The 71587-nt window shown below is 42.8% G+C and overlaps 1 protein-coding gene and 1 pseudogene across 1 annotated transcript; one reads left to right on the forward strand and one right to left on the reverse strand.

The window, feature by feature from the left end:
- Window positions 1–5014: 5014 nt before the first annotated feature.
- Window positions 5015–38528, forward strand: SYTL4 (synaptotagmin like 4). Its single transcript, XM_068962503.1, has 16 exons — window positions 5015–5124; window positions 5368–5583; window positions 5715–5824; window positions 6068–6170; window positions 15399–15500; window positions 15947–16022; window positions 16688–16778; window positions 16891–16994; window positions 21281–21370; window positions 22990–23168; window positions 23462–23564; window positions 24085–24246; window positions 32900–33008; window positions 34857–34956; window positions 35974–36182; window positions 38380–38528. The coding sequence occupies exons 1-16, from the start codon at window positions 5015–5017 to the stop codon at window positions 38526–38528; spliced, it is 2013 nt and encodes a 670-aa protein (XP_068818604.1).
- A 20298-nt stretch (window positions 38529–58826) lies between these two features.
- Window positions 58827–59353, reverse strand: LOC138071429 (ferritin light chain pseudogene; annotated as a pseudogene).
- Window positions 59354–71587: the final 12234 nt, after the last annotated feature.

A 71587-nucleotide genomic window follows, 5' to 3' on the forward strand; every position in this document is an offset into this window, starting at 1 on the left:
TTTCCATCTTTTTACTTTCAGTCTTTCGTGATCTTTATGTTTTAGATGTGTCCCTTGTGAAATGGCACATACCTGGATTTTTTAATTTTATGTAGTCTGTTGCTGCTGCTGCTAAGCCGCTTCAGTCGTGTCTGACTGTGCGACCGCATAGACGGCAGCCCTCCAGGCTCCCCTGTCCCTGGGATTCTCCAGGCAAGAACACTGGAGTGGGTTGCCATTTCCTTCTCCAATGCATGAAAGTGAAAAGTGAAAGTGAAATCACTCAGTCGTGTCCAACTCTTAGCGACCCCATGGACTGCAGCCCACCAGGCTCCTCCATCCATGGGATTTTCCAGGCAGGAGTACTGGAGTGGGGTGCCATTGCCTTCTCTGATGTAGTCTGTTAACCTCTGTATTTTAAAGTATGAGTTTTACTTATACATTTAAAAATGTTAGTTGACATATTGGAGCTTTTTTTTTAACCATCTTATGTTTTATTTTCTATTTATTTCATTTTTCTATGTTTTTTCTTCCTTGTATTTAACTTTTTTTTCCTTATTCTATTTTCCCATTACTGAATCTACAAGATCACATCTCAAGTGAGCTGGCTAGTAACAGGGTTAACATTGGAAATAGCAACCTATCATCTAAGGTGAGGTTGAGGATGGAATGCAGCTTTACCAAAAGTAGTCAGATTGGCAAGTGATAGGGCAGAGGAGGCAAGAAGCTGATGGAGGTCATGGCTTATATATTCTCCTTGGGGATGAGAATTAAGAGTATTTCCTCAAGACTACCTAAGAAAGGGCCTGTGAAAGAGGCTTGCTAAGTCACTTCAGTCATGTCCAACTCTGTGCAACCCCATAGACGGCAGCCCACCAGGCTCCCTCATCCCTGGAATTCTCCAGGCAGGAACACTGGAGTGGGTTGCCATTTCCTTCTCCAGTGCATGAAAGTGAAAGGTGAAAGTGAAGTTGCTCAATCATGTCCAACTCTTAGCGACCCCATGGGCTGCAGCCTACCAGGCTCCTCTGTCCATAGGATTTCCCAGTCAAGAATACTGGAGTGGGGAGTTTCCTAGGTGGCTCAGTGGTAAAGAACCTACCTGTCAATGCAGGAATACTGGATTGGTTGGGAAGATCAGGGGCTCTTCCTGACCTAGAGATCAAACCTGGGTCTCCTGCATTGCAGACGGATTCTTTACCATCTGAGCCACCAGGGAAGCCACCAATTGAACTAAAGGCAAGTGAAAAGACTTCTAGGTGACAGCGAGGGTACAGCTGAGGTTGTAGACCAGGAATTATTTAGGACCTGGGTATAGGAGCAGACAAGGCAGACTATATAGCCTTGGTACAGGTTTGGGATTTTGATGGACAGTTGTTGCAGTGAGATGAAGGTGCATGGGTATGGAAGATATTGGTGAGAGTGGTTCAAATGTTGCACTGTCGGGAGTCCAGGATGGATAGGGAAGGAAGATAGATCATTCGGAGGCAAGTAGACCAAGAGAAAGTGGAGGGAAGGCTCAAGAGACTGTGGTCTTGGTAAAGTTGTAGATAGGTATAGTGGGAGTGAGCTGTAATTCAAAAATAGGGATTCTTGAATTTAAGATTTCAGAGGGAGGCAGTCCTGGTTGGTCAACTCCATGAGTGAAAATTAAAGGGAAGATGTTCAGTATTAGCAGTTCCATTTTGTTATCGTGCTGTCTTTGATTCCTTAATGACACTCTTACTTCCTTGGCTTTTACTCCTAGCTGGTCTCATTATTGTGCCAGTGTGCTTGTCTCATCACAGAACTCTGCTGCCTCTCCATAAATATCAGTTTTCTAATAAATTTGGCTTTGCTTTCATTTCAGTGTGTCTGTGCCATCCTTAGTCTTTAATTGCCAGTCAGTTGGTGATACCTAGTTTATCCAGGAGCTGCTGATTTTTTTTGGCCAGTTCTTCAACCATAATCACACAATATGGGAATCCATTTCCACAGTGCTTTTGATTGCTGTGTTCAACATTTTATAATTGTTTTGGCCATGGTCCTGCCTGGCTAGAGCCAGTGGAACACTAGCTCTTGAATGCAATTGCCTGGGCTTGAATCCTAGCAACTTCAGTTACTCTGTGTTTATTCTTGGGTGCGTTAACCTAACCTCTCCTGAGTCCTCATCTATAAAATGTGGATAACAATAGTACCTCATTCTTGGGGTTGTTGTGAGCATTAAGTGAATGTATGTCAAGTACTTGTTGCCTGGCATGTAATAAATTCTCAGTGAATGGAATGATTGGGGTTGATGATGACAGTGATGGTGATCAACAGTAGTGGTGGCATATGCAACAACACACTGTGCCAAATACAGTGTTAGGTGCCAGGCCAGATACATAGAATGATACTGAAAAAGTCCTTGTTCTCATGGAGAGTATATATTCTCCTTGAGGGTGAAAAGTAAGAATATTTCCTCAAGACTTCCTAAGAAAGGGCCTATAAAAGAGGCTTAGCATTTTATAGTTCAATAAAGACCAAGAAATAATGAAATCAAGACAGTGCTGGTGTTTCCAGAACCTGTGTAGCTTTGGTATGTTGTTTGTGCTCAGTCGTGTCTGTTTGCGACCCCATGGACTGTAGCCCACCAGGCTCCTCTGTCTGTGGGATTCTCCAGGAAAGAATGCTGGAGTGGGTTGCCATTACTTTGTTTGTACTCTCTATTATTGTCTTGTGGGTAATTAGTTTTTAAAAGGGAAAGCACTTACGTAGTTTCAAGGGAGAACAGAGAAGGTTAGTATGATCCTCACTTTTGACTCTCAATATGACTACAACAAAACTTCTTGCCTTACTTCTATGCCTGTTTCTTCTCTTACAGTCCCTGTCACTGTTACAGCTCTTACTAGCCAGGTGTTTAACTTTGACATGCACACTAGGCATCTTTGCCTTCACACTTCATTCTTTCCATTCAATCAGTCACTCCATTTTGTCATTTCTACTTCTCAAGCCTATTTGTGTTCTCTTGTCTTCCTGTTCTGGTTTAGGTCTGCCCTGAAGCAGATTCAGTGAGTACATGTATTCCAAATGTGTGTTCCAAACACTGATGGGATTTTTTGCACACATTATTCAATTTTCTTGACACCTTTGAGAAGTAGTTCATTTTGTAGTTGAAAAACCAGAGGATGACAGAGATACAGTGACTTTGCCCAGTTGGTTAAAAGCACAGTTAAATAAATTTCAGTTCAGTTCAGTCGCTCAGTCGTGTCAGACTCTGCGACTCCATGAATTGCAGCACGCCAGGCCTCCCTGTCCATCACCAACTCCCGGAGTTCACTCAGATTCACGTCCATCGAGTCACTTAGGTTGTCTTTTTGTCCAGTAATCTGTCTTCTTTGAATGTTTTCTTTCTTGAAATTTAAAAGTAAGACTTATCTGTAAAAAAATCAGAGCTATATAAAATAAAAAGTAAAAGTTGCCCCCCTCAATTCTGCTTCTCAAGAGGAACCAATGATAATGGGTTTTGTTCTAGACTTTTTTTCTTTGCATATACAAATGTGTAGATAGATACTTTAGCAAACAGATCATTCAAGTATAGTCCTAAAATGACTCTTATTTTTCACTCAAGATATATTTTCATTCAGATCTACCACATTTTAAAAATGGATGCATAGTATGCCATCATATGGAAATATTGTTTTGTTTAATGATTTCTCTGTTAAAGAACTTGTTTTTGCTCTTACAAATAATATTGCAATAACTTTCTTGTACATACACCATGCATACACATTTATGTGAATATTTCTATTAGTTAGATTCTTAGATGTGGTATTGCTTGCTTTTGGAGTATGCACATTTTACAATGTGTTATTGAATCTGAAGCTCCAATAATTTGGCCACCTGATGCAAAGAACTGACTCATCATAAAAGACCCTGATGCCAGGCTTCCCTATCCTTCACCAACTTCAGGAGTTTGTTATTGTACTTCAATTTGTCTTTTGAACCAGCCTTTCATACTATAGCTAGAGTGATCTTTGTAAAACAAATTTGAGTATGTGATTTCCCAATATCAAAAACAAAGCAACAGCAAAGGTGTTTGATGGATTTCTATTCTCTGTGTCATCAATTTAAAAATTCTTAATTTTTAAGAATATTTGTGAATTACATAATCAGGTTTCCAGCTATATCTCCTACTATTCTCCCCAACCAACAAACATATACTCTGTTCTATAAGGCAAAATCCACCTGTTCTATAAAACCTTCCGCATGTATATAGTTCTCTCTTTTCCCTCTCTAGGCAAGATAGAACTAATTACTCCCTTCTGTAAGTTCCCACAACAATTTATTATCCCTCTAAGAGTGATTAGTACACTGTACTCTGCGTGTACCTTTCTCCTCTGTGATCTTCAGCACAGGAACTGTGCCTCACTCATCTTTGTATCTGTAGCACTTTGTACAATTCCTGTCAGAGTAGATTCTCAACAAATCTGGGTGAAATAGGTGAAGATATTCTTGAGGTAGTGTTAGCAATAAGAACTTTGGGAGATAGAGTAGGTGATGGCCATTTCGAAGTGTAGCAAAAAGCTGACTGAATCCAGGACTCTGGTCAGGAAAGGTTTGGAAGGAAATAGGCTTCAACTGGCAGAGGTCCCTGTGTGGTTTTCTCCACTACAGAGATCAGCTGTCTGATTATTTGGCTGAATAGATTTGTGACTTGAGAACATTAAAAGTATTGAAAATTAGATAATTGAGGATCCACTTGCTAGAAGGAGAATTTGACTCAGCTGTTGTGTCCTCTTTCCAGACTAAGATGCTTGCGTTGAAAGACCCAACTGTTTGCCAGAGTCATGCATAGATTTTTCCCCTTGCAAACTTCGTCTCTTCCTTTTCAGGAGGAGTCACCTGGAGGTATAGGAATCGCGCATTGGCCACACGGCTCTGTGTGTCTGTTTAGCTGCTCCAGGGGAAGCAGGAAATTCTCTGTGCACAATTAGTTGTTATCTCTTTTTCAGGCAAATCTGGTGACCTGGTATATCTGAAGAAAGAAGAGTGGAAGGAAAAACTAGGACAAGTCATGTCGGAGATACTTGATCTCTCTTTTCTGTCTGAGGTGGAAAGGGATTTGATCCTCAGTGTTCTACAACGAGATGAGGAACTCAGAAAAGCAGATGAGAAAAGGATTAGGTAAGAGTCCCAGAAAAATCATGTTCCCAGGCCCTTAACCAATGATACCCGGACTTTTCCTTATACTTCTCATCTGACTTTCAGAGGAACTTGTGTATGAGTTTTACAATTCCTCACTGGGTCAGGTTGGGCTCTGTTACTTTCATAGAACTAAATAGTCTTACTGTCTCCACCTCTCGACCCATCTCTGTCCAGCCCATGCAGGCTCGAAATCACTTGTGCTTCTCTTTTGGGTATTGGCAGGCGACTGAAGAACGAGTTACTGGAGATAAAAAGGAAAGGGGCCAAAAGGGGCAGCCAGCACTATAGCGATCGGACCTGCGCCCGGTGCCAGGAGAGCCTGGGCCGCTTGACTCCCAAGACCAACACTTGTTGGGGTTGTAATCATCTGGTGTGTCGGGACTGCCGCATTCAGGAAAGCAATGGTACCTGGAGGTGCAAGGTGTGCGCCAAGGAAATGTGAGTGTTACTTAGAGTTGAGAGAAGAAAGGGGGCCCCAGTTGTGGTTTCTCCCTTTGTCCTTTATTAGTTGAATGTCAAGGGCCATTTTCTTAAAAATCCATTTCTCGTTTTCTTTTATTCCTTCCCAGAGAGCTGAAGAAAGCAACTGGAGACTGGTTTTATGACCACAGAGTGAACCGCTTTGCTTACCACACCGGCAGTGAGATAATCAGGATGTCCCTGCGCCGCAAGCCTGCAGGTACCAGACCTGTTGGGATATGGCTCCCTGAGGCACTTGGCCTCAGTCATAGACCCGCTGCTGAGGGATCATAGTGTATTTTTACAGGCGGTGTGTCTTCTTCACTCCATGGGCTCAATCCATTTGTGGGCAACATAAAGACTGTGTTGCCATCCTTTCTGGAAACATACTGTGTTCCCCTTCCCCCACATCCCCCCCCCCCACCATCATCACCCATATGCCATGCTTTTGTTTGTCTTGAAGTGAATAAAAGAGAGACAGTGGAACAGTCTCTCCTTCATCAGTCACAATTGGGTGATATCTGGCCAGGAAGAAAGATCATTCAGGAGCAACAGAAGGAGCCAAGGTAAGAACCAAGCAATCATTTAAAGAAAAGGCTATACACGCCTCCAATTGTTTTAGTTTTTAACTTCTATTTATAAAATAATAGATGTTCATTGTAGGAAAATTTGGAAAGTACAGAAAAGAGTAAACAAGGAAGAAAAAAAATCCTAATCCTGTAACCTACATATAAACATTAACATTTTGGTATATTTACTTTTTTCTTTATAAGAACAATTTGAAGACAAAATACAAATAACACAAACTCATTATTAAACATTTAACCAGTGTAGAAAACAATAAAGAAAACAACAAATCACCCAAAACCTTACTACCCCAGTATTCATATTATATGAAGTTATTTCAGATATGTTTTTTTGTATATGTATAGATAAAGGGATAGGTGGATGGATAGATCAAAAAACTTTTATAATATTAGATCATAATATATTAAAAGCTTTTGTTCATTTTACTTGAATTTAACAGAATAAACACTGAAATAAAATATAGGAATCACTAATCTTCAGATGAGTGTTTCTTTACCGTAAAGGATATTAGTCATGAATATCCCTCTAAACTTAAGAAAAAATATTATGGAAACCACCAAGCAGTTAGTCATTTTTGTGTAGTATCTTTCTGGTAACAGCCTTATCAAGCTATAATTCAGACCATGTAATTCACCCATTACTAGTGTACAATGAAGTAGATTTTACAGAATTGTGCAACCACCACCTTGATTGATTTTAGAACTTTTTATTACCTTAAAAAGAAACCCTTGTATGCTTTAGCTATCACTGCCTGCCCCCACCTCCATATCATTCCCCATCCCTAAATAGTCTCTGATTTACTTTTAATTTCTGTGTTAGACATTTTATTTAAATAGAATCATAAAATATGTGGTCCTTTGTGACTGTTTTGTCTTACTTAACATAATGTTTTCAAGGTTCATCCATGTTGAAGCATGTATCAGTACTTTATTTCTTTTTATTGCCAAATAATATTCCATTATATGTAAATACTCCCATTTGTTTATCCATTCATCTGTTGATAGATGTTTGGGTTCTTTCCACTTTTGCGACCAATGCTATTATGAACATTTGTAATGAGTTTTTATGTGGACATGTTAGTCCTTCAGTCGTGTCTGACTCTCTGACCCAATGGATTATAGCCTGCCAGGCTCCTCTGTCCATAGAATTCTCCAGGCAAGAATACTGGAGCAGGTAGCCATTCCCTTCTCTAGGGGATCTTCCTGACCCAGGGATTGAATCTGGGTCTTCTGCATTGCAGGCAGATTCTTTACTATCTGAGCCACTATACTTTAATTTAAAAATAAATTAAAAATAATGAAACAAAATACTTAGGGGAAAAAGGAATTGCTTTTTATATACTTCTTTTCTATAACCCAAGGGAGGGGTTACAAAGGGATAGAGATGATACCAAGGGAACATTTCATGCAAAGATGGCACAATAAATGACAGAAATGGTATGGACCTAACAGAAGCAGAAGATATTAAGAAGAGGTGGCAAGAATACACAGAAGAATTATATAAAAAAGTTCAACCACAATGGTGTAATCACTCACCTAGAGCCAGACATCCTGGAATGCAAAGTCAAGTGGGCCTTAGGAAGCATCACTATGAACAAAGCTAGTGGAGGTGATGGAATTCCAGTTGAGCTATTTCAAATCCTAAAAGATGATGCCAGCAAATTTGGAAAGCTCAGCAGTGGCCATAGGACTGGAAAAGGTCAGTTTTCATTCCAATCCCAAAGTAAGGCAATGCCAAAGAATGTTCAAACTACTGCACAATTGTACTAGCAAAGTAATGCTCAAAATTCTCCAAGCTAGGCTTCAACAGTACGTGAACCAAGAACTTCCAGATGTTCAAGCTGGATTTAGAAAAGGCAGAGGAACCAGAGATGAAATTGGCAACATCCACTGGATCATGGAAAAAACAAGAGAGTTCCAGAAAATTATCTACTTCTGCTTTATTGGCTACGCCAAAGCCTTTGACTGTGTGGATCACAACGAACTGTGGAAAATTCTTAAAGAAGTGGGAATACCAGAGCACCTTACCTGCCTCCTGACAAATCTGTATTCAGGTCAAGAAGCAAAAGTTAGAATTGGACATGGAGCAACAGACTGGCTCCAAATCAGGAAAGGATTATGTCAAATCTGTATATTGTCACCCTGCTTATTTAACTTATATGCAGAGTGCATCATGTGAAATGCCGGGCTGGATGAAGCACAAGCTGGAATCAAGATTGCCAAGAGAAATATCAATAACCTCAGATATGCAGATGACACCACCCTTATGGCAGAAATAGAAGAACTAAAGAGCCTCTTAATAAAAGTGAAAGAGGTGAATTTAAAAGCTGGGTTACAACTCAACATTCAGAAAACTAAGATCAGGGCATCTGGTCCCATTACTTCATGGCAAGTAGATGGGGAAACAGTGTAAACAGTGAGAGACTATTTTGGGGGGCTCGAAAATCACTGCAGATGGTGACTGTAGCCATGAAATTAAAAGATGCTTGCTCCTTGGAAGAAAAGGTATGACCAAGCTAGACAGCATATTAAAAAGCAGAGAGATAACTTTGCCAACAAAGGTCTGTCTAGTCAAAGCTATGGTTTTTCCAGTAGTCATGTGTGGATGTGAGAGTTGGACTATAAAGAAAGCTGAGCACCAAAGAATTGATGCTTTTGAACTATGGTGTTGGAGAAGAATCTTGAGAGTCTCTTGGACTGCAAGGAGATCCAGCCAGTCCATCCTAAAGGAAATCAGTCCTGAATATTCATTGGGAGGACTGATGCTGAAGCTGAAACTCCAATACTTTGGCCACCTGATGTGAAGAACGGACTCATTTGAAAAGCCCCTGATGCTGGGAAAGATTGAAGGCAGGAGGAGAAGGGGACACCAGAGGATGAGATGGTTGGATGGCATCACTGACTTGATGGACACAAATTTTCGAAAGCTCTAGGAGTTGGTGTTAGACAGGGAGTCCTGGAATGCTGCAATCCATGGGGTCACAAAGAGTTGGACACGACTGAGCAACTGAACTAAACTGAAGGGATGGGCAAAAGATAACTTGGGGATACTGGGTTTCAGTCTCCTGAAATTCTCATAAGTGTCTTCTTGTTTTTCAGTCTCAGTCATGTCCTACTCTTTGCAACCCCATGGACTGCAGCATTCCAGGCTTCCCTGCCTGGCTCACTCAGTCTTAAGTGTCCAGTCTCAGTCTAGCTCTAGATGCATCCTCTAGTTCATACCAGTGCCCTGAGAGATGACGTCCTGCAAAAGGCTTGTCTGCCTTGGTTGGGGTGCCCCCTTGATATCTGGGGTATAAATCTCGAGGATTTTTGTCTTTATCTTACCCCAGGATTGCCTACTCACTCACTTAATCTGTACACATTGGAAGAAGTTTTGCCAAGCTAGATTTTCTTCTGTTTTATTAGCCTTCACTTTTCAAACTTCATGTCTTGAGGCTTTATTCCTTTCCTCATTTGGTTGCTGCTGGCGAAGTTTTGACTTTTTATTTGTGTTTTTTCCCCCCTAACTTTCCTTTATCCAAAGAGAAATGAGATTTTATCATGTTTTATATGACTGATGAAAAGCAATATAGAAATACATCAAATGAGTCCCCCGTAAGTTTACTTCTCCTGCCCCAGACAGTTCTTATTGTCATTAATGATTCTGGTGTATAGACTACCACACTGTCTCAATGTACAAATATGAGTTGGATTCTTAAAATTTTCTTTTTACAAAAGGATCATACTGTATACATTGTTGTTGTTCAGTCGCTAAGTTGTATCTGACTCTTTGTGACCCCATGGACTGCAGCATGCCAGGCTCCTCTGTCCTTCATTATCTCCCGAAGTTTGCTCAAATTCATGTCCATTGAGTTAGTGATACTGTCTAACCATCTCATCCTCTGTCGTCCCTTCCTCTTCCTGCCTTCAATCTTTCCCAGCATTAGGGTCTTTTCCAGTGAGTCAGCTCCTCACATCAGGTGGCCAAAGTGTTGGAACTTCATCATCAGTTCTTCCAATGAATAGTCACGGTTGATTTCCTTTAGGATTGACTGGTTTGATCTCCTTGCTGTCCAAGGGACCCTCAGGAGTCTGCTCTAGCACCACAATTCGAAAGCATCAATTCTTTGATACTCATCTTTCTTAATTCCTTTCTTTGGGCTTCCCTGGTAGGTCAGATGGTAAAGAATCTGCCTGCAGTGCACGAGACCCGGGTTTGATCCCTGGGTCAGGAGGATCCCTTGTAGAAGGGCATGGTAACCCAGTCCAGTATGCTTGTCTGGAGAATTCTATGAACAGAGAAGTCTTGTGGGCTACAGTCCATGGGGTCGCAAAGAGTCGGACACAACTAGGTAACTAACACTATGCTTACTATGCTTTCTTAATTCCTTCAGGATTTTCATTACCCCATTTTTGAACTTGGTGTCTATTAGACTGAAGAGATCTATTTCGTTGTTTGTTCCTGCAGGGGAGTTCTCTTGGTCTTTTAACTGCGAGTGGTTCCTCTGCTTCTTTATTTTGCTCATGTTTCTCTTACTTTGTGAGTTTAGGAGAAACAAATATCTACTTTATTCTAGAAGGGCTGTTCATCTGCAGGAGTTTTCCTGCATAGCGTAGTGTGTTTAATAATTTTTTGGCATGAGGGCTGTTTTTGGTTTGGATGCTTGCCGTCCCTTTCCTCAGTGTGTGTTGGCAATTATCCCCTTGACAGGGAGAGTGCACGTGCGCTCCCAGGAAGGCATGTACAGCAGTTGGCACCCGGTTGTGGGGCCCTCAGTGGTAGCAGCAGACTGTGCCCTCTTCTGGGGTCTGAGATGGCAGTGGTGGCTTGCACCCACCCCTGGAGCTTTTGTAGGCAGTGCCTTGCCAATATGAGAGTACATGGGTGGGGAAAGAAGCTTCTGTGGTGAGCCCACCCCTCTACTGGCTCACCCCCCTCTAATGGCACCTTGCCTCTCTGGCGGGCCCAGGCTTCTTCTTGTACTACCGTTATGTGGCACGCCGCACCCTAGCCCCCTCAGGCTGTTTTCATGCAGGCACTCCCAGCCTTCTCCCCAGCTCTGCCTCTATAACCTGAAACTCAGCACCTAGCCCCCACCCGCCCCAGCAGACCAGTGTCCCAGGCTGGGGAATGCCATGGGCACTGTCTGTGTAGGCCCCTATCTGCTCTGCCCTCTGCAGACCTGTTACTACACTCTGCTCTGAGGCTCTAAAGCTGCGCCTCTGTCCTGGCTGATCTCTCGCCAGTGAAGGAACTTTCCTGTGGGTGGAACCCTTTTCTCTTTCACAGTTCCCTCCCAGATCCCTCCCAGGGGCCCAGGTCCCAGTCCTGATTCCTTTCTCTCTTCTTTTTTCCTTTGTCCTGTCCAGTTATATGGAGATTTTTTTGCCCTTTTGGAAGTCTGAGGTCTTCTTCCAGTAGATATTCAGTGAGGATATTCAGTGAAAATATTCAGTAGATATTCTGTGAGAATTGTTTCACATATATTTTTGATGTATTTGTGGGAGAAGGTGAATTCTACGTCCTGCTCCTCCGCCATCTTGACCCGATCCCCAACCATGCCAATTTTCGATGAGGATGTAGAGCAACTGGCGTTCTCATACAGTGCTGGTAGGAATGTCCAATGGTGAAACCACTTTGAAAAAGAGTTTAGTAGTGTCTTAACCAGTTAAACATGCACCTACATTGTGAATCAGCCTTTAAATTTCTAGATATTTACTCAAGAGAAACACAAGAATATGTCCATACAAAGACTTGTGCATGAATGTTCATAGCGGCTTTGTGATTGCCAAAACCTAGAGATAACCCCAGTGTCTATCAGCAGGTGAAAGGATAAACTTTGCTTTGTTTATACAGTGGAATACTACTCAGCAATGAAAAGGAATGGATTACTGATACATGTAATAACATGGATGAATCTTGAAATAATCATGCTGAGTGAAAGAAGCCAAACAAAAAAAGAGGACCTACTGTATGACTCTGTTTATATAAAATTCTAGAAAAATCAAGCCAAATGTTAATGACAGCAGATCAGCACTTACTTGAAGACAGGTCTGAGGAGGGAGAGATGGACTATGAAGGGGCATGAGGAAACTTTGGGGAGTGATAGACATGTTCAGTAGCTTAATTGTGGTGATGGTTTCACAAATGTATACATATAGCTGATTCATGTCGATGGATGGCAAAAAACACAGTATTGTAAAGTAATTAGCCTCCAATTAAAATAAAAAAAAACTCATCAAATCACGTGCACTTTATTAATGTTAGTTATAGCCCAAGGTGCAAATGGAAAAAAAAAATGACAGAAAAATATCACATTGGCATCTTTTTATGTCAGCACCAGGGGTCTGCCTCATTCTTTTTTGTTCTCATATGGTGTGTCATTGTATGTATGTACTATGATTTTATCCACACAGCCTTGGTTGGGTGACTCATCTCTTTTAGGTGACGAGCCCCTCCCCTTCTTTTGTGGATAAGAAGGGCTTTTATTTCCTGAGCTTGATTGAACACATCTGACATCACTGGTCAGAATGTAATTTCTGAAGCCTACTGCTTCTGGCTGTCTGACTTCTTGTCTCATTGAACCCAGAAGACTTTCATTTATCCTAAACATGAAAACGGATTAAGTGGCCATAAATGATCTTTTTCATAAAATTATGGAGCCTCACAAATAATCTAATTCAACTCCCTTATTTTTGCAGAAAAGAAAGCAGGGTAAGTGATTTACCTCAGATCATACAGATAGTTAGAGCCCAGGACTCCCATCTCTAAGTTTATTTTTCTACTGCACAGATGTCAAATAATTGGTTTTTTGCCCTAGAGTGGTTTGTATCAGCTTTGGATCAGTACATATTAATCTTTAGGAAAAAATACAAGCAGAAAACACTCTCCATGGACCACTATTAAACTCTCTCTCTAGAGGAATGGTTCTGCTTTGGGTTCTTTGTTCTTTAGAGCGAAGAGTGGAAAAGAATGGTTCTAAAGTGAAAATGAAATCAAACTCCCTGCTGTGTTTTTGACTAATATATCTAATATACAAAAGCTAATATATCTCTCAAGAAATGACACTGTTTCACCTCTGGCATGCCCTAGGATTTCAACCCCTGCTGCTTGTTTTCATAGAGCTATCTCAAATATCATGTTATGATAACTTGGAAAGTTTATTCTCTTCTGCCTAAGACGTTATCGATTTTGGCTATTTCATTTTGTGTTCTTTTCTTATTAATTCCTTCACTTGTTTGTCTATGAATGCCTACTATTTTCCAGGCACTGTTTTAGGCAATAGTATATACTGGTGATGACAACAAAGTTCCTTGAGGAGTGTAGATTTGGGAGTGGGGGACACAGACAATAAGTGAATAATCAAGCAAATATATGTCAGATGTTGACAAGTGCTGTGGAGAAAAATGAAGTAGTCTAAAAAGGAGTACCAGGAAAGCGTGTATGTATGCAGGCAAAGGCTTAATAATAATTAATAATTATTATACATAATTAATAATAATAATAATAAGATGACGTTTGAGAAGAGAGAAGCAAAGTTTTAAAGTATACAATTCAGTATCTTTTAGTACTTTCAGGATATTGTGCAGCCATCACCACTGCCTGATTTCAGAACATTTTTATCACTCCAAAAAGAAACCCTGTGCCCATTAAGCAGTCACTCCCCATTTCCGCAGCAACTAATCTGCTTTCTGTTTCTGTGGATTGGCTTATTCTGGACATTTCCTACAAATGGAATCATACAGAATGTGGCCATTTGTGTCTTGCAATTCACTTCAGCATAATATTTTCAAGGTTCATCTATGTTGCAGCATGTGTGACACTTCATTCCTTTTTGTTGTCAATAATATTTCATTATATGGCTGTACTACATTTCCTTTATCTGTTCATCTGTTGATAGACATTTGGACTGTTTCTACCTGTTGGCTATTGTGAATAATGCTGCTGTGAACATTTAGATACAATTTTTTTGTGTGGACACATGCTCCCAGTTCTCTTGGGTAGATACCTATGAGTGGAATTGCTGGGTTGTGTGGTAATTCTGTACTGTGTGTGTGTGTATATATATATAATCTAGTGTGTGTATATATATGTGTGCGTGTGTGTGTATGTGTGTGTGTGTGTGTGTGTGTGTGTGTGTGTGTATTTATTCCACATTGCCAGGCTTGCAGGATCTTAGTTCCACAACCAGGGATTGAACCTGGGCCCCTGGCAGTGGAAGTGTGGAGTCCTAACCACAGGACCACCAGAGAATTCCCTGGGTTTATATTTTTAAAGCTCATTTTAGCTGCTGTGTTGAGGGTAGATTGTATGGGGACAAGGGCAGAAGTAGGGAGTTCATTTAGGAGACTATTACAAGCATTTCTTGAGGTAAGGGGTCCAGGAATTGTGTCCTTCCCTTTAGAGATGAGGACTGTTGTTTTGAATGCCCAGGGTCATCCTTCATTAAAGTGAAAAGAAATTCTGGTCTTCTTAATAATATCTTCAAAGCATACTGCTTATTTATGTACATACTTTAAGGCCCACTGAAGGCATTTAGTCAAGAATTCAGTCAACAAATATGCTGGTTTCTCTGCTAGGCATTGGGAACATAGCAGTGAACAAAATATGTGATCACTGATCTCCTGGAACTTAGTCTAATGGAGGAGAAAGACACTAAAGAAGTCGTTTGTTTATCGAGCAAATTAAATAATTTGTATAAAAGACATAAGAATTATGCATATGATTACTACAAAGACATCAAGTTGCTTTAGGAGCACATAGGAAGGCTACTTGCGGTTGGGGCATGGTCAGAGATGTGAAGGAATTGACATGTAAGGAGAGACTGGAAGGAGGAGTAGATTTAGCCAGGAGTTTCAAGTAAACAAGAAAAATGGCCACTGTGACCATCCCAGGCAGAGAGAAGAGGGAAGAAAAACAGCTTTGTCATATTCAGGGAACCAAGAGAGCTTCATCATTCCATAATGTAAAGTATGAGGAGAGGCAGAGGGTGAAAAATGAGTCTGTAGAGATGAGCAGGGGGTCAGCTCATAAGGATTTTCTTGCCATGCTAAGGAGTTTGAACTCAATCTCAAGGGCAATAGAGAACCTCTGAGCAGTTTTAAAAGTGTACTCAGCTCTTAGAAAGATCACTTAGGCTACCACTGTGAAGGAGTTGGAAGGAAGCCAACACCCAGCAGGAGAGCCCACTTTCTTTATGTGTTGGCTCTTGGTTTTTATTGCAGCATGTCATTTGAAGTGCCCAAGCTGAAAAGTGGAAAGAGTGCACTGGAAGCTGAGAGTGAGAGCCTGGATAGCTATACAGCTGACTTGGATAGCATGTCCAGGTGAGATGTCCCCAGTCCCGGCCGTTCTGCTCAGCCGAGCTCCCGTTTTGTTCTCTAGAGCCAGGGTGTGGGGGTCCCCTGCCTTCAGTGTTCCTGCCTTGTATACTTGGTAAGGTGAATGAAGTATTCTCTCTGTTGCTGTGAGTCCCCCACTAGCACTTCTCTGAGCACAGCCTGCTGCATCTTGGAGAGTGTTCTGGGACCCCTGGACCAGCACCAGTGGATGCTGCTGTCCCTTAGGCATGGGGGTGTGAGTGTTTGTATTTGTACAAAGCTACTTATCTTATTGTCTGCATTCCTTCAAGGTGAATCAGATGTGAAGTTGACCTTCTGCATTTGGTTAAGACCTTAAGCCAGTAGCTTTCCTTCCATAGAGCTTGGGTCCCTAGATAGACGGGGAAGGGAGGAGGAGGAGATTTTATTACAGTTTCTGTATCTGCCCCCAGGAGAGACTCTCTGGATAAATCTGGCCTCTTTCCAGAATGGAAGAAGATGTCTGCCCCCAAACCTCAAGTAGAAAAGGTAAGCTTTAGTTATTGGTTGGTCGATCTCTGTCTTTCTGTCTTTCTCTCTCTCTCTCTCTCTTCTTCCTTTCTCAGGAAGAATTTAAATTAAGAATTGAAGCAAACAAATTTTAGTTCAGATTCCCGTGGTAGCATTTTCTAAGGTTTTGGTTGAAACGTGAGAAAATAGGTTTTAGAAAGACACTTAGAGAATGAACTTACGGTTGCCAGAAGGAAAGATGAGGAGAAGGGATAGTTGGGGAGTTTGGGATGGACATATATACACTGCTGCATTTAAAATGGATAACCAACAAGGGCCTACTGTATAACACATGGAACTCTCCTCAATGTTATGTGGCAGCCTGAATGGGACGGGAATTTGGGGTAAAATGGATACATGTATATGTATGGCCGAGTTCCTTTATTGTTAACCTGAAACTATCACAACATTGTTAATCAGCTATATCCCAATACAAAATAAAAGTTTAAGAAGTTAGTATAAACCACAAACAAAAACAAATAGATTTTGTGCAACTTCCTAGGATTAAGTTAAAGCCCTAAGATTAAATTAATCTTTCTTTTAAGTTTGTCATAATTTAGTGAATATCTGAGTCTCCTTCCCCAATCTACTTTTCCACCTACCCAACTGTCTTTTTCCATTATTTCGCCCTTATCTGTTCCTAGGAAGCTCAGCCTAGGGGTCAAAATGTGGTATCTGTGGACGAGGGTGAAATGATATTCAAGAAGAACACCAGAAAAATCCTCAGGCCTTCAGGTAGCTGATTTCCCTTCATGGCCTTTTGAGATTGATGTTTGAAGTACTTGGTGGGTTGTTGGTATGGAGAAGAGTATGTTTCTTTTGCTTTGGCTTTTGATTTTCCACTCAGAATATACTAAGTCTGTGATCGATCTTCGCCCGGAAGATGTGGGGCATGAAAGTGGCGCCTTGGGAGACAGGAGCAAATCTGTCCCCGGCCTCAGTGTGGATATGGTAAATACCCTTGTATTTCACTTGGTCACCATATGAAAAATTATGTATATAAAGTTGACTTTGGGCTTCCCATGTGGCACTAGTGGTAAAGAACCTGCCTGGTAATGAAGGAGACATAAGAGACATGGGTTCAATCCCTAGGTCGGGAAGATCCCCTGGAGGCGGGCATGGCAACCCACTGCAGTATTCTTGCCTGGAGAATCCCATGGAGGATTCTGGGAGGAGCCTGGTGGGCTACTCCCCATAGGGTTACAAAGAGTCAGATACAACTAAAGCAGCTTAGCATGCATGCAAGTAAAGTTGACTTTACTACCTGGTACTCTCAACTTACCTGTTTAGTTCTTTAGGAAAAGGTAACATGAATTTTCATTTCTCCCTCAACTCTAAAGTAAATCTGGTTGCTAAATTGCTTAAAGAAAGAGATTATATTTCACTATCTCTTTTGTTTTCTAAACATTGCCTGATATATGGTTGGAGGCTCAAGTAAATACTTCAGTCAGTCAGTTCAGTCATTCAGTCATGTACAACTCTTTCCATGCCAGGCTTCCCTGTCCATCACCAACTCCTGGAGCTTGCTCAAACTCATGTCCATCAAGTCAGTTTCTCCTCCTGCCTTCAATCTTTCCCAAGCATCAGGGTCTTCTCAAATGAGTCAGTTCTTTGTATCAGGTGACCAAAGTTTTGGAGTTTCAGCTTCAGCATCAGTCCTTGCAATGAATATTCAGGACTGATTTCCTTTAGGATGGACTGGCTGGATCTCCTTGCAGTCCAAGGGACTCTCAAGAGTCTTCTCCAACACCCCAGTTCAAAAGCATAAATTCTTTGGAGCTCAGCATTCTTTATGGTCCAACAATTCTCACATCCACATATGACTACTGGAAAAATGATAGCTTTGGCTAGATGGACCTTTGTCAGCAAAGTTATGTCTCTGCTTTTTATTATGCTGTCTAGGTTGATCATAGCTTTTCTTCCAAGGAGCAAGCGTCTTTTAATTTCATGGCTGTAGTCACTATCGGCAGTGATTTTGGATCTCAAGAAAATCTGTCACTGTTTCCATTGTTTCCCCATCTATTTGCCATGAAGTGATGGGACCAGTTGCCACAATCTTAGTTTTTTGAATGTTGAATTTTTTAAGCTAGCTGTTTCACTCTATTTAACTTTCATCAAGAGGCTCTTTAGTGCTTCACTTTCTGCCATAAGGGTGGTGTCATCTCCATATCTGAGGTTATTGATAGGAATCTTGATTCCAGCTGGTGCTTCATCCAGCCTGACATTTTGCATGATGTACTCTGTATATAAGTTAAATAAGCAAGGTGACAATATACAGCCTCGATGTACTCCTTTCCCAATTTGGAAACAGTCTGTTGTTCCATGTCTTGTTCTGTTGCTTCTTGACATGCATACAGGTTTCTCAGGAGGCAGGTCAGGTGGTCTGGTATTCCCATCTCTTTCAGAATGTTCCACAGTTTGTTGTGATCCACACAGTCAAAGGCTTTAGCGTAGTAAATGAAGCAGACGTAGATGTTTTTCTGTAATTTCATTACTTTTTAAGTGATCCAGTGGATCTTGGCAATTTGATCTCTGGTTCCTCTGCCTTTTCTAAATCCAGTTTGAACATCTGGAAGTTCTTGGTTCACACACTGTTGAAGCCTGGCTTGGAGAATTTTGAGCATTAATTTGCTAGTGTGTGACATGTGTGCAAGTGTGCAGTAGTTGGAACATTCTTTGGCATTGCCTTTCTTTGGCATTGGAATGAAAACTGACCTTTTCCAGTCCTGTGGCCACTGCTGAGTTTTCCAAGTTTGCTGGCATATTGAGAGCAGCACTTTCACAGCATCATCTTTCAGGATTTGAAATAGCTTAACTGGAATTCCATCACCTCCACTAGCTTTGTTCATAGTGATGCTTCATAAAGGCCACTTAACTTCGCATTTCAGGATGTCTGGCTCTAGGTGGGTGATCACACCATCGTGGTTATGTGGATCATTAGGTCTTTTTTGTATAGTTCCTCTGTGTATTCTTGCCACCTCTTCTTAATATCTTCTTCTATTGCTAGGTCCATACCATTTCTGTCCTTAATTTTGCCCATCTTTGCATGAAATGTTCCCTTGATATCTCTGATTTTCTTGAGATCTCTAGTCTTGCTCATTCTATTGTTTTCCTTTATTTCTTTCCATTGATCATGGAGGAAGACTTTCTTATCTCTCCTTGTAATTCTTTGGAACTCTACATTCAGTTGGGTATCTTTCCTTAACTCTTTTGCCTTTCACTTCTCTTCTTTTCTCAGCTATTTGTAAGACCTCCTGAGACAACCATTTTGCCTTTTTGCGTTTCTTTTTCTTGGGGATGGTTTTGATCACAGTCTCCTTTACAGTGTCACGAACCTCCGTCCATAGTTCTTCAGGCTATGTGTCTATCAGATCTAATTCCTTGAATCTATTTGTCACTTCTACTGTATAATCATAAGGGATTTGTATTAGGTCAAATCTGAATGGGCTAGTGGTTTTCCCTACTTTCTTAAATTTAAGTTTGAATTTTGCAATAAGGTTCATGATCTGAGCCACAGGCAGTCCCCCATCTTGGTTTTGTTGACTCTATAGAGCTTCTCCATCTCTGGCTGCAAAGAATATAATGAATCTGATTTTAGTATTGACCATGCGGTGATGTCCACGTGTGGCGTCATCTCTTGTGTTGTTGGAAGAAGGTGTTGGCTATGACCACTGCATTCTCTTGGAAAAATTCTGTTAGCCTTGCCCTGCTTCATTCTGTACTCCAAGGCCAAAGTTGCCTGTTACTCTAGGTATCTCTTGACTTCCTACTTTTGCATTTCAGTACACTATGAAGAAAAGGACATCTTCTTTTGGTCTTAGTACTAGAAGGTCTTGTAGGTCTTCACAGAACCATTCAACTTCAGCTTATTTGGCATTAGTGGTTGGGGCATAGACTTGGATTACTGTGATATTGAATAGTTTGCCTTTGTAACACAGATCATTTTGTTGTTTTGAGATTGCTCCCAAGTACTGCATTTCGGGCTCTCTTGTTGACTGTGAGGGCTACTCCATTTATTCTAAGGGATCCTTGCCCACAGTAGTAGATATAATGGTCAACTGAATTGAATCCACCCATTCCAGTCCCTTTAGTTCCCTGATTCCTAAAATGTCGATGTTCACTCCCATCTCCTATTAGACTACTTCCAATTTACCTTGATGCATGGATCTAACATTCCAGGTTCCTATGCAATATTGTTCTTTACAACATTGAACTTTACTTCCATCACCAGTCACATCCACAGCTGGGCTTTGTTTTCTCTTTGGCTCAGCCTCTTCATTCTTTCTGGAGCTATTTGTCTACTCTAGTAGCATACTGGGCACCTACCAACCTGGGGAGTTCATCTTTTAGTGTCCTATCATTTTGCCTTTTCATCCTGTTCATGGGGTTCTCAAGGCAAGAATACTGAAGTGGTTTGCCATTCCCTTCTCCAGTGGACCACATTTTGTCAGACCTCTCCACCATGACCCACCCATCTTGGGTGGCCCTACACTGCATGGCTCATAGTTTCATTGAGTTACACAAGGCTGTGATCCATGTGATCAGTTTGGTTAGTTTTCTGTGATTGTGGTTTTCATTCTGTCTGCCCTCTGATGGATAAGGATAAGAGGCTTGTGATAACTTGCTAATTGGAGGGACTAGCTGTGGGGGAATCTGGGTCTTGCTCTGATGGGGGGGCATGCTGAGTAAATCTTTGACCCAGTTTTCTGCTGACGAGTGGGGCTGTATCCCCTCCCTTAGGGGTAATGGCAGTAATGGTGACCTCCTTCAATAGGACTTATGCCAGCATGCTCTGCGGCTCCCAGCCCTGTTGTATTTAGTGCCCCTGACCCCGCAGCAGGCCACTGTTGACCCACACGTCCACCAGAGACTCCTGGACACTCTTTGATATAATTTTTGTCCAGTTTGTCGGTCATCTGCTTGGTAGCTCAGTGGTGGGGCTAATGGTAATCTCCTCCAAGGGATTTATGCCACACTTATTAAAATGTAAAGACATGGCTGGGTTGGGGCAGTCAAATTAGAAAGAGATATTCTTACTATTTTGTGATTTGAGAAAGATGGTTGGGATGTAGTTTGGGAGCCTGAAATAGGGAAACACAAAGATACAGATAAGCATGTATGTGTGCACATGACACCTCAGAGCTTAGCAATAGTTATGGCCCCTACTAAAGGAAAGATATTCGGGTTTGAACTTTTTCTTATTTCTGTTAACTCTGAATGTATATTTATCATTCCAGGAAGAGGAAGAAGAAGAAGACATTGACCACCTGGTGAAGTTGCATCGTCAGAAGCTAGCCAGAAGCAGCATGAGAAGTGGTTCCTCCATGGTAAGTTCTGTTGGTTCTGTGGCTGTGGACATGTTGGGGCACCAGGTAAGATGGAACTACTTCCCTAGAGCAGAGTTAGGATGTGGGGAAGTTCTGGTTATTCTTCCTGGGTAAGCGAGATGCATTTTGTTCCTTTTCTCAAGTTAGGCCATAGTTGCTTAGTGCGCAGTTAGGTGACTTTCTCAGTCTCTGCCCTGGAAATTCTTATTTCAGGTAGTTAGGGCTAGAGATGTTCATCATAGCTTTGTGAACAGTAACCCATAACTTCTACCCTAAAAAGGTACCCAGGCCTCAAACTGAGAAAGATCAGGTGTTCTCATCAGAGCACACCCCAAGTCTCACATTCAAGGGCAGTGAACGCCATGAGAAGGGTCTTGGCAGGGTTACCTAGCATCAGGATATGGTTAAGGGAAAACTATACCAATCAGAATCATAAAGTTAAAGGGACATTTAAGAATCAAGGCCTAGTTCTGCCATTAAGTATGAAGATTGATGTTTAGGGGAAACAGAGTCAGAAAGCAGGGTGAATAGATGATCACACTCATACACAGGAAGAGAACGGTAGGCTTGCAGAGTTGATTATTAGCTGAGAGGAACGTAGCTTTTCACCTCTGGTGGGGTTTTCCCTCCAAATATGACACAGTCACTTTTCTCTATAGGCCTTGAGAGGGATAAGGTGGAGAAAAGAAACCCACAGATAATTAACGCCCCTTGTTTTAATTGGTAACTGATCCCTTCTAACCAACATCGTAACATACATAGTATACACCAAAATCAGACTCAGCTGCCCGCTGCCTCCTTGCCCACCTTCTGGGGCAGTTGAAATTTAACAATAAAAATGTATAAAAAGAGAATAAGAAGAACAGCTCAGAGCCCAGGTGAGCTGATTGATAAACCTGAGCAGTTGTAAGCAGTTGTGAGTGTGCTGTTAGCTGTCTCTTATATTCTGGCTACAAGACCATTGGCAGTACTGGTTAGTTGCAGAGGCTTTTGTTTTGTTTAGTGACTATGACTTTCTCATGAGTGAAAACGTGAGCAATGTAGCAGGGAGAGCGTGCCTTCACCAGATGTTTATGGGTGCTTTATCTTCTTTATTTCTTCCAGTTTTATTGAGATATAACTGACATACAGCACTGTGTAAGGTGTACTGCATAATGATTTGACTTACATACATTTTGAAATGGTTACCACAATAAGTTTGGGAACATCCATCATCTTATATAGATACAAAATTAAAGAAATAGAGTTTTTTTCCTCGTGATGAGAACTCTTAGTATTTGCTCTCTTAACCACTTTAATATATATAACACACAGCAGTGTTAATTATACTGTGTGTGTGTGTATCATGTTGTGTATTATATCCCAAGCACTTATTTATCTTATAACTGGGAGTTTGTACCTTTTGACCACTTTCATATAATTCCCCCTCCCCAGACCCCTTGCCTTTTATAACAACAAATCTGCTATCTTTTTCTATGAGTTTTGTTTGGGTTTGAAGTATAATTGACCTATAACACTATGTTAGTTCCTGTTATACAACATAATGATTTTTGTAAGTTTCCAAATGCTCACCATGATAAGTCTAGTTACCACCTGTTATGTGGGTGCTTTATCTTCAGAGTACGATTGGCAGCATGATGAGCATCTATAGTGAAGCCGGTGATTTCGGGAACATCTTTGTGACCGGAAAGATTGCCTTTTCTCTGAAGTACGAGCAGCAAACACAGGCTCTGGTCATTCACGTGAAGGAGTGCCAACAGTTGGCCTATGCTGAGGAAGCCAAGAAGCGCTCAAATCCGTGAGTGCTTCTGGACCCTGCACAGTGCTCGGAGATGATCAGACCCCAACATCTCTCTGGGTACCTTTGAACCAAAGCTCTCACTTCCTGGGCAGACAGGGAGGTGTGATTGAGAGTGGTTAGGGGAGATGTGGGAAAGGGGCCAGGATTAGGAAAATCCAAGAATGGTGTGTAGAGGAGGGCTTGATGTGATATTTTCATTTCATCATGGCATATGTGTATGGAGGGCAGGGAAGTGAGAAGCAGGTTTCCAAAAAGACAGCCAATGACTCAGTATTCTCCTTGGCTTCTAGATATGTGAAGGCTTATCTTCTGCCAGACAAATCTCGCCAAGGAAAAAGAAAAACCAGCATCAAGCAGGACACTATTAATCCGTTATATGATGAGATCCTCAGAGTAAGTATCTAGAGTCTGAGAGGATAGGAGAACTTGTTCTGTCTTGTGTGCTGAGCTGTAGCAATTCCGCTACTATATGGCTGGTCAACATGGTTTTCAGTGGCCATGTCTCTGTTTGAGGATACACTGTGGGCATCTGTTCACATCCTGACCTCTCAGCAAACAAAGCTGGTTTGATTTTCTTGGATTCTGGTGAAGTTGGAGGGCCACGTGGTCGCAAATCTCATTTTAAGGGGTCATTTGTGATCAGGAGTCTCCCTGGCAGTTCTTTTGCATATTCCAGTGTTCTCTCACTCACTGAAGGAAAAATTCATATCCCAGGTCCTCCCCTGGAGTATGGTAGGTTTTTGTGAAATGGGATAAGTAAAGGCTTTGAGGGATGAAGCTCAAAGTGCTTAGGGACTAAAGTGATTTGATCAGGACTATGGACTTTGTGTATGCTTGCTCAGATTTTGGAGTAATCTTTTTCTGAGGAATTACTGTGAACTAATCATCTTGGGTATCTCCTTTCCTTTCACAGTATGAAATCCCAGAATCTCTGTTGGCCCAGAGGACTTTGCAGTTCTCGGTGTGGCATCACGGTCGTTTTGGCAGAAACACTTTTCTTGGAGAGGCAGAGGTCCAGATGGATTCCTGGAAGCTTGATAAGAAACTGGATCATTGCCTCCCTTTACATGGAAAGGTAGGCTGCTTTAACAACTCCTTACAGAGCTTACATCTGAAGTAGAATCATCTGCAGAGACTTGTGCAGGAACAGTTTTGATTGTAGTTTGTGGAACTCTCGCGCCCCCTGCTGGGGCTTCCTAGTTTAACAGTAATTTCGGATGCTCTTGGACGGCAAGTGTCAGTAATCTCTTCTGTTACAAGCCAGGTGAACGATGAAGCCGTGGTTCCCCTTTGAAGTCTTTCACATATATGTGTGTCAAGCTTTGCTTCCTAATCTTCCAGAGTCTGGGTGTATCCTAACATCCTGACTTGTGCCTTTTCTCCAAGCTAACCTTTTGGATATATCCTAATCTGTGCTGGTTTCCCAAACTACCTTTTTCACTACAGAAATGGGAAGTAAACCAATTCATGGAGCTCCACTTCCCATGCTCGTTGTCATACAAGCCAGGGGAAGTATTACTTTGAGATGGAATCGCAGGGGAGAGTTTAGCAGAGGGTGTAATATTACCTGGGATCTGAGTGTGGACCTGGATTTGAATCCAGACACTGTGATTTGACAGCTAGGTAAATTACCTAACTTAAAAACTAACTTAGGGAAGTCACCTAAATCCTGTGGGCCTTAGTTTCTTCATCTATGAAGTGGAAATGATAATAATATTCTCTTCTGCAGGATCGTAGACAGAGTACCAATCAGTGCCTGGCACATAGAAGATGTTCAGTATGTTATTGTCATTCTGGTTAAGATGAAATTGCTAAAACAGAGTTAGGACTTGATTATCAGAACTTTTCAGTAGCAAGATTCTTCTGTAAAACTTTTTAAAATTAGCATTTTCAATGCTAAAAATAGTTCATGGTAGATAGAATAATTTGGAAAGATAGACATAGAAGTAGTAGTAGTGACTGCTTCTAAAATAAGAAACTGAGGTGGGAGGGTGATTTAGTTTTCTCTATATGCCTTTTTATAACATTTGAAATTTTTACCATGTCTACATATATTGCTTATCAAGAACATTAATAATAAAAGGATTTATGTGTACATGGTTCAAAATTAAAACAATATCCATTCCGTTCAGTCACTCAGTCGTGTCCAACTCTTTGCAACCCAGGCCTCACAGCATGCCAGGCCTCCCTGTCCATCACCAGCTTCTGGAGTAAACCCAAATCCATGTCCATCGAGTCGGTGATGCCATCCAACCATCTCATCCTCTGTCGTCCCCTTCTCCTCCTGCCCTCAATCCCTCCGAGCATCAGGGTCTTTTCCAATGAGTCAGCTCTTTGCATCAGGTGGCCAAAGTATTGGAGTTTCAGCTTCAACATCAGTCCGTTCAGTGAACACCCAGGACTGATCTCCTTTACGATGGACTGATTGGATATCCTTGCAGTCCAAGGGACTCTCAAGAGTCTACCCAACACCACAGTTCAAAAGCATCAATTCTTCGGCCCTCAGCTTTCTTTATAGTCCAACTCTCACATTCATACATGACCACTGGAAAAACCATAGCCTTGACTAGACGGACCTTTATTGGGAAAGTAATGTCTCTGCTTTTCAATATTCTGTCTAGGTTGGTCATAACTTTCCTTCCAAGGAGTAAGCGTCTTTTAATTTCATGGCTGCAATCACCATCTGCAGTGATTTTGGAGCCTCCCAAAATAAAGAAAGCCACTGTTTCCACTGTTTCCCCATCTATTTCCCATGAAGTGATGGGACTGGATGCCATGATCTTCGTTTTCTGAATGTTGAACTTTAAGCCAACTTTTTTCACTCTCCTCTTTCACTTTCATCAAGAGGCTCTTTAGTTCTTCTTCACTTTCTGCCATAAGGTGGTGTCATCTGCATATCTGAGGTTATTGATATTTCTCCTGGCTATCTTGATTCCAGCTTGTGCTTCCTCCAGCCCAGCATTTCTCGTGATGTTCTCTGCATATAAGTTAAATAAGTAGGGCGACAATATGCAGCCTTGATGTACTCCTTTGCCTATTTGGAACCAGTCTGTTCCATGTCCAGTTCTAACTGTTGCTTCCTGACCTGCATACAGGTTTCTCACGAGGCAGGCCAGATGGTCTGGTATTCCCATCTCTTTCAGAATTTTCCACAGGTTATTGTGATCCACACAGTCAAAGGCTTTGGCATAGTCAATAAAGCAGAAATAGATGTTTTTCTGGAACTCTCTTGCTTTTTCCATGATCCAGCAGATGTTGACAATTTGATCTCTGGTTCCTCTGCCTTTTCTAAAACCAGCTTGAACATCTAGAAGTTCACAGTTCACGTATTGCTGAAGCCTGGCTTGGAGAATTTAAAGCATCACTTTACTAGTGTGTGAGATGAGTGCAATTGTGTGGTAGTGTGAGCATTCTTTGGCATTGTCTTTCTTTGAGATTGGAATGAAAACTGACCTTTTCTAGTCCTGTGGCCACTGCTGAGTTTTCCCAATTTGCTGGCATATTGAGTGCAGCACTTTCACAGCATCATCTTTCAGGATTTGAAATAGCTCAACTGGAATGCCACCACCTCCACTAGCTTTGTTCGTAGTGATCCTTTCTAAGGCCCACTGGACTTCACATTCGAGGATGTCTGGCTCTAGGTGAGTGACCACACCATCGTGATTATCTGGGTCATGAAGATCTTTTTTGTATAGTTCTTCTGTGTATTCTTGCCACCTCTTCTTAATATCTTCTGCTTCTGTTAGGTCCATACCATTTCTGTCCTTTATTGAGCCCATCTTTGCATGAAATGTTCCCTTTGTATCTCTAATTTCCTTGAAGAGATCTCTAGTCTTTCCCATTCTGTTGTTTTCCTCTATTTCTTTGCATTGATCGCTGATTTCTTATCTCTCCTTGCTATTCTTTGGAACTCTGCATTCAAATGGGTATATCTTTCCTTTTCTCCTTTGCTTTTGTTTTTTTTTTAAACTGATTTTATTTTTTTTTAATTTTTATTTTTACATTATTTTGCTTTACAATACTGTATTGGTTTTGCCATACATTGACATGAATCAGCCATGGGTGTACATGAGTTCCCAATCCTGAACCCCCCTCCCACCTCCCACCTAATATCATCTCTCTGGATCATCCCCGTGCGCCAACCCCAAGCATCCTGTATCCTGTATCGAACATAGACTGGCGATTTGTTTCTTATCTGATACTATACATGTTTCAATGCCACACTCCCAAATCATGCCACCCTCTCCTTCAGAATCCAAAAGACTGTTCTATACATCTGTGTCTCTTTTGCTGTCTTGCATAGAGGGTTATCATTACCGTCTTTCTAAATTCCATATATATTGTTAGTATACTGTATTGGTGTTTTTCTTTCTGGCTTACTTCACTCTGTATAATAGGCTCCAGTTTCATTCACCTCATTAGAACTGATTCAAATGTTTTCTTTTTAATGGCTGAGTAATATTCCATTGTGTATATGTACCACAGCTTTCTTATCCATTCACCTGCTGATGGACATCTAGGTTGTTTCCATGTCCTGGCTATTATAAACAGTGCTGTCCAGAATACTGGAAATAAAAGCAAAAATAAATGGGATCTAATTAAAATTAAAAGCTTCTGCACAACAAAGGAAACTATAAGCAAGGTGAAAAGGCAGCCTTCGGAATGGGAGAAAATAATAGCAAATGAAGCAACTGATAAACAACTAATCTCAAAAATATACAAGCAACTTATGCAGCTGAAGTCCAGAAAAATAAATGACCCAATCAAAAAATGGGCCAAAGAACTAAATAGACATTTCTCCAAAGAAGACATACAGATGGCTAACAAACGCATGAAAAGATGCTTAACTTCACTCATTATCAGAGAAATGCAAATCAAAACCACAATGAGGTACCATTTCACACCAGTCAGAATGGCAGCAATCGAAAAGTCTACAAGCAATAAATGCTGGAGAGGGTGTGGAGAAAAGGGAACCCTCTTACATTGTTGGTGGGAATGCAAACTAGTACAGCCACTATGGAGAACAGTGTGGAGATTCCTTAAGAAACTGGAAATACAACTGCCTTATGACCCAGCAATCCCACTGCTGGGCATACACACCGGGGAAACCAGAATTGAAAGAGACACGTGTATCCCAATGTTTTCCTTTGCTTTTCGCTTCTCTACTTTTCACAGCTATTTGTAAGGCCTCCTCAGACAGCCATATTTTTTTTTTTTGCATTTCTTTCCCATGAAGATGGTCTTGATTCCTGTCTCCTGTACAATGTCATGAACCTCCATCCAGAGTTCATCAGGCACTCTGTTTATCAGATCTAATCCCTTAAATCTATTTCTCACTTCCACTGTATAGTTATAAGGGATTTGATTTAGGTCATACCTGAATGGTCTAGTGGTTTTCTCCACTTTCTTCAATTTCAGTCTGAATTTGGCAATAAGGAGTTCATGATCTGAGCCACAGTCAGCTCCCGGTCTTGTTTTTGCTGACTGTATACAGCTTCTCCATCTTTGGCTGCAAAGAATATAATCAGTCTGATTTTGGTGTCAACCATCTGGTGATGTCCATGGGTAGAGTCTTCTCTTGTGTTGTTGGAAGAGGGTGTTTGCTATGACCAGTGCATTCTCTTGGCAGAAGTCTATTAGCCTTTGCCCTGCTTCATTCTGTACTCCAAGGCCAAATTTGCCTGTTACTCCAGGTGATTCTTGACTTCCTACTTTTGCATTCCAGTCCCCTATAATGAAAAGGACATCTTTTTGAGGTGTTAGTTCTAGAAGGTCTTTTAGGTCTTCATAGAACTGTTAAACTTCAGCTTCTTCAGCGTTACTGGTCGGGGCATAGACTTGGATTACCGTGATATTGAATGGTTTGCGTTCAAAACAAACAGATCATTCTGTTGTTTTTGAGATTGCATAAAACATTATAGAAGTATATAAAAAGAAAAGTAGGTTAGCACTGTTATCAACTACTTGAATATCTTTATAGAAATTTTGTATTAAGCAGCACAGATATATAAATATGGATTTCCTTTTTTTTTCCTTTTTACACAAATGAGCTCTTCTCATTGTGTGTATACATATCTTGATTTTTTTCATTTAACACTTTGTCATTTATCATGGACATTTTTCTATGCCATCACTGCAGGTTTATCTCATTTTAATTGCTGGATAGTATTCTTCATGTGGGCTTCCCTGGTGACTCAGATGGTAAAGAATGTGCCTGCTGTGCAGGATACCTGGTTTCAATCCCTGGGTCCAGAAGATCCCTCGGAGAAGGGAATGGCTACCTACTCCAGTATTCTTGCCTGGAGAATCCCAGAAACAGATGGGCCTGGTGGGCTACAGTCCATGGGGTTGTAAAGAGTCAGACACAACTGAGTGACTAAGGACACATAACACATTCTTCGTGTACCTGTATTATATTTACAGTTCCCTCACTGATGGGCATTTAATTTTTTTGCCTCTTTTTTCTTTGTTAAAACTGTGGTATACTATATCTAGTCCTTCTTTTGTGAGTGTAACTGTAGGAGAAATTTCTGGTGGTGGAATTGCTGAGTCAAAGGAAATGAACATTCAATTTGAAGCTATTGCCCTCCAAAAATATAGTAACCACATTAAAAATCTCCCTTTAAGTACTAATACAAATAGGAAGGCCAGTATAATAAAACTATAGCATATTATTAGAAATTTAGAATTTCTTAAGCATTTGGTATATAAGTCATTCTCTCAAGGGCCTACAGTTGATGCAGTTCTAATGGAAATGTCCTTGTAAACCATCATGAACCAGTGCCAACAAAGAATGCCCTCCATCAAAGGAAAAACCTGCACTGAAGTGGAACTGTTTGCTCTTTGAAATTATTTTGAGCCAGAATGAAAATATGCTCAAAATGAAACAAGTACGCCAATTACGTCAATTTCCAGCTAAGGTGAAGCTCACAATCTAGAGACTAACAAATTGTATAGATATTTTATAAACAACAGAAAGACCACTCCAGTATTGCATACTTATTGTAACTGAAAACCTTCTCCATTTTTTGTCTCTGATTTTTCTTTTTTTTCTTGCCCTAGTGATCCGTTTGCTCCCATTCAGTTTTCTCTTCCTGGCATCCACCTCCCTATCCTTCTATGTCTCTTTCATCCATTACACTGCCATGCATTCTTGGTATATGGTACATTTTTCCAGACTGATGGGGATTATGACTGCCTTGTATTGCTATACTTAAGAGCTGAGTCCCTATGTTAGAGGAGCCCCCGTGAACACAGGCAGTGAAAGAGCACCTCTGATCTGCACCAGCTCATGTTCTGGATTCCAAGACACAAGCATGCCAAGAAAGCCAGCAGAGTGAAACCATCCTGCTCCTCCTGGCACTTACTGCTCATCCCTGACACCCACTCATTCCCTCTTGCATTCTTTCAGGAAATATTTGTAGAGCACCTATATATGCCAGGTACATTGCTAAGTGTCAGGCATGCTAGGATGAACAATGATAAAAAACACTTGATTCCTGTCTCCTGGCATTTAGATTCTAGTGGTAGAGAGAGTCATTAACCAAAAGTAACATAAAATTAAAATTATGGCGTATTCAAATCTTAGTAACAGAGTTTCACCGAGCCCTCAAATATCTGCAAGCTCTCTTTTTTATTTTATTTTTTTCCAGAAAGAATTCTTTTTATTTCTAGATACTCTCAGAGAGGAAAAAAATAATATGTAGAGGAATAAAAACAGTATTAAGAAGAGACTTCTTACAAGCAACACAAAATGCAAGAAAATAATGGAGAAATAATGTTTTGAGGATTAAATTATTATTATTATTTTGTAATGAATGCAAACTTTATTCTGCATTATTTGCTTATCTTATTATTTTCCCCTTTCCACTGTGGCTCAGAGGTTAAAGCGTCTGCCTCCAATGCGGGAGACCTGGGTTCGATCCCTGGGTCGGGAAGATCCCCTGGAGAAGGAAATGGCAACCCACTCCAGTATTCTTGCCTGGAGAATCCCATGGATGGAGGAGCCTGGTAGGCTACAGTCCACGGGGTCGCGAAGAGTTGGACACGACTGAGCGACTTCACCACCATCACTTTCTCTTAATGGAGAATTTAGAATTAAATTATTAATGATTGATTTATACTGGAAGTATCAAAGTCAACACACATATATATGGAATTTAGAAAGATGGTAATGATAACCCTGTATGCGAGACAGCAAAAGAGACACAGATGTATAGAACAGACTTTTGGACTCTGTGGGAGAGGGAGAGGGTGGGATGATTTGGGAGAATGGCACTGATACATGTATACTATCATGTAAGAAATGAATCGCCAGTCTAGGTTCGATACAGGATACAGGATGCTTGGGGCTGGTGCACTGGGATGACCCAAAGAGATGATATGGGGACAGAGGTGGGAGGGGGGTTCAGGATTGGGAACTCATGTACACCTGTGGCGGATTCATGTCAGTGTATGGCAAAACCAATACAGTATTGTAAAGTAAAATTTTAAAAAAAGTAGGAAAAAATAACATTAATGATATTAACTATTACAATCCTCAAATTATTCAATAATTCCAATTAATTTAAAACTAAAAACTAGTATATGAAACAACTGCCTTCAGAGCATTTACGTGTTGACTTTGACATTTCAAGTATAAATCAATCATCAATAATTTAATGCAAGCTCTCTTTTAAAAAAAGACTTCTGATCTTTGAAAATCATACAAGTGATACTTGCCTTTCTCATTAAAAAAAACACTATAGATATAGAGAGAGTAAAAAGTGAAAGCCCTTTTTCCTTTCCCCATTCTACTCCCTTCTTTAGAAGATACAAGTGTTAAGTTTGTCTGTATCTTTCTGGGTTTTTCTATGCAGTGTAACATAGTGCTTAAAAGCATGGATTTGAGAGCCAGTCTGTCTGAATTTGAATCCTGGCTCTGCCAATTACTCTGTGACCTTGGGCAAGTTACTTAACTCCTCTGTTCCTCCATTCAATAATCTGTAAAGTGGGGGTAATTGTGCTCATGTCACAGGGAGTATCTTGAGGATTAAACAAAATGATATACTTAAAATACTATAACAATACCTGGCAGATATAGTAAGTACTGTATGAGTGATAATGATCATAATCATTATTAACAATATATATATATATATTCACATATACAAATAAGAATATGTTTTAATATAAGTGGGATACTTTTTCTGCATCTTGCTTTGTTGACTTAACAGTACATCTTGGATATCTTCCCCTGTTAGCGTGTAGAGAGTCACTGCATCCTTTTTGAGGCTCACATGCCATATGCCATACGAGGGCATTAAAATCACTCATGTAACCTTTCCTATATTGATTGACATTTAGATTGTTTCCGCTTTGGGGCTATCACTAACAATGTTGGTAACAAGATTCTTCAGCATGCCATTGGTCCCCTGTCATTTTGTATGGCAGCCTTGCTTGAAGACGTTCAAGGGTATTTGGAATCTAGTAACAGTATCCTCATAGTAGCAAAACAGTCAGCATCACAGAAGACTCTTTGTTAGTTCTTCTGCAGCTCCTTCTGAAGAAACTGCCTAGAATCCTGTGGCTTCCATGGCCTAGGGATCCAGGATGGTATTCATAAATGAGGAGGAGGATACTTTTATGCTGTGAAGCTCTTCCTGAGGGTAATTTTAGATTTGCCTCTGTGAGAGGTCTCAACAGTCTGAATAGCCCAACCTGACCTATTGGGTTTCTCTGTGTTTCAGATCAGTGCTGAGTCCTCGACTAGCTTGCCAACACACAAAGGCGAGTTGGTGGTTTCATTGAAATATATCCCAGCCTCCAAACTCCCCGTTGGAAGTGACCGGAAAAAGAGTAAGTTTTCTTTGGGGCCTTGGATTTAACTCTTAGTTTTCCGCACTTGATCTGTGCAAGGTTGGTACTGGCTAGTGGCTAGCACTATTGGAGAGACCAGATTATGATTCACACTGGATTGTCTTCTAAGGAAGATTTCTGTAGTAAGTAAGCCATTTCTGTTTTTCAACCGGAAGGGAATGCCTTCAAGTTGAAATTGTTTTCTTGATGCCGTTAAACTAACTTGGTCTTGGTCCAGCTCTGGAACGCTACTAAGAGGTCAGAGCAGAACAGAAACTTCAGGACTGAGAGGAGGTGGTTGGAAAGGGTGGTGTATAAGTATAAGGGACAGGAAGTTGAAGGCTGAGGAAGAGTAAGTCAACACACCAGGCACTGTACTAGTGACTGTGGATATGTAGGTGAATAAGACATAATTTTTGCTCTCCCTTGTACAGCTTATTTTAGAAAGAATGACAGTCATCTGCTCAAAGAACACAGATACAGGAGTGATGAATTCTGTCTGGTTGTATTTGGGAGAGTTTTAAAGAGGAAGTAATGATGATATTTGACTTAAGACTTTACCAGGCAGAAAAGGAAGAGAGTGGGGTGAGAAGAGTACTTTCTAAGAAGAAGAGATAGCAGGAGCAAAGGTTTGAAAAAAGCATGGTAAATGTGAGGTGGTGTGTGACTATGAGGCAGTTAACTTCTTGGTTAAGTGGGGCTGGAGTTCTGATATATAGATGTGGGAGTGGAGATGAAATTGTTGATGGGGTTGGAGCCTGGCTATAAAGGGCCATGGATGTAATGGTAAGAAGTTGAACTTGATGCTTTGGCAATGCAAGAAAATCAAGAAATTTAAAGAAAAATTTCTTAAGAAGTTCCTTGCAGCAAGGTCTAATCTATAGGGTTTGGGGAAGTCAATGAGATTTCCAAGGAGGGTGTGCAGGATGACTAGAGAAGAGAGGCAAGGAGAGAAGCATGAGGAACAATTTAAAGTATGAAGAGGGGGAGGAGAAGCCAGTGAGGTAGAGGCTTATCAGAAGAGAGCCATGCTGGAAGAGAGCTTGACGAAGGGAGCAGGGTTGTCAACAGTATTGAAATACCACTGGCCTGTCAGGCCCAATGAGAAGACACACCTCCTTGGCATTAGATTACATTTTCAGTGGATCTCAGTGGAAGCAGAAGCCAGATTTCACTAGAAACTAGGCTGAGTGAATGAGGCAAAGTAGAAGTGATGGATGTGGACTCTATTTTCTAGGAAAATTGATGGTGAAAGAAAAGAGAACAATGGAGGAAAGCTTGAGAAGGAGATAGGGTGAAGGGAAATATTCTTTCAAAAGAATTTTTTAAAAGCAGAAGTGAGATTAGCTTCTGTTTAGACTGAAAGGAGTGGAACCAGTAGAGAATGAGATATTAAAATGTGCGCTGGGGGTTGAAATTGATGATGCCTGATGAGTCTTGTTGCCATGGGGATGGCATCCAGAACAGAAGTGGAGGAGTTCCCTTTTTTCAATCATTCAGCAAATTTCAGGCAACTTTATTTCTCTATGCCTCAATCTTCTCATGTGTAAAATGAGGACAATGATAGTCTATATCTCATATAATAGTTTTGAGGAATAAATGCTTAATGTAGAATATGGCACATACCCAGTTTTCAGTAAGCCTTTATTGCTATTTTTGTTATGACTTGAGTGCCTGTTGCTCACTGTCAGGCACTGTGCTGGGTACTGCGAATACAAGGCAGGTGTGGTCCGCTTATCATGGAGCTGGCTGTCTTCAGGAACCAGGAAAGAAAGTGCTATGTAGATAAAGCTCGAGAGAAATGTGAAGGTGTCAGAACTCATTTGCTTTGGCTGATATCCCTTCCAGGTAAATGTGGGGAAGGGGGAGAGCTCCAGGTGTGGATCAAAGAAGCCAAGAACCTCACAGCTGCCAAATTAGGAGGGACTTCAGACAGCTTTGTAAAAGGGTGAGTCCATGGACCAGCTCAAATTAACCGGTTTCAGGACATGAGTGCTCAGAGAGGAATCTAGCTAAACCTTTCTCTGTGGATATTATCCCTGTGTGTCCTGCCCCCTCCAGCAGCCAACTTTGCTCTTGGAATTAGGTAATGGCCCAACCTCCACTACTGTGTTGGCACTGGTTGGGGCTCAATTTGGACTGGGCTGCAGTGCTGATTTCCAAAAAGGAGAGTGGTGAACAGTTAGATCCAACTTTTCCTTTGTTATGGATTTGTGCTCTTAATCCTGAATAAAAATCTGCATTCCTTGACTGTCAAGATGGGGACTCAGGACTTTGTTCCCCACAGTATTTAAGCAATGCCAGCTTTCCCCAAGTTACAGTTCACCCCCACTGACTTCACTTCTCTAGCAAATATGAAATCATGTTTGGCAATGCCTATGCTTATTACAGTGCCAATACTTTGGCCACCTGATGTGAACAGCCAGCTCATTGGAAAAGACCTTGATGCTGGGAAAGATTGAAGGCAGGAGAAGAAGAGGGCGATAGAGGATGAGATGGTTAGATAGCATCACCAATTCAATGCAGATGGATTTGAGCAAACTCCGGGAGATAATGAAGGACAGGGAAGCCTGGCATGCTGTGGTCCACGGGGTCTCAGAGTCAGACGTGACTTGGCAGCTGAACAACAAGAATTGCTTATTACTGTTGTTTTTTTACCAAAGAGGACTTTGCCCAAAAGAGGTGGAACCAGATATTCAAAACCCATTTTTGGTGGAGTATAGACAACAGCTCCCTAATAACATTGTGTTAATTTTCTCTCCAGGATAAAGGCATTGAATCAGGTGAATGATCTAGTGGAGGTGGTAGGAACTGTGCTTCCGCATATTGAAAGGAGGGAATATGTGTTCCTGGATCCCAGTTTTGACTCACCTTCCTGGGCTAGGCCTGTGGGAGAGGAAAGGGGAATTTAGAGAGATGTTGCCAGCTTTGAGTAGGTTGTTGACTCCTCCACACTGTCTGCCAGATACCTCCTTCCCATGAGGAACAAGGCCAGTAAGCGTAAAACTCCTGTGGTGAAGAAGACCCTGAATCCCCACTATAACCATACGTTTGTCTACAATGGTGTGAGGCTGGAAGATCTCCAACACATGTGCCTGGAACTGACTGTGTGGGACCGGGAGCCCCTGGCCAGCAATGACTTCCTGGGTGGGGTCAGGCTGAGTGTCGGCACAGGTGAGAGCTTCTCCCCTCACCCTCACTGTCTTCAGGGCCTCTTAGATATTTCACTCTGAACAGACCCATTGCTCTCCCTGCCTGGGCTTCCCTGGTGGCTCAGATAGTAAAGAATCTGCCCATAAGGCAGGAGACACAAGTTCAGTTCCTGGGTCGGGAAGATCCCCTGGAGGAGAGCATGGCAACCCACTCCACTATTCTTGCCTGGAGAATCCCCACGGACAGAGGAGCCTGGCAGGCTACAGTCCATGGGGTCACAAAGAGTCGGACATGACTGAGCCGCTTTCGCTGCATAGCTCCTCCCTGCATAGCTCCTCTATGTCAAGAGTTGTCTTCTTTCCTTTCAGTGAACATTCAGACGGATTTACTGAGTGCCTAATATGTGCAGGGCTGGAGGGAGGCCAAGCTCATGCACTGTCACGTGTACAGATAAACAGTACCCTGAATGCCCAGGAATGCCATCAGCTTCCCACCAAAAACATCCCCAAATGTCCCTATATCTGTACCTCAGATTTCCACCTTCCATCCTGTTATATAAAAGAACGGGCCCTTCCTAGCAAAGGCCAAGCTCTGTCCAAGTGTTCTAGATCACAACACCCTCACCTTCTCAATGACCTTCTGGAATCTCCTGTGTCTCCTGTCTAATCAGTTTTATTCTCTCTGCCTCCCTATTGAAGGTGAAAGTCGATATGCTCTGGTACTTCTAGTCTTAATAAACAGAAACAAACCTTCTCCTGAGCCCACGTCCCCCCTCTAATCTCTGAAAAAGAGTCGTCCCCATGTCCTCATGTCTCCTTTAGTCTTCAGTCCACTGTGATCCCACCTCTGTCCCACCACTCCACTGAGCAACTGCTTGTGTCAAAATTTTGTTTTCATCATTTTAGAATTTTCACGCTATTTAACATAGCTGATCACTCCCTTTTTCTTGAAATAACTTAGCTTCTGTTGACACCACACTTTTCTCTGGGGCATCCTCATCCTCTAGCCAAACTTGGAATATTGGTGGTTCTCAAGGCTTAGTCTTGAATACTCTTTTTCTGTCGCTACAGTCTGCATTCCTGTGACTGTGAATATTACTTGTATATTGTTAATTCATACAAAGTATTTAACACAAAGCATCTAGAGGGATGTTCTTACAAATGTCAGCCAGTTCATGTCAGTCCCCTGCTTAAAACCCTTCAGGAGCTCCTACTGTACTTAGAAAACAACCCAAAGTTCTCACCATGCCAAGAGGCCCCTGTGTGATCTGGACCCTCTGTTCATTTCTTATCTGTCCTGTAACACTGCTTGCTCGCTGTGCTCTAAACATGCTGACGAGCTTTGTGTTCTGCAAATATACCAAGTTTCTCCCCACTTTATAACCTCTGCTATTAGTGTTCTCTCTGTCTGGAAGGGCTGCTTCCTTTCTATCCTTCAGCTCCTAACTCAAATATCTCCTTCTCAGAGGGGCCCAAAGAGCACTTCATCTAAGGGAGACCCTGACCTAGGCACTACAGATCACTCTGTGCATTCACTTTATGATGCTTATCTCACTCTTGTTGGTTTACTTCTGTATTTTCTATCTTCTCTATTCAAACATAAGCTGCCTGCAGGCAGAACTTTTTCTGTGTTGCTCACATTGTACCTCCAGAGCCTGGAAGAGTACTTAGTACACAGCAGCCACTTGATAAATGTTCCTGAATGAATGAATGTACAAGAGAATAGAAATGAGGCCCCATATGATCCAAACTTCAAGCCTGGAGTCTACAGCTAGAAAATAAAAGTGTTCAGCTCTCTTTCTTCCTTCGTCCCTCTTACCCTCTCTGTCTCCTTTCCTCCCTGCTTCCTTCCTCTCTCCCTCTTTCTTCCTTTCTTCCTCCCTTCCCTACATTCCCCTCCTCTCCCTTTCCATCATAAGTCAACTTGGCAGTAACAAAATGGCCCTAGCTGTAATAGCCTTAGAATAAGAGGTCTCGAGCTACTGTGTGCCATTTGGAGCCCTATTTTATCAACTTTAAGTCTCTTGATGGAATCTCAGGAGCAGAGAAATATGGCAGTGCAGAGTCAACAGGGAGCTGTTCCCAGAACACTGTCCCCATTAGCCCATCTTCATAGCACACTGTCTTTTATGGGATGCTGCCCTTAACGCATAACCCATCTTCCTCGGCAGGCTGAGGAGTGGGATCTCTGTTCAGCCTCCTCTGGTGTTTTTCCTCAGGGATCAGTAACGGGGAAGTGGTGGACTGGATGGACTCAACTGGGGAAGAAGTGAGCCTGTGGCAGAAGATGCGACAGTACCCAGGGTCTTGGGCCGAAGGGACTCTGCAACTCCGTTCCTCAATGGCCAAGCAGAAGCTGGGCTCGTGAGCCCTGTCCTGCTCTGCAGGTCCATCCCTGTCCAGGGCAAGTCAGAGGAAGCGAAGAAACCAAGGGCGAAGATTTATAATTTGTGTGTGTGTGTGTGTGATGTATGTGTGTGTATATAAATGTGTATTTCTACAGCTCTCATTATGCTAGAGTGATGTAGACTTCCCCTTTTTAAAGCAGGCTCAAGAATAAGGGTCTCTTCAAAATATTTTTATTTGTGCATTAACTACTATATATTTTCAGAATCCTTGATTCTTATATCTTTATGAAATTTCATTTATCTTTTAAAACAACTTGTTAATCACCTGTCTTGCTATCTGGTTCCTCCTTCCACAGGAAGCCCTGGCTGCCTTTGGCACTTGTACTGGTCTGTGTTTCAGGGTGTGCCTGGTCTGAGGCCAAGGCTCTGGGAAGCAGGGGTGGTTTACTAAAGACAGAAGAAGATTGGAGAGAGGTGACTGGGTCCCTTCTCTCTTCTCCACTTTATGCTTTTCACTCCATTTCCACCTTGACACATTTCTGAAATTTAGCTTTTAACTCTTGTTTGGAGCAGTTTCCACCTTGCTTGAGTCTAACAGTTTTCCTGGAAATGCTAAGAAGAAGTCTAAGTTGCTTCCAGTTCTGAACACCTTCCCTAGAACTCTGCAGGACCCTTATGATAGAGTTGCTTTAGAAGAGCACTTTAGTTAGATAATGGCCTTTGGACTAGGTCACAGGCATGCCCAGTACAGGCTTTTCAGTGGTTCCAGAGGACCAGCAATGGAGGATCTCTCAGCCTGTGCTGATTCTTTGCATTTTAAACTGATACAGCAGTTGTTAGAAAGCTCCTAATGGAATAAAAGACATTTTCGCTCTCACATACCACATCTTTTGTAGTGTTTGTGTCCGCCATGTGTTAACAGTCTACACACTTTGACTGTGTGGATCACAGCAAACTGGAAAAGTCTGAAAGAAATGGGAATACCAGACCACCTGACCTGCCTCTTGAGAAATCTGTATGCAGGTCAAGAAGCAACAGTTAGAACTAGACATGCAACAACAGACTGGTTCCAAATTTGGAAAGGAGTATGTCAAGGCTGTATATTGTCACCCTGCTTATTTAACATTTATGCAGAGTACATCATGAGAAATGCTGGGCTGGAAGAAGCACAAGCTGGAATCAAGATTACCAACAGAAATATCAATAACCTCAGGTATGCAGATGACACTAACCTTATGGCAGAAAGCAAAGAACTAAAGAGCCTCTGGATGAAAGTGAAAGAGGAGAGTGAAAAAGTTGGCTTAAAACTCAACATTCAGATAACTAAGCTCATGGAATCTGGTCCCATCACTTCATGACAAATAGATGGTGAAACAATGGAAACAGTGACAAACTTTGTATTTTTGGGGTCCAAAATCACTGTAGATGGTGGCTGCAGCCATGAAATTAAAAGATGCTTGCTCTTTGGAAGAAAAGTTATGACCAACCTAGATAGCATATTAAGAAGCAGAGACATTACTTTGCTGACAAAGGTCTATATAGTCAAAGCTATGGATTTTCCAGTAGTCATGTGTGGATGTGAGAGTTGGACTATAAAGTGGAGCGCCGAAGAATTGATGCTTTTGAACTGTGGTGTTGGAGGAGACTCTTGAGACTCCCTAGGACTGCAAGGACATCAACCAATCCATCCTAAAGGAAATCAGTCCTGAATATTCATTGGAAGGACTGATGCTGAAGCTGATGCTACAATACTTTGGCCACCTGATGTGAAGAACAGACTCATTGGAAAAGACCCTGATGCTGGGAAAGATTGAAGGCAGGAGGAGAAGAGGGTGACAGAGGATGAGATGGCTGGATGGCATCACTGACTCAATGAACATGAGTTTGCGCAAGCTCCAGGAGTTAGTGATGGATGGGAAAGCCTGGCATGCTGCAGTCCATGGTGTTGCAAAGAGTCAGACATGACTGAGCAACCGAACTGAACTGTTATATCAGCCTGAATAGCCAGCTATGGTCTAAACCAGTCCCGTGTTTTCTCTGGGCTGGGCGCTGTTAGTGTCCAAGAGAGTGTGTTCAGAGAACACAGCTTTTCTGACCTCCTTCTTGAAGTGGTTTCAGTTCCTATTTTTTTCCTCTTGTTTCCCAGAGTTGACCTAGATGTAACCTGGGTGTGGTGGGTTGAAACCTTCCTGAGAAGGGTCTGTTGACCTAAGGTTCATTTTCTGAAACCCACTGTCCCAAACTGACCTTTTAATTCTCACCATTTTCCCTTCCCAAAGTCATCTGTAAAGGGAGTCTATACTGGAGAAGAAGTTCCTTTCAGTAGAGTCGGCTGCCAGCTGCCTGTCCTGTGAGGCTGCGGGGTCACGGGTGGACACTGTGGCTTCTGTTGTATGTGTGAAGTGAACAAAATAGTATTTGGTGTGGATTAATATTGCACTGGAAAGCATAATGGGATCCTGGACTGTCACTTGCTCCTTTGTTCTCCATCCCCCCTGAAATGTCCGTGTGCTTCAATAAAACTTTCTTCCTTGTCAAGTGTTTGCATTCCCTAGTTCTCTAGACACTTTTGTCTCTGATGTCCTGACTTTGTTGTTGCTTTTCACATGGTTTGAAGGATAAGAACCAAAGTGACAAATGCCCTTCCCTAAGCATCATTTGCCGACTCAAAGAAAAGTTCCCTCTCCTCACATTACTGCCTGATGCCTCCCCTGAGGTCTGATGCGTTGGTCTGTATGTTTGGTAGTCAGGGAGAGAATGAGAAGCCACCTGAGAAGTGCCAATGCTTGCCTTTCTCTAAAGTATCAAAGGAACTCCTCCTTAAGTCTTGCAGCCACCCCCACCCCATCTCTGCAGCTTCAGGAAGGAGAGAAAAGTACACAGGGGGGGAAAGGCATCCTCTGCTGTTTCTGGATCTTTTACTTTCTCTAGGAGGGAGGGCCTTTTCTATCACTCCTATTTCCACTATTTAGTTTTGAGAGATAAAGAACCCAGATGCCTAGTGACCCATCTCAAAAATAAAGCTCTGGGTTTCCGGGTAAAGCCCAAGTGATTCTTGATCTCGTGTACAAAAGGGCATGAAAATATACTGAATGCCTCTTGGATACAAAGCTTTCTGCTAGGCATATGTTATTTCCCTAATTTCTCCAAGTCCTTATTGAAAGGTTGCTGCTATGAGCTGTGAACCAAGCTACAATTTTTGGCCTCTGGAGGAGAGGAATTCGATCCGGGGCCAGTGATGAGGCTTGATTGCTCAGAGATTTTTGTGTAATAAAAGTTTTATTAAAGTATAAAAGAGATAGAGAAAGCTTCTGACATAGACATCAGAAGGGGACAGAAAGTGTGTCCCCTTGCTAGTTTTTTAACAAGGAGTTATATACTTATTAAAGTGAAAGTGAAGTCGCTCAGTTGTGTCTGACTCTTAGCGACCCCATGGACTGCAGCCTGCCAGGCTCCTCCATCCATGGGATTTTCCAGGCAAGAGCACTGGAGTGGGGTGCCATTGCTATATACCTATTAGCAAGCTGCAAAACTGAGAGAGTTACACCAGGCCCCTCACCCACAACGTGCATTTTGAGATAGCATTGACACAAGGTGAGTCATCCAAGACCATAAAACAGTTGACAGGAATCTTGAAGAAAGGCAGTTCAGTCACTCAGTAGTGTCTGACTCTTTGCAACTCCATGGATTGCAGCACACCAGGCTTCCCTGTCCATCACCAACTCCCAGAGCTTGCTCAAACTCCTGTCGAGTCAGTGATGCCATCCAGCCATCTCATCCTCTGTTGTTCCCTTCTCCTGCCTTCAAACTTTCCCAGCATCAGGGTCTTTTCCAATGAGTCTGTTCTTCACGTCAGGTGGCCAAAGTATTGGAGCTTCAGCATCAGTCCTTCCAAAGAAATCCCAGGGCTGATCTCCTTCAGAATGGACTGGTTGGATCTCCTTGCAGTCCAAGGGACTCTCAAGAGTCTTCCCAACACCACAGTTCAAAAGCATCAATTCACTGATGCTCAGCCTTCTTTATGGTTCAACTCTCACATCCATACATGATTACTAGAAAAACCATAGCTTGACTAGATTTCCAAGCAAATACATAGTTCATTAACATAGCTTAAGGGAGACATTTCCATGAGAAAATGCATTGGCTAGCTCAAGGTTTGAGATAAAGTTTAAGTTCAAGTGGAACTTAATGTGTTGTCACCATGACAACAGATTAATAAATAAATTTTAAAAAGAAAAAAAGCTCTGCCACTTGTAGTTTTATTTCCTCCTGGTGCTTGGGGACCTCTGGCCTCACTACTGAGGCTGTTAAGACTCATTATGAAGTAGGAAAACTTTCCTTTGCACAGGTGAGGAAAGTCAGCCCACTCTCAGGCAGTAGAGTGGGGATGTGAATCAAGGTCTGACTCTGCTGGAACATGCTGCCTCCTGTGAAGATGATATGCGTGTCAAGGGCCAAGATTTGAAGGAAGGGATGGCTCTTCTGAAATATCTCAAAGAAAGGAGTTTTGCTCACAAGACAGAACAATCAGAATGCTTTGATGTTACCTAGTCAGCAGACTGACGGAATAGCTTTTGTGTGTGTGTGTGTATAGGCCCTAGAGGGTTGGGTCTAGTAACCCCTTTGGGTCTGGCTGGCAATCTGACTCCACTGTGTCTCCTATTTTAAGGAGTTAGAATTTCCTGACTAATATTCCAAAGGAAGTAACAGTAAAATCTGACTGAAAGAAAGCAAGATTAATTTGTCTTGACTATACAATAAAGTGAAACAAAACAAAAGCTCCTGAATTTTTTTAAGCTAGAGGAGCATTTATATAGAGAGTCAGGCCCAGGTGGGAACTCTGCTTGAGAGGCTGTAGGCCTCCTTGGGTTTTCACTCAGGCCTTTGACCCTCTGGCGTGCCCTGGCTTGCCACATGGAGCATGAGTGAAAAAGACAAGGAAGGAATTCATTTTACCCGATGTGCGATCTTTGCCTTTGGAGCCACAGACCCTGTCTGACCGGAGATTTCCCACATTGACTCACTATATTTTGCCTTCTGCCCATAACTTGCTTCCTGCCTTTCAGAGCTCCTGTATTTCCCGGGAGGGAAAAGGGACCTTTGTGCTCCAAATTTGATGATTTGCTATTTTTCCAATTCTACCCAGAAACTGCCTTTTACTTTTTCATTTTAAAAACAGTTTTCACTAATTGGCCCAGTAGAATAGGTTCTCTATGACTCACCACTGCACCCATAGGTCCTGGACATTCGATTTCCCATTTCATCATTCTGCTTGAGACAGTTTTCTTGGGTTGGGAGCTTTTCTTTTCCCTCTTTCCTCCTGAGCAAACTCTTGAGTTTTCCATCTGAGTGGAATTACAAAAGATGAAAACTTCTCCTTGCTTAGAGTTTTCAGCTGTCTTTAAATGAAAAGTAGAAAGAGAAGCAGAAACAGTATAACATCCTGTTTAGGAACAATGGCTCTGGAGCTAGGCCATTTTGGTTTAAATCCTGACTGCCACTTGTGAGCTCAGTGATGTTTGGCAAGTTTCCTGACCTCTCTGGCTTCCACATCTGAGCTGTGTGATCTTAGGCAAGTTGCCTAACCTCTCTGTGATTCCACATCTCAGCTGCATGACCTTAGGCAAGTTGCCTAACATCTCTGTGCTTCCACTTCTGAGCTGTATGATTTTAGGCAAGCTGCTCATCCCCTCTGTGCTTCCATTTTTGAACTGTGTTATCTTAGGCATGTTGTCTGACTTCTCTATGCTTCCACATCTGAGCTGTGTGATCTTAGGCAAGTTGCCTGACCTCTCTGTGCTTTCATTTACGAGTTGTGTGATCATAGACAAGTTGCCTGACCTCTCTGTGTGTCTCCTTCTGAGCTGTGTGATCTGATGCAAGTTGCCTAACATCTCTGTGCTTCCATGTCTGAGCTGTGTGATCTTAGACAAGTTGCCTGACCACTGTGTGCTTCCACATCTGAGCTGTATGATCTTAGGCAAGTTGCCTGACTTCTCTGTGCTTCCACTTTTGCATTGTGTGATGATAGGCAAGTTTTCTGACCACTCTGTGCTTAACTTCTGAGATGTGTGATTTAAATTAAGTTGCCTCACCTATCTGTGCTTCCACAACTCAGCTGTGCAATCTTAGGCAAGTTGCCTAACCTCCCTGTGCCTCCATATGTGAGCTGTGTGATCTTAGGAAAGTTCCCTAACCTCTCTGTGCTTCCATATCTGAGCTGTTTCATCTTAGGCATCTTGCTTTACCTCTCTGTGCTTCCATATGTGAGCCTTATGATCGTAGGCAAGTTGTCAGACATCTCTGTGTTCCAAATATGAGCTGTGTGATCTTAGGCAAGTTGCCTAACCTCTCTGTGCTTCCACATCTGAGCTATGTGATCTGTGGCAAGTTGCATAACCTACCTGGGCTTCCACTTAAAAGCTGTGTGATCTTAGGCAAATTGTCTAACCTCTTTGTGCTTCCATATCTAAGCTGTGTGACCTTAGCCAAGTTGCCTAAATCTCTCCTTCCATATCTCAGCTGTGTGGTTTTATGCAAGCTGCTTAACCCATCTGTGTTTCCACTTAAGAGCTGTGTGATTTTAGGCATGTTGCCTGACCTCTCTGGGCTTCTACATCTGAGCTGTGTCATCTTAGGCAATTTCCCTGACTTCTCTGTGCTTAAATTCTGAGCTGTGTGATTTTAGGGGAATTGCTTAACCTCTTTGTGCTTCCACTTCTGAGCTGTGTTATCTTAGACAAGTTGCTTGACCACTCTGTGCTTCCATATCTCAGCAATATGATCTTAGGTAAGTTGTGTAACTTCTCTGTGATGCCATAGGTGAGCTGTGTGATCTTAGGCAAGTTGCCTGAACTCTCTGTTCTTCCACTTGTGATCTTAGGCAAGTTGCCTGACCTCTCTGTGCTTCCACTTTTGAGCTGTTTGGTCTTAGCAGGTAGCCTGACATCTCTGTGCTTGCACTTCTGAGCTGTGTAATCTTAGGCAAGTTGCCTGACTTGTCTGTGCTTCCACTTATGAGCTGGGTGATGTTAGGCAAGTTGTCTAACTTCTCTGTGCTTCCACTTCAAAGTTCTGTACTTAGGCGAGTTGCCTGACCTCTCTGTGCTGCCACTTCTGAGCTGTGTGTTCCAAGGCAAGTTGCCTGACCTCTCTGTGCTGCCACTTGTAAGCTGTATAATATTAGGCAAGTTGAGGGACCTCTTGTGCTCCATATCTGAGCTGTGTTCAGTTCAGTTCAGTTCAGTTCAGTCGCTCAGTCCTGTTCCACCCTTTGAGACCCCGTGGGCTGCAGCATGCCAGGCTTCCCTATCCATCATCAACTCCTGGAGCTTGCTCAAACTCATGTCCATCGAGTCAGTGATGCCATCCAGCCATCTCATCCTCTGTCATCCCTTTCTCCTCCTGCCTTCAAACTTTCCCAGCATCAGGGTCTTTTCCAATGAATCAGTTCTTCGCATCAGGTGGCCTAAGTATTGGACCTTCAGCTTCAACATCAGTCCTTCCAAAGCATATTCAGAACTGATTTCCTTTAGGATGGACTGGTTGGATCTCCTTGCAGTCTAAGGGAGTCTCAAGAGTCTTCTCCAACACCACTGTTCAAAAGCATCAATTCTTCAGTGCTCATGACACAACTCTCACATCCAAACATGACTACTGGAAAAACCATAGCTTTGACTAGATGGAACTTTGTCAGCAAAGTAATGTCTCCTTTTTAATAAGCTGTTTAGCTTTGTCATAGTTTTTCCTCCAAAGAACATATACACCATGGAGTATTACTCAGCCCTTAAAAAGAATACATTTGAGTCAGTTCTACTGAGGTGGATGAAACTGGAGCCGATTATACAGAGTGAGGTAAGCCAGAAAGAAAAACACCAATACAGTATACTAACGCATATATATGGAATTTAGAAAGATGGTAACGATAACCCTGTATGTGAGACAGCAAAAGAGACACAGATGTATAGAACAGTCTTTTGGACTCTGTGGGAGAGGGAGAGGGTGGGATGATTTGGGAGAATGGCATTGAAACATGGATATTATCATATAAGAAACGAATCGCCAGTCTAGGTTCGATGCAGGATATAGGATGCTTGGGGCTGGTGCACTGGGATGACCCAGAGGGATGGTACCTGGAGGGAGGAGGGAGGGGGGTTCAGGATTGGGAACATGTGTACACCCGTGGTGGATTCATGTTGATGTATGGCAAAACCAATACAATATTGTAAAGTAATTAGCCTCCAATTAAAATAAATAAATTTAAATTAAAAAAAATAAAGATATCAGAGGGAAAAAAAAAGAGCAAGTGTGTTTTACTTTCATGGATGCATGCACCATCTGTAGTGATTTTGGAGCCCAAGAAAATAAAGTCTGTCATGGTTTCCATTGTTTCCCCACCTATTTGCCATGAAGTGATGGGACCGGATGCCATGATCTTCGTTTTCTGAATGTTGAGTTTTAAGCCAGCTTTTTTACTCTCCTCTTTCACTTTCATTAAGAGGCTCTTTAGTTCTTCACTTTCTGCCATAAGGGTGGTGTCATCTGCATATCTGAGGTTATTGATATTTCTCCCAGTAATTCTGATTCCAGCTTGTGCTTCATCCAGCCTTGCATTTCACATGATGTACTCTGCATAGATGTTAAATAAGCAGGGTGACAATATACAGCCTTATCGTACTCCTCTCCCAATTTTGTTTCAGTCTGTTGTTCCATGTCTGGTTCTAACTGTTGCTTCTTGACCTGCATACAGATTTCTCAGGTGGGAGGTAAGGTGCTCTTGTATCCCCATCTCTTTAAGAATGTTCCACAGTTTATTGTGATCCACACAGTCAAAGTCTTTGGTATAGTCATTAACACAGAAGTAGGTGTTTTTCTGGAACTCTCTTGCTTTTTCTGTGATCCAATGGATGTTGGCAATTTGATCTCTGGTTCCTCTGCCTTTTCTAAATCCAGCTTGAACATCTGGAAGTTCTCAGTTCACATATTGTTGAAGCCTGGCTTGGAGAATTTTGAGTATTACTTTGCTAGCGTGTGAGATGAGTGCAATTGTGCAGTAGTTTGAGCATTCTTTGGCATTGCCTTTCTTTGGGATTGGAATGAAAACCGACCTTTTCCAGTCCTGTGGCCACTGCTGAGTTTTCCAAATTTGCTGCCGTATTGAGTACAACACCTCAACAGCATCAATTTCAGGATTTGAAGTAGCTCAGCTTGAATTCCATCACCTCCACTGGCGTTGTTCATAGTGATGCTTCCTAAGGCCCACTTGACATCACATTCAAGGATGTCTGGCTCTAGGTGAGTGATCACACCATCGTGGTTATCTGGGTCATTAAGATCTTTTTGTATAGTTCTTCTCTGTATTCTTGTCTCCTCTTCTTAATATCTTCTACTTCTGTTATGTCTGTCCTTTATCGTGCCCACCTTTGCATGAAAAGTTCCCTTGGTATCTCTAATTTTCTTGAAGAGATCTCTAGTCATTCCCATTCTATTGTCTTTCTCTATTTCTTTGCATTGATCGCTGAGGAAGGCTTTCTTATCTCTCCTTGCTGTTCTTTGGAACTCTGCATTCAATTGGGTATATCTTTCCTTTTCTCCTTTGCCTTTCACTTCTTTTCTCAGCTATTTGTAAGACCTCCTAAGATGACCATTTTGCCTTTTGGATTTCTTTTTCTTGAGGATGGTTTTCATCACCACCTCCTATACAATGTCACAAACCTTTGTCCTTTGTTCTTCAGGCACTCTGTCTATCAGATCTAATCCCTTGAATCTATTTGTCACTTCCACTGTATAATCATAAGGGATTTTATTGAGGTCATACCTGAATGGTCTAGTCACTTTCCCTACTTTCTTCAATTTAAGTCTGAATTTTGCAATAAGGAGTTCATGATCCGAGCCACAGTCCGTTCCTGATCTTGTTTGTGCTGACTATATAGAGCTTCTCCATCTTTGACTGCAAAGGATATAATCAATCTGAAAAAAGTGTTGGCAACCTGGTTATGTCCATGTGTAGTCTTTCCTTGTGTGTTGGAAGAGGGTGTTTGTGATGACAGGTGTGTTCTCTTGGCAAAACTGTTAGCCTTTACTGTGCTTCATTTTGTACTCCAAGGCCAAACTTGCCTGTTACTCCAGATATCTCTTGACTTCGTCCTTTTGCATTTCAATCGTCTTAGATGAAAACGACATCTTTTTTGTTTTGGTGTTAGTTCTAGGTCTTGTAGGCATCATAGAACCATTCACTCCAGCTTCTTCAGTATTAGTGGTTGGAGTATAGACTTGGATTACTGTGATACTAAATGGTTTGCCTTGGAAATGAACAGAGTTCATTCTGTCATTTTGAGATTGTACCCATCTTAGGCCAGTTACCTAAGTTCTCTGTGCTTCCATATGTGAGTGGTGTGATCTTAGTCAAGTTGCATAACCTTTTCGTGCTTCCATATCTTAGCTGTGTGATCTTAGACAATTTGTGTGACCTTTTCTGTGCTTCCACTTATGAGCTGTGTGATCTTAGGCAAGTTGCCTGACCTCCCTTTGCTTCCATTTCTGAGCCCTGTGATCTTAGGCAAGTTGCCTACCTCTCTATGCTTCAGTATCTTACCTGTGTTATCATATGTAATTTGCCTGACCACTCTGTTCTTCTAATTTTGAACTATCTGATCTTAAGCAAGTTGCCTAATCCCTTTTTGCTTCCACTTCTGAGTTGTGCAATTGTAGGCAAGTTGCCTGTTTTTACTATGTTTCCACTTCTGAGCTGTGTGATCTTAGGCAAGGTGCCTGACCTGTAGGTGCTTCCTCTTCTGAACTGTCCTATCTTAGTCAAGGTGCCTGAACTCTCTGTGCTTCCCCTTAAGAGCTGTGTGATCTTAGGCAATTTGCATGACCTCTCTGTGTTTCCACCTATGAGCTGTATGAACTTAGTTAAGGTGCCTGTCCTTTCTGTGCTTCCATTGACCTGTGTGATTTTAGGCAAGTTACTTAACAACTCTGTGCTTCCATATGTGAGTTGTGTGCACTTAGGCAAGATGCCTAACCTCTCTGTGTTTCCACATGAGCTGTGTGTTCTTAGGCATGTTGCCTAACCTCTCTGTGCTTCTATATGGGAGCTGTGTGATCTTAGGCAAGTTGCATAAACTCTCTGTGTTTCCAAATTTGAGCTGTGTGATCTTAGGCAAGTTGCCTAACCTGTCTGCCCTTCCATATCTGAGATATCCAATCTTACACAAGTTACCTAACATCTCTGTACTACCATATATAAGCTGTGACCTTTTAGGAAAGGTGACAAAAATTTCCATGCTACCACTTGTGCTGTGTTCTTAGGCAACTTGCCTAATCTCTCTGTACTTCGATATCTGAGTTGTGTGATCTTAGGCATGTTGCCTAAATTCTCTGTCCTTCCACTGAGCTGTGTGATCATAGGCAAGTTCCTTGACCTCTCTGTGCTTCCACTTATGAACTTTGTTTGTTAAGGAAGTTGCTTGATAGGTCTGTGCTTCCACATCTGAGCTGTGTGATTTTAGGCAAGTTGCCTAACCTCTCTGTGCTTCCATTAACAAGGTGTGAGCTCTTAGGCAAGCTGCCTAAAATCTCTGCTTCCTGGTGAGTTTTGTGTTCTTAGGCAAGTTGCCTGTGTATCCACTTTTGAGCTGTGTGATCTTAGGCAAGCTTCCTGACCTCTCTGTGCTTACACTTCTGACTTGTGTCATCTTAGGCAAGTTGCCTGTCCTCTCTGTTCTTCCAGCTCTGAGCTGAGTGATCTTAGGCAAGTTACCTGAACTCTCTGTGCTACCACTTTGGAGCTGTGTGATCCTAAGCAAGTAGCCTGACCTCTAGTGCTTTCTTTATGAGCTGTGTGATGTTTGGGAAGTTTTCTGGCATCTGTGTGCTATGTGATCCACATCTGAGCTGTGTGATCTTAGGCAATTCGTCTAACTTCTATGCTTCCATATCTAAGCTGTGTGACCTTAGGCAAGTTGTGTAAAATCTCTGTGCTTCCACTTCTGAGCTGTGTGATCTTAGGCAAGGTGCCTGATCTTTCTGTGCTTCCACTTCTGAGTCTCTTATCTTAGGCAAGTTGCCTGACCTCTCTGTGCTTTCAACTTGGAGATGTGTGATCTTAAACTAGTTGCTACCTCTCTGTATTTCCACTTTTGAGCACTGTGATCTTAGTGAAGTTCCTGATCTCTCTGTGCTTCTACTTCTGAGTTGTGTAATCTTAGTCAAGTTGCCTGACCTCTGTGTGCTTTCACATGTAAGCTGTGTGTTCTTAGGCAAGTTCCTGAACATCTCTGTGCTTCCACATCTGAGCTGTGTGAACCTGTGCAGGTTCCCTGACCTCTCTGTGCTTCCAGTTCTGAGCTGTGTGATGTCAGGGAGGTTGCCTGACATCTCTGTGCTTCCAAGTCTGAGCTCTGTGATCTTAGGCAAGTTGCCTAACCTCACTACGCTTCTGCTTCTTAGCTTTGTGATCTTAAGCAAGTTCCCTGACCTCTCTGTGCTTCCGCTTCTGAGCTGTTTCATCTTAGGCAAGTTGCCTGACCTCTCTGTTTCCAACATTGAGCTGTTTTCTCTTAGTCATGATGCCTGACCTCGCTGTGTTTCCATTTAAGAGCTGTGTGATCTTAGGCAAGTTTCCTGACCTTTCTGTGCTTCCACATCTGAGCTGTGTGCTGGTAGGCAAGGTGACTAACCTCTCCGTACTTCCATTGCTGAGCTGTGTGATCTTAGGCAAGTTGCCTGAGCTCTGTGTATTTTGACTTATGAGCTGTGTGACCTTAGATAAATTGTCTGACCTCTCTGTGCTTCCATATATGAGCTGTGTGCTCTTAGGCAAGGTTTTAACCTCTCTGTACTTTCACTTTTGAGCTGTGTGATCTTAGCCAAGTTTCCTGACCCCTCTCTGCTTTCGCTTCTGAGCTGTACGATGTTAGGCAAGTTTCCTGACTTCTCGGTGCTTCCACTTGTGAGCTGTATGATCTTAGGCAAGTTGCCTAACTTCTCTGTGCTTCAATATTTGAGCTCTTAGGTAAGGTCCCTAACCTCTCTGTGCTTCCATCTGTGAACTGTGTGATTTCAGTCAAATTGCCTGCCCTCACTGTGCTTCCACTTGAGCTGGATCATCTTAGGAAAGTTGCCTAAGCTCTGTGTTGTTCCATATATGAGCTCTGTGCTCTTAGGCAAGGTGCCTAACCTTTCTTTGATTCCATTTCTGAGCAGAGTGATCTTAGACAGGTTGTTTGACCTCTCTGTTCTTCCACTTCTGAGCTGTGTTATGTTAGGCAAGTTGCCTAACTTCACTGTGCTTCCGTTTCTGAGCTGTGTGATCTTATACACAGGTTGCCTGACTTCTATGTGCTTCCACTTCTGAGCTCTGTGATCTTAGGCAAGATGTATAAACACTCTGTACTTTCATTCCTGAGCTCTGTGATCTTAAGCAAGTTGCCGACCTCTTTGTGCTTCCATTTTTGAAATGTGTGATCTTAGGCAAGTTGCCAAACCTCTTTGTGCTTCCACTCTGAGCCGTGTGCTATTAGGCAAAGTGCCTAACATTTCTGTGCTCCCAACAAAGAGCTGTGTGATCTTAGGCAAATTCCTTGACCTCTCTGTGCTTGCACATCTGATGTCTGTGACATTAAATAAGTGGTCTGACATCTCTGTTCTTCCACATCTGAGCTGTGTGATCTTACGAAGGTTGCCTGACTTCTCCCTACTAACTCTTCTAAGCTGTGTTAACTTTGCAAGTTGCCTGACCACTCTGTGCTACCATATCTGAGCTCTGTGATCTTACAAAAGTTGCATAATCTCTCTGTGCTTCCATATGTGAGTTGTGTGATTTTAAGCAATTTGCCTGACCTGTCTGTGCATCTCCTTATGAGCTGTGTGATCGAAGGGAAGGTGTCTAACCTCTGTGTGCTTCCACTTATGAGCCCTGTGATCCCAGGCAGTTTCCTAGACCTCTCTGTGCTTCCACTTAAGAACTGTGTGATATTAGAGAAGTTGCCTAACATCTCTGTGTTTCCACTTCCAAACTGCGTGATCTTAAGCAAGTTGACTGACCTCTTTGTGCTTCCATTTATGAGCTGTGTGTTTTTAGGCAAGTTGCCTAATCTCTCTGTGCTTCTATGTATGGCTGTGTGCTCTTAGGCAATCTGCCTAACCTCTCTGTGATTCCACTTAAGAGCTGTGTGATCTTAGAGAAATTTCTGACCAATCTTGGCTTCTAGTGCTGAGCTACATGATTTAGTAAGATTTCATAACCTCTCTGTGCTTCCATTTATGAGCTCTATCCTGGTCGGCAAGGTGACTAACAGAGCTGTGAGAACTTAGGCAAGTTGCCTGACCTCTAGGTGCTCCACCAAACAGCCATGTGATCTTTGGCAACTTGCCTGACCTCTCTTTGCTTCTACTTTTCAGCTCTGTGACCTTAAATAAGTTGCCTGACCTCTCTGTGCTCCTGCATCTGAGTTGTGTGATCTTAGGGAGGTTACCTGACCTCTCCCTTCCTCCTCTTCTGAGTTGTGTTAACTTGGCAAGTTGCATGACCACTCTCTGCTTCCATTTCTCAGCTATGTAACATTAGGAAAGTTGCCTAATCTCTCTGTGCTTCCCCATGTGAACTGTCTGATTTTAGTCAGTTTGCCTGATCTCTCTGTGCTTCCACTTTTGAGATGTGTGATATTAAGGAATTTGCCTAACTGCTTTGTTCTTCCATATATGAGCTGTATGATCCCACACAGATTACAAGACCTCTCTGTGCTTCCAGTTCTGAGCTGTGTGATCTTAGTCAAGTTGCCTAACTTCTCTGTATGTCTGCTTCTGAGCTGTGTGAACTTAAGCAAGTTGCCTAACATCTTTGTGAATCCATGTACGTGTTCTGTGCTCTTAGGCAAAATGCCTAACCTCTCTGTACTTCCACTTAAGAGCTGTTTTATCTTAGGCACACTGCCTGACCCCTCTGTGCTTCCAGCTCTGAGCTGCATGATCTTAGGAAAATTTCCTGAACTCTCTGTGTTTCCACTTATGAGCTGTGTAATGGTAGGCAAGGTGACTAACCTCTGGTCCTTCAGCTTCCAAGCTGTGTGAAATTAGGCTGGTTACCTAAACTCTCTGTGCTTCCATTTCTGATGTGTGAGGTCTCAGCGAGTTTTCCTGACCTCTCTGTGTTTCCACCAAAGAGCTGTGATCTTAGGCAAGTTGCCTGACCTCTCTGTCCACTCTCTTCTGATCTCCGTGACCTTAAATAAGTGGTCTGATTTCTCTGTGCTTGGGCATATGAGCTGTGTGAACTTAGGGAGGTTGCCTGACCTCTCTCTGCTTCCTCTCCTGAGTTGTATTAACTTGGAAAGTTGCCTGACCCACACTCTGCTTCAATATCTGAGCTCTGAGAAAAGTTGCCTAACCTCTCTGTGCTTCTATATGTGAATTGTGTGATTTTAGGCAATTTGCCTGATCTGTCTGTGCTTCCACTTTTGAGCTGTGTGATCTTAGAAATTTTACTAACCTCTCTGTGCTTCCACCTATGAGCTGTGTGAAATCAAATAAGTGGTCTGACCTCTCTGTGCTTCCTCATCTGAGCTGTGTGATCTTAGGGAGGTTGCCAGGCCTCTTCTGCTTCCTATTCTAATCTTTGTTATCTTAGGCAAGTTGCCTGACCACTCTATGCTTCCATATCTGAGCTCTGTGATCTTAGGAAAGTTGCCTAACCATCCTGTCCTTCCATATTTGAGATTGTGATTTTATACAAATTTCCTAACCTCTCTGTGCTTCCAGTTATGAGCTGTGAAATCTTAAGGAAGTCTAACCTCTCTTTGCTTCCACTTCTGAGCTGTGTGGTCTTAAGCAAGTTGCCTGACCTCTTTGTGCTACCATTTTTTAGCTTTGTGATCATAGGCAAGTTGACTGACCTCTCTGAGCTTTGACTTCTGAGCCCTGTGCTATTAGGCAAAGTTCCTAACCTTTCTATGCTTCCACTTAAGAGCTGTGTGATCTTAGCCAAATTGTCTGATCGCTCTGTGCTTTCAGCTCTGCATTACATGATCTTAACAACATTTCCTTACAGATCTCTGCTATGACTTAGAAGCCATTTGTTGGTAGGCAAAGTGACTAACCACTGTGTGCATCTGCTTCTGAGATGTGTGATCTTAGGATAGTTTCCTGACCTCTCTGTGCTTCCACCAAAGAACTCTGTGGACTTAGGCAAGTTACCTGACCTCTCTGTGCTTCCACTTCTGATCTCTGTGACATTAAATAAGTGGTCTGACCTTTCTGTGCTTCCACATCTAAGCTGGATGATCTTAGGGAGGTTTCCTGACCTCTCTGTTTCCTCTTCTGAGCTGTGTTATCTTAGGCAAGTTGTCTGACCACTATTTGCTTCCATATCTGAGCACTGTGATCTTAGGAAAATTACCTAACCTCTCTGTGCTTCCATATTTGAGCTTGTGATTTTATACAAATTGCCTGACCTTACTCTACTTCCAGTTATGAGCTGTGAGATCTTAGGGAAGTTGTCTAACCTCTCTTTGCATCCACTGTTGAGTTATATGTCCCAGACAGGTTGCCAGACCACTCTGCTTCCACTTATGAGCTGTGTGATCTTAGGCAAGTGGCCTGACTTCTCTGTACGTCCACTTCTGACCTTGTGATCTTAAGCAAATTGCCTGTCCCCTTTGTGCTTCCATTGCTGAGCCATGTGATCTTAGGCAAGTTGACTATCCTCTCTGTGCTTCTATGTTTGAGCTGTGTGCTCTCAGGCAAAGTGCCTAATGTCTCTGTGCTTCTACTTAAGAGCTGTGAGATCTTAGGCAAATTGCCAGACCTCTCTGTGCCTCCAGGTTTGATCTAAATGATCTCAGGAAAATTTTCTGACCTCTCTCTAGGAGCTGTGTGCTCATAGGCATGGTGACTAACCTCTCTGTGCTTCCAACATAGAACACTGTGATCTTAGGCAAGTTGCCTCAGCTCTCTGTGCTTCCATATCTGAGTTATGTGATCTTAAGGAGGTTGCCTGACCTCTCCCTGCTTTGTCATCTGAGCTATGTCATTTTAGGCAAGTTGCCTGATGCCTCTATTCTTCCATATTTGAGCTCTGTGATCTTAGGAAAGTTGCCTAACCTCTCTGTGCTTCCATATGTGATCTGTGTGATTTTAAACAATTTGCCTGACCTCTCTGTGCTTCCACTTATCAGCCTTGTGCCTTAGGCAAGGCGCCTGACCTCTCTGTGCTTCCATTTCTGAGCTGTGTTATCTGAAGCAAGTTTACTTGCCACTTTGTGCTTTCATTTTTGAGCTGTGTGATCTTAGACAAGTTGCCTAACCTCTCTGTTCTTCTATGTATGAGCTGTGTGCAAAGTGCCTAAACTCTCTGTGCTTCCTTTTAAGAACTGTGTGATCTTAGGCTTATTGCCTGACCTCTCTGTGATTCTTGCTCTAAGCTACATGATCTTAGCAAAGTTTCCTGACCACTTTGTGCTTCCACATAGGAGTTATGTGCTGGTAGGGAAGGTGGCTAACCTCTCTGTGCCTCCACTTTTCAGATGAGATTTCTTAGGCTAGTTGCCTGACCTCTCTGTGCTTCCAATTCTGAACTATGTGACCTTAAATAAGTGTTCAGACCTCTCTGTGCTTCTACCTCTGAGCTGTGTGATCTTTGGGAGGTTACCTGATGTCTCGCTCCTTTCTCTTCTGAGTTGTGTTAACTTGGCAGGTTGCCTGACTACTCTCTGCTTCCATTTCTCAGCTATGTGATGTTAGGAAAGTTGCTTAATCTCTCTGTGCTTCCATATGTGAGCTGTCTGATTTTAATCAATTTGCCTGATGTCTCTGTGCTTCCACTTTTGAGATGTGTGATCTTAAGGAAGTTGCCTAACTGCTCTGTACTTCTGTATATGAGCTGTGTGATTCCACACAGATTGCCAGACCTCTCTGTGCTTCCAGTTCTGAGCTGTGTGATCTTAGTCAAGTTGCCTAACTTCTATGTGCTTCCACTTCTGAGCTGTGTGACCTTAAGCAAGTTTTCTGACCTCTTGTGCTTCCATTTCTGAGCTTTGTGATCTTAGGCAAGTTGCCTAACCTCTCTGTGAATCTATGTACATGTTCTGTGCTCTTAGGCAAAGTGCCTAACCTCTCTGTGCTTTCTCTTAAGAGCTGTGTTATCTTAGGCACACTGCCTGACTTCTCTGTGCTTCCAGCTCAGAGCTGCATGATCTTAGAAAAGTTTCCTGACCTCTCTGTGAGCTGTGTAATGGTAGACAAAGTGACTAACCTCTCTCTGCTTTCAATTCCAAGCTCTGTGATCTTAGGCAGATTGCCTAACCTCTCTGTGCTTTCATTTCTGAGCTGTGTGATCTTAGCCAAGTTGTCTCCCTCCTCTCTGCTTCTAATTCTCAACTCTGTGACCTTAAATAAGTGGTCTGACATCTCTGTGCTTCCATTTCTGATCTGTGAGGTCTCAGCAAGTTTGCCAGTTGCCTGACCACTCTGCGCTTCCATATCTGAGCTCTGTGATCTTAGGAAAGTTGCCTGAACTCTCTGTGCTTCCATATGTAAGTTGTGTGATTTTAGGCAGTTTGCCTGACCAGTCTGTGTTTCTACTTATGAACTGTGTGATCTTCGGTAAGTTGCTTAACCTGTCTGTGCTTCCACTTAAGTGGTGTGATCTTAGGTAAATTGCCTGACCTCTCTGTGCTTCCAGCTCTGATCTAAATGATCTTAGGAAAAATTCCTGACCTCTCTCTAGGAGCTGTGTGCTGATAGGTATAGTGACTAACCTCTCTGTGCTTCCAACAAAGAGTTGTATATTCTTAGGCAAGTGGCCCGAGCTCTCTGTGCTTCTACATCTTTTCTGTATGACCTTAATTAACTGGTCTGACCTCTTTGTGCATCCACATCTGAGCTGGGTGATTTTAGGGAGATTGCCTGCCCTCTCCCTGCTTCCTCTTCTGATTTGTGTCATCTTAGGCAAGTTGCCTGACCACTCTGCTTCCATATCTGAGCTCTGTGATCGTAGGAAAGTTGCCTAATATCTCTGTGCTTCCATATGTGAATTGTGTGATTTTAGGCAATTTCCCTGATCTGTCTGTGCTTTTACTTTTGAGCTGTGTGATCTTAGAAATTTTGCTAACCTCTATGTGCTTCCACTTGAGCTGTGTGATCTTAGTAAAGTTGCCCTACTCCTGTGTGCTTCCACTTCTGAGCTGTGTGATCTTAAGTAAGTTGCCTGTCATCTCTTTGCTTCGCTTTCTGAGCTGTGTGATCCTAGTCAAGTTGCCTAAGGGCTCCGTGTTTCCACTTCTGTGTGCTATTACAGAAAATGCGTAACCACCCTGTGCTTGCACTTAAGAGCTGTGTGTTCTTAGGCTAATTGCTTGACCTCTCTGTGCTTCCAGCTCTGTTCTACATCATCTTAGGAATCTTTCCCAACCTCTCTGTTCTTCGTCTTAACAGCTGTATGCTGGTAGGCAAGGTGACTGTCTACTCTGTGCTTCTACTTCTGAGATGTGTGGTCTTAGGCAAGTTGACTGGCCTCTCTGTGCTTCTATATAAGTGCTGTTTCATCCTAGGCAAGTTGCCTGACCTCTCTGTGTTTATACCTCTGACCTCTGATCTTAGTCCAGTTTCCTGACCTCTCTGTGCTTCCACTCTGAGCTGTGGGATCATAGACAAGTTGCCTGACCTCTGTGTACTTCCATATCTGAGCTGTGTGATCTTAGCCAAGTTGCCTAACCACTCTGTGCATCCACATCTGAGCTGGGTGATTTTAGGGAGATTGCCTGACCTCTCCCTGCTTCCGCTTCAGAGCTGTGTTAGCTAGGCAAGTTGCCTGACCACTCTGCTTCCATAACTGAGCTCTGTGATCCTAAGAATGTTGCCTAACATCTCCGTTCTTCCAATATTTGAATGGTGTGATTCTTATACAATTTGCCTGACCTCCCTATTCTTCCATTTATGAGCTGGCATATCTTAGGGAAGTTGTCTCACCTCTCTTTGCTTCCACTTTTGAGCTGTGTGACCTCAGGCAGGTTGCCCGACCTCTCTGTGCTTCCACTTTTGAGCTGTGTGATGTTACACAAGTTACCTAACTTCTCTGTGCTTCCACTTCTGAGATGTGTGATCTTAAGCAAGTTTCCTGCCGTCATTGTGCTTCCACTTTTGAGCTGTTATCTTTTTTTTTTTTTTTTTGCTGCAAAAAGCTTTATTGTTTCCATTTGGTCCAAGGCTTGAGAGAGGGCTCCAGGGTGTTAAAAAGCTGCCTAGTGGCTGCAGAGAGGGGCTTCAGGCAGCCCTGATGTGAGGTGGGTTCTTCACTGGCCACTGGTCTTCAGAAGCTCCTAGTCGTGCTTGAGGGTAAGCCTTTGAAGAGATACTCACCCAACCCAGCCTGGGGACCAGCCAGCCTGCGGAGGTTGGTCTGGTGGTCACCCAGCTTCTTGATGAGTTTCACTTCCTCATCTAGGAAGTGGTTCTCCAGGAAGTCGCAGATGTGGGGGTCTCCGCGGGCAGAAGCCAGGCCATGCAGATCCAGCAGGGCTTGATTCAGGTTCTTCTCTACGAGAAGGGCGGCTTCCATGGCCTCCTGGGTTTTACCCCACTCATCTTGAGATGGCTTCTGCACGTCCAGAAGAGGGCGCAGCCGCCACGCTGGTTTTGCAGTTTCAAGAGATGCTCCGCGCCCTCACGCTTCTCCTTGGCCAATTCGCGAAAAAAGTGACCCACACCCTCCAGGGCCACATCGTCGTGGTCGAAATAGAAGCCCAGAGAGAGGTAGGTGTAGGAGGCCCCGCAGTTGCATGTTAACCAGGCGGTTGACGGCGGCCTCCACCTCGGTAGAATAATTCTGACGAATCTGGGAGCTCATGATTGGTCGGTAATAAGGAGTTAAAAAATGGCGGCTGGTCCCGGTGATCGTGTATAGCTGAGTGGCTGACTCCGGAGGTTGCGACTGGAAAAAAGGTTGGAGGGTGGTTGGAGGCTGGAGCAAGGGGCGTCCCTGGGTCTGTTCGGTCCAAGCACTGTTGAAGCAAGAGACAGATCCGCGGGGCCGCCCAGCGCACTTCCTGAGCTGTGTTATCTTAGTCAAATTGCCTAACCCTCCGTGTTTCCACTTCTGAGCCATGTGCTATTAGGCTAAGTGCCTAAGCACTCTGTACTTCCACTGATGTGCTGCGTGTTCTTAGGCTAATTGCTTGACTTCTCTGTGCTTCCACTTAAGAGCTGTGTAGGCTGGTAGGCAAGGTGACTAACCACTTGTGTTTCCACTTCTGAGATATGTGATTGTAGGCAAATTTCCTGACCTCTCTGTGCTTCCACTTTTGAGCTGTGTGATATTGCACAAGTTACCTAACTTCTCTGTGCTCCCACTTCTGAGGTTTGTGATCTTAAGCAAGTTTCCTGACCTCTTTGTTCTTCTATTTATGAGCTGTGTGCTCTTGGGCAAAGTGACAAATTTCTCTGTGCTTCTACTTAAGAACTGTGTGATCTTAGGCAAATTGCCTGACCTCTCTGTGATTTCAGCTCTGAGCTCCATGATCTTTGGAAAATTTCCTGACCCCTCCATGCTCCCGTTTAGGAGCTGTGTGCTGCTAGGCAAGGTGACTAACCTCTATGTGCCTCCACTTTCGAGATGTGTGATCTTATGGAAGTTGCCTGGCCTCTCTGTACTGCGAATAAAGTGCTGTTTGATTTTAGGCAAATGACCTGGACTCTCTGGGCTTCCACTTCTGAGCTATGTGACCTTAAATAAGTAGTCTGACCTCTGTGTTTCCACATGTGAGCTGTGTGATCTTAGATAGGTTACATGTCCTCTCTGTTTCCTCTTCTGTTCTGTGTTATCTTAGGCAAGTTGCCTGACCACTGTATGCTCCCATATCTGAGCTCTGTGATCATAGGAAAGTTGCCTAACATCTCTGCACTTCCATATGTGAATTGTGTGATTTTAGGCAATTCCCCTGATCTGTCTGTGCTTTCACTTTTGAGCTGTGTGAGCTTAGAAATTTTACTAACCTCTATGTGCTTCCACTTCTGAGCTGTGTGATCTTAAATAAGTTGCCTGTCATCTTTTTGCTTCTCTTTCTGAGCTGTGTGATCATAGTCAAGTTGCCTAAGGGCTCTGTGTTTCCACTTCTGAGCTGTGTGCTGTTAGGGAAAATGCGTAACCACCCTGTGCTTGCACTTAAGAGCTGTGTGTTCTTAGGCTAATTGCTTGACCTCTCTGTGCTTCCAGCTCTGTTCTACATCATCTTAGGAACCTTTCCCGACCTCTCTGTTCTTCGTCTTAACAGCTGTATGCTGGTAGGCAAGGTGACTGTCTACTCTGTGCTTCCACTTCTGAGATGTTTGATCTTAGGCAAGTTGACTGGCCTCTCTGTGCTTCTACATAAGTGCTGTTTCATCCTAGGCAAGTTGCCTGACCTCTCTGTGTTTATACCTCTGACCTCTGATCTTAGTCCAGTTTCCTGACTCTGTGCTTCCACTCTGAGCTGTGGGATCATAGACAAGTTGCTTGACCTCTCTGTACTTCCATATCTGAGCTGTGTGATCTTAGCCAAGTTGCCTGACCACTCTGTGCTTCCACATCTGAGCTGTGTGCTGGTAGGCAAGGTGACTAACCTCTCCGTACTTCCATTGCTGAGCTGTGTGATCTTAGGCAAGTTGCCTGAGCTCTGTGTATTTTGACTTATGAGCTGTGTGACCTTAGATAAATTGTCTGACCTCTCTGTGCTTCCATATATGAGCTGTGTGCTCTTAGGCAAGGTTTTAACCTCTCTGTACTTTCACTTTTGAGCTGTGTGATCTTAGCCAAGTTGCCTAACCTCTCTGTGCTTCTACTTCTTATCTGGGTGATCATAGCCAAGTTGTCTGACCTGTCTGTTCTTCCACCTCTGAACTTTGTGATCTTAGCAAAGTTGCCTGACTCTCTGTGTTTCCATGTGAGCCATGTGATCTTAGGCAGGTTTTCTAACCACTCTGTCCTTCTACTTATGAGCTGTGTGATCTTACCAAGTTTCCTGACCTCTCTCTGCTTTCCCTTCTGAGCTATATGATGTTAGGCAAGTTTCCTGACCTCTTAATGCTTCCACTTGTGAGCTGTGTGATTTCAGTCAAATTGCCTGCCCTCACTGTGCTTCCGCTTGAGCTGGATCATCTTAGGAAAGTTGCCTAAGCTCTGTGTTGTTCCATATATGAGCTCTGTGCTCTTAGGCAAGGTGCCTAACCTTTCTGTGATTCCATTTCTGAGCACAGTGATCTTAGACAGGTTGCTTGACCTCTCTGTTCTTCCACTTCTGAGCTGTGTTATGTTAGGCAAATTGCCTAACTTCACTGTGCTTCTGTTTCTGAGCTGTGTGTTCTTAGGCAAGTTGCCTCAACTCTCTGTCTCTCTGTGCTTCCACCTCAGAGCTGTGTGATCTTATACACAGGTTGCCTGACTTCTACGTGCTTCCACGTCTGAGCTCTGCGATATTAGGCAAGTTGCCTAACTTCTCTGTGTTTCTAATTCTGAAGTTGTGAGTTCTTAGACAAGTCGCCCTACTTCTCTGTGCTTCTACCACTGAGCTGTGCGATCTTAGGAAAGTTGCCTGACCTTCTGTGCTTCCATTTCTGAGCTGTATTATCTTCGCAAAGTTGCCTTATGTCTCTGTGCTTCCAATTCTAAGCTGTGTGATTTTAAGCATGTTGCCTGCCCTCTTTTTGCCTCCATTTCCGAGCTGTGTGATATCAGGCATTTATTGGCAAACCTTTCTGTGCTTCTGTGTATGAACTGTGTGGTCTTAGGCAAAGTGCCTAACATCTCTGTGCTTCCATTTCTGAGCTGTGTGATCTTAAGCAAGTTGCCTGACCTCTTTGTGCTTCCATTTTTGTGTCGTGTGATCTATTGAAAATACCTAACCTCTCTGTGCTTCTATGTATGAGCTGTGTGCTCTTAGCAAGGTGCGTAACTTCTTTCTGCTTCCACTTAAGAGCTGTGTAATCTTAAGGAAATTGCCTAACCTTTCTGTGCTTCCAGCGCTGAGCTACATGATCCTAGGAAAATTTGCTGACTTCTCTGTGCTTCCACTTATGAGTTGTGTGCTGGTAGGCAACGTGATTAACCTCTCTTTGCTTCCACATCTGAGCTGTGTGATCTTAAGCAAGATGCCTGACCTCTCTGTGTTTCCAGTCTGAGATGTTTCATCTTAAGCAAGTTGCCTGATCTTTCTGTGATTCCTCTATTGAGCTGTGAGATCTTGGTCAAGTTGCCTGACATCTCTGTTCTTTTCCTTGTGAACTGTGTAATCTTAGGCAAGTTGCCTGACCTCTCTGTGCTTCCACTTTGGAACTGTCTTCCAATGAAAGTTACATGAACTCTCTATGATTCTGCTTCTTGAGCTATGTGATCTTAGTCAAGTTGCCTGATATCTCTGTTTTTAAACCTCTGAGCTGCTGCTACTGCTGCTGCTAAGTCGCTTCAGTTGTGTCCGACTCTGTGCGACCCCATAGACGGCAGCCCACCAGGCTCTGCTGTCCCTGGGATTCTCCAGGCAAGAACACTGGAGTGGGTTGCCATTTCCTTCTCCAATGCAGGAAAGTGAAAAGTGAAAGTGAATTCGCTCAGTTGTGTCCGACTCTTAGCGACCCCATGGACTGCAGCCCACCAGACTCCTCTATCCATGGGATTTTTCAGGCAAGAGTGCTGGAGTGGGGTGCCATTGCTTTCTCCACACCTCTGAGCTGTGTGATCTTATTCAAGGTGCCTGATTTCTCTGTGCTTTAATGTGAGCTGTGGGCTCTTAGTCAAGGTGCCCGACCTCTCTGGGCTTTCACTTGTGAACTGTGTGATCTTAGTTCTGTGTTCTTAGTCATGTTACCTGATGTCTCTGTGTTTCCATGTCTGAGCTCTATGATGTCAGGGAGGTGTCCTGAATCTCTGTGCTTCCAAGTCTGAGCTTTGTGATCTTACGCAAGTTGCCTATCCTCTCTTTGCTTCTACTTATGAGGAATGTGATCTTTGGCAGTTGCCTGTCCTCTCTGTTCTTCCACTTCTGTGTTGTGGGATCTTAGCCAAGTTGCCTGACCTCTATGAGCTTCCACTTGTTAGCTTTGTGAAGTTAGGCAAGATGTCTGACCTCTCAGTGCTCCCATATCTTAACTCTGAGATCCTTGGCAAGTTTCCTAACCTTTCACTGCTTCCAGATGTGAGATGTGTGATCTTAAGCAAGATCAAGATCAAGATCTTGCTAACTTCTCTGTGCTTCCACATCTGAGCTATATGATCTTAGGCAAGCTGCCTGACCTTTCTCAGGTGCCACTTCTGTGCTCTGTGATCTTAAGCAAGTTGTGGGACATCACTGTGCATCCATTTCTGCTATGTATGATCTTAGCCAGGTTGCCAGACCTCTCTGTGGTTTCACTTCTGAGCTGTGATATTTTAGGCAAGTTGCCTGACCTCTGTCCTTCCACTTGCAAGCTATATTTTAGGTAAGTTGCCAGACCTCTGTTTGTTTCCAGCTCATAGCTGTGACCTTAGTCAAGGAGCATGACCTCTCTGTACTTCCGCTTCTGAACTGTGTTATCTTAGGTAAGTTGACTGACTTCTCTGTGCTTCCTTATGTGAGTTGTGTGCTCTTAGGCAAGTTCTGTACATTCTCTGTCCTTCCACTAAAGAGCTGTGTGATCTTAAGCACGTTGCCTGATCTCTCTGTGCTTCTACTCCTGAACTTTGTGATCTTAGGCAAGTTGCCTGACCTCTCTGTGCTTTCTCTTCTGAGCTGTGTAATCTTGGGCAAGTTACTGAACATCTCTATGCTTCCACTTCTAAGCTGTGTGATCCTAGGCAAGGTGCCTGACATCTCTGTGCTTCTACTTCAGAGCTGTGTCATGTTACTACAGTTGCCTGGCATCTCTGAGATTCCCATATGAGCTGTTTGTTCTTAGACAAGATGCCTAACCTCTCTGTGCTTCCACTGTTGAGCTGTGTGATCATAGGCAAGTTGACTGACCTCTCTGTACTTCCACATGTGAGTCTTGTGCTCTTAGGCAAGTTGTGTAAACTCTCTGTGCTTCCGCTTCTGAGCTCTGTGATCTTATCCAAGTTGGGTAACCTCTTTATGCTTTTTGTGCTTACACTTCTGAGCTGTGTGATTTTGGCAAGTTGCCTGACCTCTCTGTGCTTCCATATCTGAGCTGTGTGACCTTAGTAAAGGTGCCTGACTTCTCTTTGTTTCCACTTTTGAGCTGTCTGATCTTAGGTAAGTTGACTGACCTTTCTTTGCTTCCAATTCTGGGCTGTGTGATCTTAGGCAAATTGCCTAACATCTCTGTGTTTCCACCTATTAGTTGCATGACCTTAGTGAAGGCGCCTAGCCACTCTGTACTTCCACTTGAACTGTGTGACCTTCAGATTTGCCTAGCATCTCTGTGCTTCCATAAATGAGCTGTGTGCTCTTAGAAAAGGTGCCTAACCTCTCTTTACTTCCACTAGAGCTGTGTTTTCTTAGGCAACTTGGCTAAATTCTCTTAGCTTCCATATCTGAGGAGTTGTGTGATCTCAGGCAAATTGCCTGACCTCTCTGTGCTTTCGCTTTGGATCTGTTTGATGTTAGGCATGTTACTTGACCTATCAGTGTTTCCACTAGAGCTGTTTGATCTTAGGGAATTGTCTGACCACTCTGTGTTTCCACTTCTGAGCTGTGTGATCTTAGTCTAGTTGCCTGACCTCTCTGTGCTTCCACATCTGTGATGTTTGATCCTAGGCTAGTTGCTGGACCTCTCTGTGCTTCTACTTATGGGCTATGTAATCTTAGGCAAGTCTCATAAACACTCTGTGCTTCCACATCTGAGTTGTGTGATCTTAGGCATGCTGTCTGACCTCTCTGTGTTTCCACCTGTGAGCTGTTTGAGCTTAGTCAACGTGCATGACCTCTCTGAGCTTCCACTACAGCTGTGAGATCTTAGGCAAGATGCCTGACCTCACTGTGCTACCACTGAAGAGCTCTATGATCTTAGGCAAGTTGCCTGACCTCTCTGTGATTCCACCTCTGACCTGTGTGATCTTAGGCAAGTTGTGTAAACACTCTGTGCTTCCATATGTGAGCTATGTGCTCTTAGGCAAGGTGCCTAACCTCTCTGTGTTTCCACGTGAGTTATGTGTTCTTAGGCAAGTTGCCTAACCTTTCTGTGCTTCCACTTCTGACCTGTGGGTACTTAGACGAGTTGCCTGACCTCTCTGTGTTTCCATATGTGACCAGTGTGCTCTTAGGCAAGTTGCATAACTGTACTTCCACTTCTGAGCTCTGTGATCTTACACAAGTTGTATAACCTCTCTATGCTTACACTTCTGAGCTGTGTGATCTTGGCAAGCTGTCTGACCTCACTGTGCTTCCATATATGAGCTGTGTGTCCTTAGTAAATGTGCCTGACCTCTCTGTGTTTCCACTTCTGAGCTGTGTGATCTTAGGCAAGTTGCCTAAACTCTCTGTGCTTCTACTCCGAGCCATGTGATCTTAGGCTACTGCCTAACCTCTCTGTGTTTCCACTTCTGATCTGTGTCACCCTAGGCAAGTTGCCTGAACTCTCTGTGCTTCTGTTTCTGAGGTGTGTTCAGTTCATTTGAGTCATTCAGTCATGTGTGATTCTTTGAGACCCCACGGACTGCAGCATGACAGACTTCCCTGTCCATCACCAACTCCGGGAACTTGCTCAAACTCATGTCCATCGAGTCAGTAATGCCATACAATCATCTCTTCCTCTGTCGTACCCTTCTCCTTCTGCCTTCAAGCTTTCTCAGCATCAGGGTCTTTTCCAATGAGTCAGTACTTTGCATCAGGTGGCCAAAGTATTGGAACTTCGGCTTTAGCATCAGTCCTTCCAAACAATATTCAGGACTGATTTCCTATAGGATTGACTGGTTGGATCTCCTTGCAGTCCAAGACACTCTCAAGAGTCTTCTCCAACACCACAGTTTAAAAGCATCAATTCTTTGGTGCTCAGCTGTCTTTATGGTTCACCTCTCACATCCCTATATAACTATGGGAAAAACCATAGCTTTGACTAGATAGACTGTTGTTGGAAAAGTAATGTCTCTGCTTTTTAATATGCTGTCTAGGTTGCTCATAACTTTTCTTCCAAGGAGCAAGGGTCTTTTAATTTCATGGCTGCAGTCACCACCTGCAGTGATTCTGGAGCCCAAGAAAATAAAGTCTGTCACTGTTTCCATTGTTTCACCCTCTATTAGCCATGAGGGATTGGGACCAGATGCCTTATCTTAGTGTTTTGAATATTGAGTCTTAAGCCAGCTTTTTCACTCTTCTCTTTCACTTTCATCAAGAGGCTCTTTAGTTCTTCACTTTCTGCCATAAGGGTGGTGTCATCTGCATATCTGAGGTTATTGATATTTCTCCCAGGAATCTTGATTCCAGCTTGTGCTTCATCCAGCCTGGCATTTCGCTTGATGTAATCTTCATAGAAGTTAAATAAGCGGGTGACAATATACAGCCTTGTTATTCTCCTTTCCTAATCTGGAACCAGTCTGTTATTCCATGTCCAGTTCTAACTGTTGCTTCTTGACCTGCATACAGATTTCTCAGGAGGCAGATAAGGTGGTCTGGTATTCCCATCTCTTTAAGAATTTTCCAAAGTTTGTTGTGATCCACAAAGTCAAAGAATTTGGCATAGTCAATAAAGCAGAAGTAGATATTTTTCTGGAACACCCTTGCTTTTTCAGTGATCCAACATGTTGACAATTTGATATCTGGTTCCTCTGCCCTTTCTAAATCCAGCTTGAACATCTGAAAGTTCTTGGTTCATGTACTATTGAAGCCTAGTTTGGAGAATTTTGAGCATTACTTTGCTAGCATGTGAGATGAGTGCATTTGTGTGGTAGTCTGAATATTCTTTAGGATTGCCTTTAATTGGGATTGGAATGAACAGTGACCTTTTCCAGTCCTGTGGCCACTGCTGAGTTTTCCAAATTTGGTGGCATATCGAGTGGAACACTTTCACAGCATTGTCTTTTAGGATTCTGAAATAGCTCAACTGGAATTCCATCACCTCCACTAGCTTTGATCATAGTAATGCTTCCTAAGGTCCACTTGACCCCACATTCCAGGATGTCTGGCTCTAGGTGAGTGATCACACCATCGTGGTTATCTGGGTCATTAAATTCTTTTTTGTATCATTCTTCTGTGTATTCTTGCCATCTCTCTTAATATCTTCTGCTTCTGTTAGGTCCATACCATTTCTGTTCTTAATTTTGCCCATCTTTGCATGAAATATTCCCTTGGTATCTCTAATTTTATTGAAGAGATCTCTAGTCTTTCCCACTCTATTTGTTTCCTGTATTTCTTCGCATTGATCACTGAGGAAGGCTTTCTTAGCTCTCCTTGCTATTCTTTGGAACTCTGCATTCAGATGGGTATATCTTTCCTTTTCTCTTTGCCTTTAGCTTCTCTTCATTTCTTATCTATTTGTAAGGCCTCCTCAGACAACCATTTTGCCTTTTTGCATTTCATTTTTGGGGGATGTCTTGATGACCGCCTGCTGTACATTGTCACAAACCTCTGTACATAGTTCTTCAGGCACTCTATCAGATCTAATCCTTGGAATCTATTGGTCACTTCCAGTGTATAATCGTAAGGGATTTGATTTAGGTCATACCTGAATGGTTTAGTGGTTTCCCCTACTTTCTTCAACTTTAGTCTGAATTTGGCAATAAGGAGTTCATGATCTGAGCCACAGTCATATCCTGGGCTTTTTTTTTTTTTTTTTTTGGTGACTGTATAGAGCTTCCATCTTCAGCTACAAAGAATATAATCAATCTGATTTCAGTATTGACCATCTGGTGATGTCTGTGTGTCGAGTCAGGTCTTGAGGGCCTCAAAGAGGGTGTTTGCTACGACCAGTGCATTCTCTTGACAAAACTTTGTCAGGCTTTGCCCTGCTTCACTTTGTACTCCATGGCCAAAGTTGCCTGTTACACCAGGTATCTCTTGACTTCCTCCTTTTGCATTCCATTCTGCTGTGATGGAAAAAACACGTTTTTGGTTTTTTTTTTGCTGTTAGTTCTAGAAGGTCTTGTAGGTCATTATAGAACTGTTCAACCTCAGCTTCTTCAGCATTAGTGGTTGGGGCATAGACTTGGATTACTGTGATATCAAATGGATTGCCATGGAAATGGACAGAGATCATTCTGTCATTTCTGAGACTGCACCCATCTTAGGAATGTCCCATATCTGCTCTGTGCCTGAACTTCTGACCTGTGAGATCTTAGGCAAGTTACCAGTCTCTCTGTGCTTCCACTTCAAGCTGTGTGATCTTAGGCAAGTTGCTTGACCTCTGTGTGCTTCTTTTTGTGGCTGTGTGATCTTAGGAAAGTTGCTGAAACCTCTGGGCTTCCACTTTTGAGCAGTGTGATATTTGGTAAATTGCCTGACCTCTCTGTCCTTCCATATCTAAGCTCTGTGACATTAGGCAAGTTCCCTAACATCTCCGTGCTTCTCCTTCTGACCTGTGTGATATTAGGCAAGTTCCCTGACCTGTCTTTGCTTCTATAAGAGCTGTGTGTCTAAGCAAGTTGCCTGACCTCTATGTCCTTCCACTTCTAGGCTGTTTGATCTTAGGCAAGATGCCTGACCTCTCTCCTTCCGTTTCTGCACTATGGGATCTAGGCAAGTTGCCTAACCTCTCTGTGTTTCCACTTCGGAACTGTGTGATCTTAGTCAAGAAGTCTGACCTCTGTGTGCTTCCAAATATGAGCTGTGTGTTCTTAGACAAGTTGCCAAACATCTCCATGTGTCCACTTTTCAGCTGTGTGATTTTGTGCAAGATGCCTGACCTCTCTGTGCCCCCAAATCTGAGCTGTGAGATCTTAGGCAAGTTGCCTAACCTCTCAGTGTTTCCATATCTGAGGTGTCTGATCTTAGGCAAGCTGCCTGACCTCCCTGTGCTTCCATATTTGAGCTGTGTGATTTTAGGCAAGTTGCCAACACTCTCTGTGCTTCCATATGTGAGCTGTGTGATCTTAGGCAGGATGTCTGACCTCTGTGCTTCCTCTTGTGAACTGTGTAATTTTAGGCAAGTTGCCTAAACTCTCTCTGCTTCCACAGAAGCTCTTTGATCTTAAGCAAGTTGCCTGATGTCTTTGCTTCCATATCTGAGCTGTGTGATCTTAGGTAACTCGCCTAACCACTCTGTGCTTCCATTTCTGAGGTGGGATCTTTGGTAAGTTTCCTGACTTCTCTGTGCTGGCACTAATGAGCTGTGTGATCTTAGGCAAGTTGCCTAAATTTTCTGTTTCCACTTCTGTGCTCTGTGTTCTTAGGTAGGTTGGGTAATCTCTCTGTGCTTCCAATTCTGAGCTGTGTGACCTTAGGCAAGTTGCCTGACATCTCCTTGCTTTAACTTCTCAGCTGTTTGATCTTAGGCAAGTAGCCTGACCTCTCAGTGCTTCCACCTCTGAGCTGTGTGATTTTAGGCAAGTTGCCTAACTTCTCTGTGCTTACACTTCAGCACTGTGGGAACTAAGCAAGTTGCCTGAACTCCCTGTGCTTTCATATCTGAGCTGTGTGACGTTTCACAAGTTGCCCAATCTCTCTGTGCTTCCGCTAGTGAACTGTGTGATTTTGTCAAGTTGCCTGACCTCTCTGTGCTTCCACCTGTGAGCTGTGTGATCTTAGGCAAGATGCCTGACCTCTCAGTGCCTCCCTATCTGAGATGTGTGGTCTTAGGCAAATTCCCTAATGTATTGATGCTTCCATGTATGAGCTGTGTGATCCAAGGCAAGCTGCCTGACCTCTCTTTACCTCCATATTTGAGCTGTGTGATTTTAGGCAAGCTGCCTAACCTCTCTGTGCTTCCATATCTGAGCTGTGTGATCTTAAGCAAGTTGCCAAACCTCTCCATGCTTCTACATGTGAGTTGTGTGAACTTAAGCAAGTTTCATAACCTGTCTGTGCTTCCATATATCAGTTGTGTAACCTTAGGCAAGTTGCCATCTGATGCGAAGAACGGACTCATTGGAAAAGACTCTGATGCTGGGAAAGATTGAGGGCAGGAGAATCAGAGGACAACAGAGGATGAGATGGTTGGACAGCATCACTGACTCAATGGACATGAGTTTGAGCAAGCTCCCGGAGTTGGTGATGGACAGGGAAGCTTGGTGTGTTGCAGTACATGGGGTTATAAAATGTCAGACACGAGTGAGCAACTAAACTGAACTGAACTGAACAAAGACCTAGCAGAAATAAAAATGAACAGAGATGAACAAGACAATTGCTGAAATTAAAAATACTCTAGAAGGAAACAATAACAATAACTGAGGCAGAAAATGGTTGAAATAACTGCTGAAGATCAGAATAGAGGAAAAAGAATGGAAAGAATAGAGGATAGTCTCAGAGTCCTTTAGGACAATATTAAATGCAGTGAGATTCGAATTATAGGGGTCCCAAAGAGGAAGGACTTCCAAGGTTCCTCTAGTGGTAAAGAACCCGGATGTCAATGCCGGAGACATAAGGGACACTGGTTCAATCCCTGGGTCAGGAAGATCCCCTGGAGAAGGGAATGGCAACTCACTCCAGTATTTTGGCCTGGAGAATCTCATGGACAAAGTAGCCTGGTGGGCTACAGTCCATGGGGTTGCACAGAGTTGGACCTGAGTGAAGGGACTTAGTACACAAAGAAGAGAAAAAGAAAGGGTCTGAGAAAATTTTTGAAGAGATTATAGTCAAATACTTTCCCAACTTGGGAAAGGAAATAGTCAATTCGGAGGAGAGCCAATGCTCTCATTCAAGATAAATCAAAAGAGAAATACACTGAGACACATACTAATCAAACTAAACAAGCATTAAACACAAACAAAGAATATTAAAAGCAGCAAGGGAAAAGCAACAAGTAACACACAAGTGAAAACCCATATGATTAACAGGTGATCTTTCAGCAGAAACTCTGCAGGCCAGGAGGGAATGGCAGGATATATTTAAGGTACTGAAAGGAAAAAAATCTACAACCAATATTAGTCTACCCAGCAAGGATGTTATTCAAAATTGATGGAGAAATACAAAGCTTTACAGAAAAGCAGAAGTTAAGAGAATTTAGCACTACCAAACCAATTTTACAACAA

The sequence above is a fragment of the Capricornis sumatraensis genome, chromosome X, assembly GCF_032405125.1.
Source record: "Capricornis sumatraensis isolate serow.1 chromosome X, serow.2, whole genome shotgun sequence".
Classification (NCBI taxonomy): Eukaryota; Metazoa; Chordata; class Mammalia; order Artiodactyla; family Bovidae; genus Capricornis; species Capricornis sumatraensis.

Bases quoted from the DNA above. Each gene is read 5' to 3' on its own strand.
- SYTL4 (XM_068962503.1), top strand. From the start codon at position 5,015: ATGTCGGAGATACTTGATCTCTCTTTTCTGTCTGAGGTGGAAAGGGAT. The intron at 5,125-5,367 runs GTAAGAGTCCCA...GGGTATTGGCAG, and splicing joins GCAGATGAGAAAAGGATTAG to GCGACTGAAGAACGAGTTAC. The intron at 5,825-6,067 runs GTACCAGACCTG...TTTGTCTTGAAG, and splicing joins CCTGCGCCGCAAGCCTGCAG to TGAATAAAAGAGAGACAGTG.